The sequence below is a fragment of the Pongo abelii genome, chromosome X (assembly GCF_028885655.2).
Source record: "Pongo abelii isolate AG06213 chromosome X, NHGRI_mPonAbe1-v2.0_pri, whole genome shotgun sequence".
Lineage (NCBI taxonomy): Eukaryota > Metazoa > Chordata > Mammalia > Primates > Hominidae > Pongo > Pongo abelii.
The window spans coordinates 159135382-159207470 of NC_072008.2; the positions used below are offsets into that span (position 1 = coordinate 159135382).

Consider the following 72089-nt stretch of genomic DNA (forward strand, 5'->3'; position numbering starts at 1 on the left):
GATGTTGGTGACCTACAGATGGGGTTTTGGTGTAATGACCTTTTTGTTGATGTTGATGCTATTCCTTTCTGTTTGTTAGTTTTCCTTCTAACCGTCAGGTCCTTCAGCTGCAGGTCTGTTGGAGTTTTCTGGAGGTCTACTCCAGACCCTGTTTGCCTGGGTATCACCGGCAGAGGCTGCAGAACAGCAAATATTACAGAACAGCAAATATTGCTGCCTGATCCTACCTCTGGAAGCTTCGTCCCAGAGAGGCAGCCACCTATATGAGGTGTCTGTTGGCCCCTACTGAGAGATGTCTCCCAGTTAGGCTACACAGGGGTCAGGGACCCACTAGAGGAGGCAGTCTGTCTGTTCTCAGAGCCCAAGCGCCATGCTGGGAGAACCACTGCTCTCTTAAGAGCTGTCAGACAGGGACATTTAAGTCTGCAGAAATTGTCTGCTGCCTTTTGTTCAGCTATGCCCTGCCTACAGAGGTGGAGTCTAGAGGCAGTAGGCCTTGTTGAGTTGTGGTGGGCTACACCCAGTTTGAGCTTCCCAGCTGCTTTGTTTACCTACTTAAGCCTCAGCAATGGCAGACGCCCCTCCCCCAGCCAGATCAAAGGGCCTCGCAGTTTGATCTCAGACTGCTTTGCTAGCAGTGAGCAAGGCTCTGTGGGCAGGGGACCCGCCGAGCCAGGCACAGGTGAGAATCTCCTTGTTTGCCAGTTGCGAAGACCTTGGGAAAAGCGCAATATTTGGAGAGAAGTTTCTCATTTTTCCAAGTAGTCTGTCACGGCTTCCCTTGGCTAGGAAAGGGAAATCCCCTGACCCCTTGCACTTCCCGGGTGAGGCGACACCCTGCCCTGCTTCAGCTCACCCTCCATGAGCTGCACCCACTGTCCAACCAGCAGTGAGATGAACCAGGTACCTCAGTTGGAAATGCAGAAATCACCTGTCTTCTGCGTCAATCACGCTGGGAGCTGCAGACCGGAGGCTGTTCCTATTCAGCCATCTTGGCTTTTTTTGTTTTGTTTTGTTTTGTTTTTTTTTTTTTGAGATGGAGCCTCGCTCTGTTGCCCAGGCTGGAGTGCAGTGGCGCCATCTCAGCTCACTGCAAGCTCTGCCTCCTGGGTTCACGCCATTCTCCTGCCTCAGCTTCCCGAGTAGCTGGGGCTACAGGCGCCCACCACCACACCTGGCTAATTTTTTGTATTTTTAGTAGAGACAGGGTTTCACCGTGTTAGCCAGGATGGTCTCGATCTCCTGACCTCGTGATCCACCCACCTCGGCCTCTCAATATTATTCAACTTTTTATGTAATAGTCTTTCTTACTGGTGCCTTTACTACTTCTTGCCTGGACTTTTGTTCCTGCATAGCATCCTAACTTTTCTGTTATTTTCATATCTTTTCCCACAGATATATTCTTCATAATATTGCCAAACTGAACCCCCTAAAACCTAACTCTGATCATGTCAAATTCCTATGAGGAAACTTTTGCGGATTCTACTATATACAAAATAAACCTGGCATTGAAGATTTACACAAAGGCTTCACTAACTCTGCACAACTAGTAATACCAACTCATTTGATGGCACTCAAACAAGCTCTGTGCTCTGTATAATTTTTGTTGTTGAAGTTTTGCCCTTTCTTACAGTCATTTGTTCATTCAATCAGTCAGTTAATAATCATTTACTTTACTGAGCACCTAATATGTGCCAAGCTTGATTCTAAATTCTGGAAATGTAGCAATCAACAAGACAGCCAATATAGCTCTCTGCCTGCTTCTCTCTTGGCTTCCCCCCCGCCCCCGCAAACCCTCTAAGCTAAGAATCACCTCCCAAGATTAATCCCAGGAAGCTTCCAGAGCCTGGAGACTAGTGTTTTCCATGGTCCAACCAATCTTTGTTCCTCATCTATCAGTATGTATCTTTTAATCAAGATTTGTGATGTGGGCATCCAAAGGGGCTGGAGGAAAGAAGAGCTCCAGAGGAGTGGGAAAAGGAAAACTCAGCTCTTTCTTGCCTGTCCTGCTACAGTTGGCCTTGGCAGGCTCTCTAGGGGTCTTTCTTGAGTGCTTTCAGTCCCTCCTCTTGCATTCTGCCTTGTGTTCTTGATGACTATCAGGCAGACCTGGAAAAGGTTATGGTGAGGGAACAGGATAGGAGTGTCATGGCCTTCCTTGTTCCTGGGCCCAGTGGAGCTGTGTGGGGCCTTGGGCTCTAAGTAGGGAGTTTCTGGCCTGATCTAGGTCCAAACTGAGAGAGGAAGGCATAAAGAGGCTTCCCATTGTTGTGTCTCATTTCAAACACTCCTTTGCACCCCACAAGAAGAAAACTGCCACCTTTAACTCCATAGTTTGGTGGGGGAAGTGAAAGAAAATTTGAAAAATAATAGGCCCCATGGAAAGGCTGCCAACTTTTGCATTATATTTTCCCTGCTCCAGGCCTGTTTTTCTGTACAACAAGAGTAATGACAAGTAGAGACTACACTTCTCTAAAAATCTTTTTTGTTTCCTGACTTTTAGTTTTAGAGACTACTTTGCAAGTCTCCTCAAAGCTGCACTAGAATTAACAACTTTGTCTTTCAGTTAATGTGGGCTTCAGGGTTCCTCAGTGTGGCTGAGAAAAGTCAGTGACATTGATGCTACTTTTTACATTACTTAGTGTACCCTAAACCATGTGAAAGTTGGCCTGCTTGGGCCCCAAACTGTATAGGCCTACTTGAAATCAGTCTCCGTTATGTATCCCAACTACTCAGACTTCCAAGAGTTATGCACATGTTAAATTCAAATTTGTTTCTTCCTCTCTTAAAATTCATTGATAAATTCAAGGATTCCTTTTGAGGTGGTCTCTTGCCAAGCTATAGCTACAAGACAGGTCTCTGTGAGGCCTTTACAGCAACCTAGTTGACTCACACCCAATTTTAGATAAAAAATAAGAGGATTTTACTGTTTTTTTTTTTTTTAGCTCTACGTTTAGCTCTGTATTTTGCTAAACAAGTTTTCAAAATTCTAGAAAACAATTTTATTACTTTTTCCAAGGCATCATTAGGACCACACTGAAGTCCAAGAGAGATGGGAAACACTCATTTCTTCACTCAATCAATAAAAATTTATTAAAAGACCACCTATCGTGTACCTGGCCTTGATCTTGCAACCAGAGGCTCAAAAAACAAGGCATCGTCTCTGACTCAAGATTTGCTCAAAGTCTGTTGTCTAGCACAAGCTCTAATGGCTAGCTCAATGTATCTTGGCTAACAGAGTAATGACCAGAGTTCATTTGGATAAGTGCCCTATACTGCAAAGTGAGCACATAGGAGAATGAGGTAAGCTACATTTTGAAAGATGAGGAGTTACTTAGAGAGAGAAGTAATGACAGGCAAGAGGACCTCCAAGCAAAAGGGACAGCAATTTCAAAGACAGTCATAGAGACATGAAAGATTATTATTCACTTGGAGTGTTGCCAGTGTTTGAGTGTGACTGCAGTGAAAAGATTTTGTAAGGTGGAATGATGGAAAATGAGGGTAAAGAGGCAGGCAGGGATTTTGGATGCCAAAGTCAGTAGTTTGGAGTTATCCTTAAGGCTAGAAGAAGCCATCAGAAAACTTTAATTAGGGAAGTAATTTGTATTTTAGAAATATCATTCTGAAAGTACTGTGGAGGAAAGATCAGAGAGGGGCAGCAATGCAGTGCAGAAACTTACGTGAGAGATGCTGAACTGCTGATCTAAGATAGTTGGTGAAGGCACATAGAGAAGAACATAGAATTTAGAATCAACAATTGGATGTGGTTCACTACTGAATGTGGGAATGCAAGGAGATGTTGAAAATATAGGAAAATAAATGGTAGGTGATGTACTTACAACTTAGTAAGTCTGCATAGAAACAGAAAAAAGCAAGTAGAGAGGAGAATTTCACCAAACCAAATCAATGGGGAGATGAGGGGGAAAAAGAGGAGAGGACAGATGGGCAAGAAATAGAGAGGTCAAGGGATGGAGACCTCAATAAGATCAAAGAACAGGTGTAGAGGGAGTAGGAGAATGAGAGAGCAGGATGGCTAAGAGGTTGTAATTCAAAATTGATGTTTTAACTTATGCTGGCAGAGGTAGAGTAGTTTCAGGTGAAGAATAAACCCAAACTGTATGTGTAGATGAGTGTGGCTACTACAGGGTAGAGAAGTTCACTAGAAATGAAAAGGTCAAACTGCTGGGTGGTTGATGTGGATACTGAAGTCATCTGAAAGATGGTAGGATGGAGCAGAGAGAGACCATGAGCCAGAGCATAAGCCAGAACACCAAGCCCATGCTAAGTCAGAATAACTAGGAAGTCAATGGATGCTAGCATGAAGGAGGCATAGAAGATGACGTAGTGGAATGGCTTAAACCTCAAATGGGCAGATATTTTTTGGCCTAGAAGCAACAGAGGATTGAGGAAAACCCACCTCTTTTCTGGCCCTAAGGTATTTGGCATATGAGAGAACAGAGTCTCCACTAGAGAGGACTTCAGGGTAAGCTATGTCTTCAGTGAATAATGAGGTTGCAGTTAAGGCCTGAAGATTAAGGGATCATTCAGAGAAGATGGTGGAGTGGAGGTGTTTCTGGGTTTTCTGTTCTGTTCCATTGATGTATTTAACTACCTTGGGCTAGGACTTCACTGTCTTAATTGCTATAGCCCTAAACTGATATTTGGCAGAGCAAATTTCCTCACCACTTTCTTTAGGAGTACCTTGATTATTCTTGGACCTTTGCTTCTCTGTATAAATTTTCAAATTATATTGAAAAATTCTACAAAATAGAACCTGTTAGAATTTTTATTGTAATTACATGGAATTATTAATAAAATGAAGGAATGTTGACATATTTATAATATTGAGCCTTTCAATCTATGAATATAGTATCTGTATTGAGTTCAGTCTTGTTTGCTGTCTCCCAATATGATTCTGTCATATTCTCTGTGAAAGTCTTACACATTTTAATTAGAGTTTTTTGTTGGTACTTCATATTTCTAATACCACTGTAAATGTTAGTTTTTAATTTCATTTTCTAACTATTTGTTTGAGTCAGTGTTGCTGTCCTTTTTCTAACTTCTTGGAAAGAATACTTAGCTCATTAATTTTAAGGCTTTCTTCCTTTTCCTTTTATTCTCACTTTAACTGCATCCCACAAATTTTGTTGCTTGGTATTTTCATTGTTTTTCAGTTCAAATTATTTTCAAGTACCCATTATTATTTATTCTTTTTATCTATATTTTAAATTTACTATTTTCAAACGTGTAGAGATTTTTCTAGTTGGCTATTTGTTATTGATTTCTAGCTGAATTCCACTCTGATTAGTGTACATGCTCTGTATGGTTTCAATCCTTTGCAATTTGTTAAGATTTTCTTTCTGGACATAATGTGATCATTTAAAAAATGTTATACATGTGCTGAAAAAAAGCTGTACTTTTCAGTTGTTTGGCAGATGTAGACATGGATGTACAGATAGATATAGATAATATAGGCAGAGATAGGTAGATGTAGAGGTAGAGGTAGCATATATATATATATATATATATATCAGGTCGTTTGTTAATCACTTTTTTTTTCAAATCTTCCATGTACTTAACTGATTTTTGTTCTGCTTGTTCTATCAATTACTGAGAGAAATGTGTTAAAATACCCAACTGTGATTCCTTATTTCTCCCTATAGTTATGTCAATTTTTGCTCTTGTATTTTTACACCATGTCATTAGGTGACCAAGTTTTAAGACTGTCAGGAGAAACACACACATTACTAATCATAGCTAGTGATTTTAACCCACCACTTTCAGAAACTGAGAGTTCAAACAACAGAAATAAGCAGCGATATCAAAGACATAGTAATAAATCTGAGTGATTAGACAATATAAAACTCTATACCCAACAAAAAATATATACATGATTTAGAGGCGCACTGCTGATTTACAGAAGTAGAATATGAATTTAGGAAAAGAGAAAAAAGCCTCAATAAACTCCAAACGATCAATATCATACAAAATAAGCTCTCTGATCATAATGCTAATGCAGAAGTTAATAACACAAAGACAGCATTTAAAAACCAAAATGTACACTTCATTATCCTCAGTAAACTAACGCAGGAACAGAAAACCAAACACTGCATGTTCTCATTTATAAGTGGGAGCTGAATAATGAGAACACATAGACACATGAGAGGGAACAACACACACTGGGGACTGTCGAGAAGGCGGGGAAAGGGAGAGCATCGGTAAGAACAGCGAATGGGTGCTGGGCCTAATACCTGGGTGATGAGTTAATCTGTGCAGCAAACCACCATGGCATACATTTGCCTATGTAAAAAACCTGCACATGTACCCCAGAAATCAAAATAAAAGCTGGTAAAAAATAAATAAATAAAAACCAAGAAGTCTGGAAATGAAATAGCGTATTACTAACTTTTGGATAGAAGGAATTAATACATATTTAGATATTAATAGAAACACTCTGTTAGTACCCAAAAAAGTTTAAAATATGTTTACCCTAAGACCCAGCAATACTACAGCTAGGCACCTAGACTCGAGAATCTCATGCACACATGCCTTGGGAGACACAGCCCAGAAGGCTCAGAGCTGCATTGCTTGTAATTGTCCCAAACTGGACACAATCCAAATTCCAAAACTAGTTGAATGGGTATACAACATGTGGCATATCCATCAATGGGATATCACACAGGAAAGAACATGAACAAAGTTGGCTACATGCAACAAATTGGATGAATCTTGCAAACATAACATTGAGTCAAAGAATCCAGACACAAGAATATATACTACATGAGGCATGCATATAAAAAAAAAAAAAACAAACACATTAATTGGGGGGCTGGTGTTGGGAAAGACCATGAAGGACTTGTGGGAGACTGGTCATGCTTTTTTTTTTTTTTTTTTTTTTTTTTGATGTGGATAGTGGTTACATGACTACCCACCTCATAATTATTCTTTATGACATATAGTTACATTCTATCCATTTTTCTGTAGGTGTGTTTTCTTTCACAAAGAAAGTCTTGAATATTGTACAGTACTGTGATATTCCCACAGTTGAACTCCTTTTTAGCACTGAGGTTGAGGGCTAACATGTTCCTCCACGCATTAGAGCAGGCTCTGGGTGTGTATGTGTGTTTTGATGGCTATGGGAGTATTTAAATTTGTCTGAAAAAAAGATGGTCTAAGAGGATTTCTCTGGTTTGTGATTGACCCTATCTTTTAAATAACTACAGCTACAGTATAGGCAGGTCCACTTTCACTTGTGACAGAAGGCCCATTCCAGAACTTTTTCATTGGACAAATTAGTTATGGTCAATATCAGTGGTTCTCAAAACTTAGTGTACGTAGAAATTACTTTATGGAAAAATTATTTTCAACAAGCACATGTAGAGATTCTAATACAGAGGATTCAGGAACATGGGGAATCAACATTGCAGCATCTGATATTTCATTCCATTATGGCTGCATGAATAAAAATGTCTGATCAATTCAGCCCCAAACTAGATTTGGTCATGTGGACATAAACACCAAGACAGTGGAACACTCCATTGTTAGATGGGTTCAGCCAAACCCTATCAGTGACCCCAGCAGTAGTCTCTGTGTGCAGACTCTGCCTGGAGGACAAGAGGCTGGAGACCAACACAAGGTTTGATGACAGAAAACTGAGGAAATTCCCATTTGGATTTTGCAGTGCTCTGTTTTCTCCATGAAGTAGGAGAGTAAGGTAATCTGCTATGGGAAAAGGTTCTTAAGGACCATGTACAAGATAAACTATAATTGTGGAGAAAGGATGAGATAGCTAGCTAGGAAGCAAAGTAAGAATGCTAAGCAGTGTGGAGGGTCTGGATAAGACTGTAACAGTGTCTGGCAGCAATGAGAAAATAACTTAAGCCGCCTGAGGCCCAGGCAAGGGTGGGAGACAGGGCATTGGCAGTTGTCCTGGGTAGTTCAGTTGATGCCTACGGTCTGTGACCTGGGAGCTGTTGGTAGTTGGAGCTGGAAGGCTGGATGTTGAATTCTACCCTAGTTTCAAAGCACTTCAGAGTCTCCTGTTCACTGACGCTGTGGTTTCTAATTCTCTGTCTTCCTGGCCTCTTCCCTCTCTAGAACATCCACAGCATCTGATTCCTACAGGATAGTCCTTTCCTAGACAGCTCCCTGACCCTTATTGGACAGTATCTCATCTACCCACCTTTTTTGTAGATAGGATCTGTGACTTTTCCCTTCCCTACATTCATCCCAGAATGCCTAGTGCAGGGTTGAATACACAAGAGAGGTTTGCAAATGATTTTTTGCAATGATAAGAGCCCAAATGCCCTGTTTTATTACTTCCCAAATGACCAGACAAGACCAAGTACATGCTTTTTTGGAAGAAAATGCTAAATGAGCCACAGAGCAGGTCATGAACGAGCCTTCTAATTGGATGCCAATGTTGTAATGGCACTCATTGCAGACACAGGTCTGGCTGTTATTCACACTGCTTGCATATACAATTTTTGTTTCACAATTGCAAGAATATTCTTCAGAAAATGCCACCTTTCTCAGGTGATTTGTGTTTTCAGTCTTTGGCACTTTGCCATCTAACACTCCTTAAACATCCTAGTAGTGCTCAAAAACGTCTAGCCTTTTCTATTTCTTCTTCTTCCTTCTGAATTCCTAGCTATATTTTCAATGTGTGTGGGAACTGCTTTTCCCTAGAATCCACTGAAAAGGTCAGACATGGCCTCTTCCTTCATGAAACTTGTATTCCAGGTGATACACAAAAAAATTAAGTAAACAAAATGATCCCAGAAAGTGATGCACGCTCTGCAGAAAATCAAGACAGTAATGTCAAAGAGAGTGAAACTGGGCTACCATGGGTTAAAAAAGATGACTGGCATGAAGTAGAAAGCTGAGCCACACACTTATCAAGAGGAAGAGTATTCCAGGTACAGAGAAACAGCAAATGCAAGACCCTGAGGTGGAGGTGTTACTGGTGTGTTTCAGGAACAGCTAGTAGACAAGTAGGGCTTCCATGAAGTGAGCCAGGGAAGAATGAAAGGAAATTAAGAGTTTGACTTGTATTGCAAGTGGCACAGAAAGCCATTGGAGGGTTTTGAGCAAAGAAGTTAGGATACATTTTTTTTAACATTTCCTTTAGCTTTTGTGTAGAGAGTAAAGTGCAGAGTTCTGTTATGGAAAACAGAAACCATGTTAGCCCATTTAAGTAGAAAGGGGGAATTTGGTGCTTCCAAATTTGTTGAAAGAATCAAAAGAACAGACTCTAGGTTGAATTTCCAAACCTGTTTCCCAGAATAACACCACATATAATTGGCACCATTGGGAGAATCAGGAAGCCACTGCCTTAGTAACTGGCCCCAGGACCTCACCACCTCTGCTAAGTTCATCACAAATCTTGGCTCTAAGACCATGCTACCTCATTCTCCATCTACATAAGCTAAGTGGACACCCCATGACCTGCCTTTTGATGTCCACAAAACTAGGAACATTACCTTGGGATCTCTGTGACTGCTGATGCAGAAGAATCAAAAGCTTCCAGCACCATGCTCCCTAACAGAAAACAGAAATCACAGAAGCAGAAGTATGGACTCTGCTTCACTCCCCCTTCCAAATCACATACAAGTTTGTCTACTTGGCAGAGGTTACATCATCTGTGGAATCCAGGCTGTTATGGGGCATGGGAAATATAGTCTTTAGCTTTCCAACCTCTATCATTTAGTAAGGTCTACTACAATTGGGGTTGGAATAGAGTGAAATGAGCTAATCTATGATATTTGCCACAGGAGACAAGATCAGAAGTAGGGGAGCCAGTTAGAAGCTACTATAGTTGTCCATCCACCTGAGAAATAATGATAACTGGACCAGAGTGAAAAGGTGAAGGTATAGAAAAGTGGTTGGATTTAACATTTTACTCTTAAGTAGGACTTGTTTATAAATTGAGGCAGGGTTGATGTTAAAAAGGTGTGAAAGAATAAAAACTAAAACTTCCAATCACCTCTACCCCAGCCACCCAATTTTCTTCCTGAGCCCTCAAGCCTGATTCAGAGACCCTTCTAATGTATATCACAACATCACATTGTATTGGAATCCCTTGTTTCACTGTGTATATTTCTACTAAAAATATATGTTCTGCTCAAAAGCAGAACATGTGACTGGTTGCACAGTGCCTGAACATGGTATAATGTCAATAAATATTTTTCCAAGAATGGTTGAAGGAGATGAGTGAAGTAGTGCCTAGAAACATACAAACTACCAAAACTGACTGAAGAGTAAATACAAAATCTGAATAAACTGTAGCAAGTAAAGAGATTGAATCAGTAATCAAAACATTTCAACAAAGAAAAGCCCAGGACCAATTGGCATGATTGGATAATTCTACAAATTATCTAAAATATTAATATCAATCTTTCTCAAACTCTTCCAAAAAATAGAAAAGTATGGAGAACCTTCTAACTCATTCATAAGGTCAGCATTACTCTGATATCAAAGCTAGACAAGAAAAGAAAAATACAGGCCAATATCTTTTATGAATATAAATGCAAAAGTCTTCAACAAAATACTAGCAAACTAAATCCAGCAGCATTTTAAGAGGAGTATACATCATGATTATGTGGAATTTTTCCCAAGAAGCCAAAAGTACTTCAATATATGAAAATCAATCAATGCAATAGAGTGCACTGATAGAATGAAGGTGGGAATAAACAGGTGATCATCTCAATTTATGCAAAAAAATGAATTTTACAAAAGCCAACACCCTTTCATGATTAAAAAAACACTCAACATACCTGGAAATAGAAGGGAAGAAATTCCTCACAAAATAAGAGACATTTATGAAAATCCCACAACTAACATCATATAAATGGTGAAAGCTGAAAGGTTTCTCCCTAAGCTTAAGACAATGATGCTGTCTTTTGCCATTTATATTCAGCATCATACTGCAAGTTCTAGCCAGACAAATTAGATACGAAAAAGAGAAAAAGGCATCCAAGTAGGAAAGGAAAAAGTAAAACGCTCTATTCAGAGCTGGAGTGATCCTATATAGAGGATCTCAAAGGATTCCCCCAAAAAGATTTAATTGAATTGGGAAAATTTTCAGGATACAAGATAAACACACAAAAAAAGTTATATTTCTGTATACATTCATGCGCCACATAACATTTCAGTCAACAACAGACCGCATATAAAACCACGGTCCCATAAGATTATAATGGGAGCTAAAAAATTCCTACGGCCTAATGAAGCCATAGCCGTCATAACATTACTCACGTGTTTGTGGTGATGCTAGTGTAAATCATATAAAAGTCTAGCACATACAATACATACAGTACATAATACTTCATAATGACAATAGACAATTGTGTTACTGGTTTATGTATTTACTAAACTATATTTTTATCAGTAATTTAGAGTGAAGTCCTTCTACCTATTAAAGAAGTTAACTATAAAACAGCCTCAGGTAGGTCCTTCAGTGGGTATTCTGGAAGAAGGCATTGTTATCATAGAAGATGGCAGCTCCATGTGGGTTATTGCCCCTGGAGACCTTCCAGTGGGACAAAATATGGAGGTAAAAGACAGTGATATTGATGATCCTGACTCTGTGTAGGCCTAGAGTAATGTGTGTTCTTGTGTCTTAGTTTTTAACAAAGAAGGTTAAAAAGTAAAAACAAAAAAAATTGAAATAGAGAAAAGCTTTAAAATGTGGATATAAAGAAAGAAAACATTTTTGTACATTTATACAATGTATTTGTATTTTGAGCTAAGTGTTATTACAAAACAGTGAAAAAGTTTAAAAGTTTATAAAGTAAAAAAAGTTACAGTAAGCTAAGGTTAATTTATTATTGAAGAAAGAATTTTTATAAATTTAGTGTAGCATAAATATACAGTGTTTATAAAGTCTACAGTAGTGTGCAATAATGTCCTATGCACACTACTGTATAGGACACAATCACTGTCCTTCACAATCACCCGCCACTCACCCTCTGACTCACCCAGAGTAAATGCCAATTCTGCAAGTTCCATTCATGGTAAATGCCCTATACAGATATACCATCTTTGCCTTTTATACTATATTTTTACTATATTTTTTCTATGTTTAGACATGTTTATATACACAAATATCTATCATTGTGGTACAATTGCCTACAGGATTCAGTACTGTAACAAGCCATACAGGTTTGTCTATGTTGTGTGAGTATGCTTTGATATTTGTGCAATGACTAAGTCGCCTAATGATACGTTTCTCAGAATGGATCCCCATAATTAAATGATGCCTGAAGGTACTCGCAATGAACAATCCTAAAAGCAAGTTAAGAAAACAATTCCATTTACAATATCATCAAAAAGAATATAATACTTGGGAATAAACTTAACCAGTGTAGAGAAAAGCTTTTATACTGAAAACTATGCATTGATGAAAGAAATTAAAGAAGAAACTGATCTATGGAAAAACATCCTGTGTTCATGGATTGGAAGATTCAATATTGTTAAAATGTACATATTACCCAAAGTGATCTGCAGATTCAATGCTATTCACATCAAAATCCCAATGGCTTTCCCCCGACAAAAAAAAAAAAAAAAAAAATTCTAAAATTCATATGGAACTAAAAAGGATCCAGAATAGCCAAAGCAGTCTTGAGAAGGAAAACAAAGCCAGAGACATCACACATCTTGATTTAAAAACAAATTACGAAGCTAGGTAATCAAAACACCATGATACGTGCACTTAAAAATTTGTTAAAAGGGTAGATGTCACGGTAAGTGTTCTTCCAACAAAAAACAAGCAGAACAGAACAAAAAAGAGGCATAAGGAAACTTTTGGAGATGATGGGTATATCTATTGCTTTGATTGTGGTGATGGTCGCAAGGGTATGTGCATATGTATAAGCTCATCAAATTGTACTTATTAAATATGTATGGGTTTTGGAGATCACTTATACTTCAATAAAGCTGTTCTTAAAAATACACAATGAGATACTACTTTACTCACTAAGATAGCTATAATTTTAAAAAATTGTAAATGTCAAGTGTTGGTAAAGATACGAAGAAATTGGACCTTGATATATTACCGATGGGAATTTTAAATGGTGTAGTCTCTATGGGAAACACTCTGGTAGTTCTTCTACAAGTTAAACATAGAATTACCATTTGACCTAGCAATTCTACTCCTAGGTATATACCCAAGATAACTGAAAACAGATGTTATCACACGGTGTGTACACAATGAAGACATATACTTGAGTTTTCATGGTAACACTTTTCACAATATCCACAAGGTGGAAACTACACAAATGTCCATCTACCAATGAATACATAAATAAGATGGGGCATATCTATACAATGGAATATCTTTCAGCCTTAAAAAGACATGCAGTACTGATACATGCTACAATATGGATGAATATGGAAAACATTAAACTAAGTATATGAAGCTAGTCACGAAAGGCTACATATTGCATGATTCCATTTATATGAAATATCCAGAATAGACAAACTCATAGAGACTGAAAGTAGTTTAGTGGTTGACAGGGCTGGGGGGAAGGGGGTATGAGAAGTGACTGCTTAATGTGTAAAGGGTCTCCTTTGGGAGTGGTGAAAATGTTTTGAAGCTAAATGGAGGTGACAGTTGCACAACTCTGTGAAAACGCTAAAATACATTGAATTGTACGCTTTAATACAGTGAGTTATATGGTATGTCAATTATATCTTAATAAAGATGGTATTTTTAAGAGAAGAAAGAAAAAATGGATGGAGGGGTACTGTATCACCTTGAGTCCACCTATTTAGCAGCCTGGTGAATCTATACTAAGGGGCTCTTCTCACTCATTGCCAGTGTCGCTGGATGTGAAACCCTTTGGGTAGTCAGAAACTGAAATCCAACTCCAAGCGAGGGGCATGATATCTAACCTCACTCAAGCCAAGAAACACTTTGCTGGGCTGTATTCCTCCTTTTCTCTCTGGCAGGGTGGGGTGGTGTTTGGTCTCTTTAAGCACACTATACCTCACTATACCAAACTGGAAATGTAAAGAAATCCTGTATCTTGCCCTGTGCTCCATTGTGAAACAGCACCATGTCCGCATCGGTATCCGAGATGAAGTTGCTGACAGCAGGTTATAAACGGTGAAGCTGCTGCTGTAGAAATTTGCCTGACAGTGTGACTAGAAAGTAAAGGGAGTCATCATTTAGTTCAACATGGACTGAGAGCCTTGAATGAAACTCTGTTTGAGATATTTAAATTGTACAGTACCAATAAAACATGAAGCCAAGTCAAATCATTAGAAATTCCAAGATAACATGACAAGGTGGTCCCACCTTGTTAGGGTTTTTGATGCCTCTGCTGTATAAGCCAATAACTGTGCTCCATGTCCCCCAAAGAAAATCTATGCCAAGTGGTCTGTTGCTTTGTAAATTGCCACATCTAAATTAAGAAGGTGAATTAATTGTTTAAAAATGAATTGTGGTTCGTTGAACTTAGTAGTTAGCATATTACTTGGGGTTCTCAACTCTTCTTATAGTCTAGTCTGTGTAGAAAAAGGCCTCTATTCATCTCCCAGGCTTTAGGAGCTTCAGGCTGGGGCAGACACATTTGGGACACATCCCAGGCACTGACTCCCTCTGGCCTGCATTCTGCAACCTTTCTACACATGTGCCTCTGCCCCAACCAGAATCACATAGCTTATCCCAGTAACCATGGGTAAGTCCGGCCTGCTCCAATGACCCACATTTTTGTTCTCTTCATCCCATTTGTCTTACTGATTGGCCAGAAAACAGCCACCTAACTCCAGAAGATTTCCTATTACTTGAGCATTGACCATGTGCTCAGCAATTGTTTTAGGTATTTTCCATGTATTAATTCATTTCACACCATAAGGAATTCCTATTACTATACCCCTTTGAGGTGAAGAAACTGAGGCACAGAGAAGTTACGTAATTTGCTTAAGATCACACAGAAAGTTAGCGTCAGAGCTGGGATTCAAATCCAGACAGCTGGGCTTCAGAGCTCAAGCTCTGACCCCCATCATGTCTTCTCCACTCCTGGCTGGAAAACGGAAGGATAATAGTACCCAGATTACAGCACTATTGTGGTGATTAAATTATTATTATTGGTTTCTGGAGTAGGGTGGCCATTTTCTGAGCAGTGGGCTGGAATAGTGAGTACATTTTGCAAGTTAGGTGTCTGGAACAAGCATTTAGTTTAATGAATCTAAGTGAACCTAAAGTGAAGTACTGTATAAGAAGAGTCCTATAATAGTGCATTTCATTGGGAAGAAGCTGTCTCACTATATTTACATCTAATGGAACACAAGAAGTGTCATTTTGACTTTATTTCTAAAGCTGACTCCCAAGTAGCATCTTCAATTCAAAATAAAGCTTTTCTGGTCATAATAACTTGTGGAACAGTGTCATGCACTTGAATATGAGTGCACCCTATTCTGGAAGCCCTTTGCCATACTTTAGTGGTGAAAGTGTTAGTAAACATCACTTTGGTGGCTGTTTGTCCACTAGGGCATGTTGGCCCTTCACGCTCCACCTCAACTCATTAGGCATCATGTGGAAGAAATTTGTCTAGGGGAACGATTCACTACATAAGCAATGCTCTTATAAACAACAGGAACATGGGAGTTGACAGAAGGACTGCAGCGAGTTCCTGTCATCTTCTTTTACAGAAATTCATGCTGCCCAAATAAATGCTATACTCACTCCTGGTTTCTATGCTAGCCCACTCTGTAAATTCAAGGGATTAGATGAATGCAATATGCCCATATCCTGAAGAGCAAACTAGAGAATGGCTCAATTCTTAAAAGCCCCGTAATCCTCAAGAACAAACCAAAGGCTTAAGGTAGTCAAGCTCAGAAGCTAAGAAATGAATCAAATAAATAGTTTAAACACCTTTCCCTTGGGCTTGGCTTTTCTAAAGGAGAGAAAAGGGCACCAGGGGAGCAAATGTGGCTCCTTGTTGATTAATTAAGAGCACTTAGGCAACATTCAGCAGAATCAATCATTTGTAGCCTGAGTTTTTTTTTCACTCAGACTTCTAAATTGTCAATTAGTCCCTAAAATTACTTATGTAATTTGTGCTTTTAGGATGTCAGGTGTTAAAATTACTTTTCAGTACAACACACAGAAACCCTGACTGGGTTTATTCATTTATTTCTTGAATGAGGTAGGGATTCAGGGGAGAAATCATGGTGGACAAAAAGAGTTTGTTTTCAAAATGAGGAGAGATATGGAGAATGTAGCTACTGACGAGAGAAATGAAGCTCCCAGACTTTTAAGGGAAATAAGATGCACACACAGGACTCCAATAAAAGGCACCACGTGATCAGGACACAAATAGAGCCACCCAGTCAAAACCCTCACAGCTAGCTTTGGGGAAAAAGGTATCCGGTCTTGGGTTTAAAAGATAGATTTAATTTTGGCCGATGAAGGAGACAAACTGAATAACTGCCAAGTGGGGGGTCACTCAGAGAAAGGCCAGCAGCCCCCATGCACTGGAGCTGGGTGGGCATCACAGGAAGGAGGAGGAGGAAGGAGCTAAAAGTGTAAGTTAGAATCAGAGTGGATTAAAGTTAGGGTGAACACCAAATGGGCAAACCAATTAAAAGGCTATTACAAGAGTGCAAGACAGGGATGAAGGCCTGAGCTGGGGGTAGGAGCAGGGTGTGAGGAGGATGCAGTGGGGAGGAGCATCACAGAGATAGTCTCAAAGGTCAAATAGAAAAATCGGTGGTGATGCCACACAGTAAAGCCAAGATAAGCTGCAAGCATTCTCACCGTACCACCTCCTGAAGCCTTCTCCCCGAACGGGAGTCAATTATGATTATACTGCAAAGGAGTAAATGAGAGATTAGTATGGGAGGCCCCAGTTGACTGAGTCAAAGAGTAAAATGAACATGCAGTCACTTCAGGGACCTATTTGACTATGGAAGGGACATGTAGTGCCGAGGCAGTGTGCCAGGTGTGGCAGCAGCAGGCAGCACAGCTGGCAGTGTGCTCTCAAATCCACAACAGCACTGCTGCCCACACAACACTGCCACACAGACAATGCTGCCACGCACACACAAGCCTTTGGAAAAAACCCCATTGGCACATGAGTGCTCCACTATGAGTGGAGTGGTTTCAGTAGCAACATTTGTATCTGCATTTCTATTCCTTGGGATTCTTAGAATTATAAAACTCAAGGCTAGACTGGACCTCAATTTTCAACTGGTCCAACCATTAGAATCCTTTCCATAATGTTCCCACAAAATGGTAATGTAGTCTGTCCTTGAATATCTCCAGGAATGGGGAACGCAGTCCATCTTTGGCTAGCCCTGCTATTGCTTCTCTTTTGTCCACTCTTCCCTAGCAATTACTGTGTCAGTAACTATTGAAGGCGCTTTGCCAACTTGATTGCACTTAATCCCCACAACGTCAAATTTTACAGATGACGAAACTGAGGATCAAGGAGAGAAAGTGACTTGTCACACAGCTGATGAGTGGCAGAGCCGGGATTGGAGCTGCTAAATTTGTCTGACTCTGGTGCTTCCTCCATTAGAAGTAAATCTAAGCCAATCTGTCTCCTTATAAATCCCACCCACTACTGTAGTTACAGCATGTCTTCCAGGGAAGAGGATGCCCTCTTTGAGGTGCAATTAGAGACACAAATCTTGATCCCTTTCATCGCCTAAACGCTTGAGAAACACTGACAAGACTATCAAAATGAAAGGCAAAAGAGGCCACATAGCAACACTTTCAGAAGGGTGTCCTATTCCTGACTCCTCAGTGTGGCTCTCAGGCTTCTGCTGTCCCAGAGTCACCGATGAGCCTTCTAACCAATAAATATGATGGCCGTTTCCAAGTCTTCATTTTTCATGAGCTCCAGCTTATGGAAAATTTATTTTCATTTCTGGGATGCTTCATTCAACAAATATCTTTTGAGTGCCTACCATAACCCAGACTCTGGACTGTGTTCTAGGCAGGCATAAGATGAACCAGAAATAGTCCCTGGACTAAAGGAGTGCCCAGTCAGTCTGTCGTGGAAGAGAGGTGAAAGGCAGTAATGACAATACAGGAGTAAAATGCTGTTCTACAGGACTGTTGAAGGCTCCCTTGTAGCATGAAGGAAGAGGTCACTATCTTTGCTTGGCCAGTTGGGAGAAAAGCTTCATCACAGCTGAGCTGAGCCTTAAAGGATGAGTAGAAATGTGCTGGGCAGGGAAAGTGGCGATCATATGTACAAATTCCTATGTAACATCATCACTTAGATGCCTAACATCAAAGCAAACTTAAAATGTTCAAAATAAAATTATTGGCGATTCATGCACTTTAACTTCTTCCTCCCAGAGTCTTGCCCAACTCAATAAATGGCAAATCAGTTACCCCACCTAGTCAGGCCAAAACTCTCGGAATCCTTTGTAACTTGTCTCTTTCTTTCATATTCTCTGTCTGATCTGTCGGAAAATCCTTTCAACTCTGCCTTGAAAAGATATCCAGAATCTGACCACATCTCACATCTTCCTCTGCCACCACCCTGGTCTGCTGAGCCCATCATCTGTCACCTGGGTTACTGCAGCAGCTTCCCAACTGCTCTCTGTGCTTCTGCCCTACCCCCACCCCAGGAACCTATTCTCCAATCGGCAAAAAGCATGATCCCACTGTCATGATATGAATATGCTCATGTCATTCCTATGTCCAAATCTGCCATCAGCTTCCTATCTCACTCTGTGTAAAAGTCAAAGTTCTCATCATGGTTTACAAGTCACTACACGATCTAGCCCTCATTTATACTTTGGCCTCACCTCCTATTTCTTTTCTTCTTCACTCACTGTGTTCCAGCCTCACTGGCCTCCTTATTATTCTTTGCATACACCAAAAAACTTCAGGCATTTCCCCTTGTTGTCCACTCTCCTGGAATCATTTTCCCCTAAATGTCTATACGGCTTTACACCCTCTCTTCTTTAAGGTCTCTGCTCAAATGTCTGCCTTCACAATGAGTCCTTCCTTGACCACCTTATTTAAAATAATATCTTTGCCCTCCAATCATTACCACCTCATTTGCCCAGCATCCTCTACCCTCCTTCCCTGATTTGCTTTTCTTTGTTGCACTTATCATCATCTAATAAACCAGATACTTTATTCATTTCAATTCTGTGTAATTTGCCTCCTGTCCCTATATAATATAAGCTCCACTATATCAAGGATTTCTTTTACTGTTTTTTTTCTACTTCTATATCCCTGTTCTCAGAATAGTACCTGGCACATAAAAGGTACTCAGTGAATAGCTAATCAATGAATGAGTGATGGCTTTCTGAATATGGGGGTGGGGAGATAGAAGGAAATGCTATAGATGTCTTATAGGTCCCAACCAGGTGCCAACTGAATATCAATCCACAGAGACTGAGAACACACCAAAAGAAGCATATTTGCAGAGTACTAGGAGAAGACTGGGATATTTTGGATTCAAGCCACCTGTAAAACATGCAGAAAGAGTTGTACATGGGACTTTAGAATAATGGTACAGGCACTGAGATGAGTGCCAGAGTCTATTTATCAAGTTAGGCTAAGCTTTGCTGAAATGATAACTAAGTCCCTAAATCTTAGCAACTTAGCATATCAAAGCTTGATTTCCAGGTCACACATGGTCAGATGCAGGTCACATCCTCTATCGGAAGACTCAGGGTCTAGGTTCTCTCCATATTTGATATTCCCACTTCAACATATGGCTTTCAGGGTCACCAGGGCAAAGAAAGAGAGAGCTTAAGGATAGTAAACTGACTCTCAAATGCTTCATCCTAGAAATAGTCTGTGCCACTTATGTTTGCATTTCATTGTCTAAAACCAGTTACATGGCCCCAACTAACTGAAAGGGGCCTGCAGATTGAAGTGAGTGCTACTGAATCTGTCTCAGAGATCGTGCAGAAAAGCATGGTTTTGAGCAATTTGGAGAAGTACAAGGGACTAGAGTTGCTGAAAGATTCAATGCCTTATTATGAATTATCACTGTTACCACAAATGTAGAGTATACTGATGTCAAAAGACTGTCTAAAAGAAAATCCTCTGGTCAGGTAGAACTTAACCTGAGGGAGGAGCAGAGAGCACATGGCTAAAGATACAAGAGTACATTAATTAGCGGCTAAGGGGGGTTGTGTAACCCAAAATGATTTGAGGACAGGTGCAAGACTAGCAGGGTATATTAGTTGGTTCTCACACTGTTAATACATACCCGAGACTGGGTAATTTATAAAGGAAAGAGGTTTGTTTAATTGACTCACAGTTCAGCATGGCTGGGGAGGCCTCGAGAAACTTACAATGATAGCTGAAGGGGAAGCAAGCACATCCTTCTTCACATGGCGACAGCAAGGAGAAGTGCCAAACAAAAGAGGGAAAAGCCCCTTATAAAGCCATCTGATCTCATGAGAACTCATTCACTATCACGAGAACAGCATGAGGGTAACCGCCCCCATGATTCAATTACCTCCTACCAGGTTCCTCTCACGACACGTGGGGATTATGGGAACTACAATTCAAGATGAGATTTGGGTGGGGACACAGCCAAACTATATCACAGGGCTAAGGGAGTCACGTAAGAAAGCAGCCTTTCTCACCAGGTATACCACATGTAGCCACTCTGGCTGTGCCCTCCACAGCTCCAGGAGATATCCGTTCATGATTTGTACAGGATCAGTTTCTCACCCCTTGGGAACAGGGGCAGGGATGCACAGAAGTTAGCCATCACCATCCTCACTAAGGGGCAGAGCAGCTGATGGCAGCAACTACCCAAGTGTAGAAATAAAGGTCTATCTATTTGTGCACTAAAACTTCCTCCTTCAAAAAGGTCTCTGCTCCCTGTGCTTATCCCCCTCTGTTTCAGCTGTTTCAGTGAGCTTCTGAATAAGGTGTTTTGCTGTTGTTGGATTCAGAGAAACAATTATTTAACAGATAAATGGAAACGTTTGTTCCACAATTAGACCGGGGAGCTGAGGCCCTCTAGTGGCTCTATCTGGTAGTGACCGCAGCCTTTCCAGATGGAGAAAGGAGAAATCTGACTGGATAAGGGAGGTGAGGTTCCAAAGCTAGGAAGTTGTGATGGAAAGGGAGTCCCTTGTGTCTGGATTGTCCCATTAACAAGTAGGCATTATTATCACCCCCATATTCCAGATGATAGAGCTGAGCTTCAGAGGCTGAGACACATGCCTAGGTATAATAGCTGGTGACAGAGCTCCAATCTAGATCTTCAAGTTCATAATCAAATGCCCTTTTAATACACTACGATACAACCTGTCCTTAGGAGAAAAACTCTAGAGTTAGTGGAGTATTCTCACTGCTCCTGCTCTTTCATAGTTAGGGAGGGAGATGCTTTTAGAAGATGCTATACCTAATACAGTGCCCGTTTCTGCAGGCTTGGGGGAGAGAGGGAGCTGTGACTTACATAAAATGTGAATTCTGAGAAAAAGTGAAGAGAAAATATGGAAACTCAGAATCAAAAATTCAGCACCCCCTCCCTTTGTGACAGTTAGTCAAAATTGTGGGTCACATACTGCATGCTGTAAGTGAAGGTAGGTCTGTGTCTTCACTGTCAGACAGCATTCTGATTGATTTGAGGTTAGGCAATAGAGAAGGCTTTCCTGCCTTCCCACTCTCCTCTCTTGGAAAAAGGGATTTCGGTGGTGGTGGTGGTGGTGGTGGTGGTGGTGATGGTGGCGGTGGTGGCGATGGCGGCGGTGGCGGCGGTGGCGGCGGCGGCGGCGGCGGTGGCGGCGGCGGCGGCGGCGGCGGCGGCGGCGGCGGCGGTGGTGGCGGCGGTGGTGGCGGCGGTGGTGGTGGTGGCGGTGGCGGTGGTGATGGTGGTGGTGGTGGTGGTGATGCTGATGGTGGTGGTGGCGGTGGTGGCAGCGGTGGTGGTGGTGATGGTGGTGATGCTGGTGGTGGTGATGCTGATGGGTGGTGGTGGTGGTGGTGATGGTGGTGGTGGTGGTGGTGGTGGTGGTGATGCTGATGGTGGTGGTGTTGGTGATGGTGGTGGTGGTGGTGATGCTGATGGTGGTGGTGGTGGTGGTGGTGATGGTGGTGGTGGTGGTGATGCTGATGGTGGTGGTGATGGTGGTGGTGATGGTGGTGGTGGTGGTGGTGGTGGTGGTGATGGTGGTGATGGTGTTGGTGATGGTGGTGGTGGTGGTGATGCTGATGGTGGTGATGCTGATGGTGGTGGTGTTGGTGGTGGTGGTGGTGGTGATGCTGATGGTGGTGGTGGTGGTGGTGATGGTGGTGGTGGTGGTGGTGATGCTGATGGTGGTGATGCTGATGGTGGTGGTGTTGGTGATGGTGGTGGTGGTGGTGATGCTGATGGTGGTGGTGGTGGTGGTGGTGGTGATGGTGGTGGTGGTGGTGGTGATGCTGATGGTGGCGGTGGCGGTGGCGGTGGTGGTGGCGGTGGTGGTGGTGGTGGTGGAAGAGTCCTTAAGGGTACATAAAAATGCTTATCCCTCAAACAGAATAAATGCATGAAGGATTTTGAGCCAAACACAGGAGCTCTGATACAACTTCCCACATGGAGCAGAATTTCCTCTATTCTACCCATGACAGGAGGCCATTCATTCTTTGTATAAACAGCTCTAGTAACAAATAAGGAGCCCACACTCCCAAAAGACAGCCTATTTTATTTTTAGCTCAGTGTATTATAATATAAACCCCTGCAGGAATGTTACTCTGCTCAAGCATGAGATAGCCCAAGGAGCAATTGCATATAGTGAAGCCCAAGTGTAGCAAGACACCCTGAGAACACAGAACTGTTCATTTTGTATATTTTTCCTTAGAAATAGTGAATGATGGGGGCAGGGTAAGCAGAAGGGAACTTTTCTACAGAGATTCACTTTTATTCTGGTTTCTCTTAGGAAGCCATATACAAGCACATTTCTCCAGCCTTAGACCTCAGCAGCAACTAACATTTCACACCCATGGAAAATATTTGCCTCTTTGATGGCCCGTGAGATGACGGACACACACCGATAGAACAATGGCCTTTGATGGCCCATGAGATGACAGACACACACCGATAGAACAATGGCCTTTGATGGCCCATGAGATGACGGACACACACCGATAGAACAATGGCCTTCCAAACATGACAGCTAGGGAGGGCTCATAGGTGTCAGGTTGTCCTAACAAGTGCCTTTTTCAGCATGGAAAAAAATGAGTAAAAGCATTCTAAAGTCCAGGGTCTAACTTCCATCCCCTAGTCTCAGTCTCTCCTGTTCTTGCTCTAGGTCATGAACTCATTATTTTTAATTGGACCAGTAATATAGCCTTCTTTGTTTCTGGCTTTCTTTACTTTCACTACGACGTGTCTAGGAGTAGATTTCTTTTTATTTATCTTGCCTATGATTTACTGGGCTTTTTGAATCTGTGAATTCAAATTTACAGCTGTCATCTTCAACTAGGACTTCAATTAAATATATGGCAGACCTTCTCACTCTACTAATTGAGTCTCTCATCCTCCCTTTTTTATTTTTCCAAATAATTTGTTTCTTCAGACAGAACCCTGGGCAATTTCTTATAACCTATCTTCCAATTCAATAATTCTCTTTTTAGTTGTGTTTAGCCTTCACTTAAACCCATCCATTAAATTCTCAAGTTTCATTGTTATAGTCTTTAGTATAACTAAACTAGTTATAGTTTAGTTTTTCGCCTTGATTTTTTTCAAAATAGCTCTATTAGTCTTTATGATTTTCTGTTCCTTACAGATATTTCCAAACTTATTTTTAATTTTTTGGAATAGAGTGAACCATAGTTATCGTAGTCTTTGCCACGTAACTCTGATACATGAAGTCTTTGAGAGTTTGTTTTTGTTGTCTGCTGGCTGTCATGGTCTATGTTTTTCCTTTTATGCCAAGTTATCTTTGTACGCTGACATATTTTTGAAAAATTATTGTACAAATGATTCTAGGCCCAATATGATAATACCTTCCAGCAGAGTCTTTTCATTTGCTGGGGTATTTTCAAATGCCTGAGGATACTACTTGTCCAAGGCCACTTTAATCCAAGATCAGGGCTTTAGGTTCCTTGGACTGCCCACATGATGAGTATCTAGGTTTACAAGACCACACAAGGGCTGCTTACTTATAGGTCACCATTAACCCAAAGGGGTAGCCACTCAGGGTCTCAGCTGAGAGTGACAAGAATGCTAATCAAATCTGCTACTTCCTTGGGCCTTGAGCTTTCACTTTTTTCCTTATGATGCCACCAAAACTGCAGCTCAATTTCATAACTCTCTTCCAGATTCAGTAGAAGCCATCGGGACAAAAGAGGATTCTAGTGGTGGGCTTTCCTCCCTGGGTTCTTGTCTTCTTCTGGATTTTAGCCTCAGTATCTCTCAGTTCTTTATGACAATTATTTCTTTCTACATTCAGCCAGTTTGTTTCATTGTCCTCACTGGAACAGCTAGTCCAAGCTACCTAGCTGGCCGTTACCAGAAGGAGATGTGTGCTCTTCTTGCCCCCAGTCCCTCTTCCTCCCAGTTTTTCCTTCAGTGCCAAGGTGCCACTCTGATTGTGTCATTCCCTTGCACAAATCCTTCAGAAGATTACTGATGACTTTAAAATAAAATACAATTTTTTATTTTAGAAAATTAGGACCCAGATTCTTTCTCTTGCCTCATTCATTACACAAGAATTTATTGTGCACTGAGTGTGTGTTGCTTACAAAGTCAGGTTCTGCCTAATATCTCACCTCTTACCTATCTCACCTGTTGTCTTACCTCCAAACTTACTCTACCCTTCAGCCAAACTGGAATATTCACTGTCGTGTGCAGAGCTGGGTCAGAACACAGATGGGCTAACTTCCCGATGAGTGTTCTTTGCCCTACACTATTATCCCATATTCAGGTTTAAGCTTATTCAATCGAGATCTTTATGGATATTATAATAAATTAACTAGACAAACGCTCAATAAGTACAAATTATAATGGCATTTGTGTATTTCTTGTTGTATTTTGGCTATCCTTTTCTTGTGAGTCAGAAATTTCAATGAAGCATTACCTCTAGGGAGACCCGAAGTAGGGGAGGGCCTTCTGGGATGTAAGTTCTGGAAGAGAATTCATCGCTGCCATTAACTTTTTGTCAATCTTCATAGTCACAAGGGTACCTAAGAACAAAACTTCAGGCTTCAGGCTTGTTTCCTCTGACAAATGAAGGACCAGACCAATTGCCTGTGGAATTTGATTCCTCAGTGCTGGGAACATCCCACATTCAAACAAATCTACTCCCACCTGCTGGTAGTTGCCAGAACTTCCAGTCAAAGCTGACTTAGACTGAAAATGCACTCTTCTCGAAGTAAGCAGACCTGGAAATACGGTTTTTAGTTTTGGCCTCTGCTACTGTGTAACCTTGGGCCAATCCCTTTTTCTTCTCTGGACTTCAGTTTCCCTACATTACAACCGAGCTGGCTGGACAAAATGCCCCAGAATGGCCCTAACATTTTTGGCAAACAAGGATTTTCTCTACAAGGACGTCTGTGTGACCAGAGGTGATGGGACAGGACTGATAGCAGTAGAGGTGGGTTTAATCTGCTCTCATATGTGATCCTGACAAATGGGTCCCATCATCCTTTTTCCTTACTGCAATGGCCAGGGAAAGAGGGGAGATGGGAAAGAAAGGTGTGAGGGTGTTCTGCTCATTAAAAGAAGGCAGGAAACTGTGAGAGACATTTTTCATAAAAGTACGGTTCTAAAATGATTTTAAAGGGGGAGTGGTAAAAGAGTTAAACCCTCAGCTGTGCAAAACTGCTTGGCCTACCAGGTAAGACATGCTTTGCTGGGCACAAGCAATCTCAACTCAGTTCATCAAATACTGAGGGGAAAAAAGGGGGAGATGTTGTGTTTCTCAGTGAATGTTCTAGTTAACCAAAAGTAAACCTGCAATCCATTTTGATTTCAACTCTTCTCAATGGTGTGATGTGGGAGGTGGTATGCCGGTGAACATGGCAGCTCTATTTGTTGATTACCCATTTGCCCTATGGGCTCTGGTGAGGCCACTTTCTAAGCTTTCTGAACTTGCTTTGTCACGCGATAGGAAGGACATAGGCAATTGGGTGGAGACATTTCTTATCCTCCACGATTTTTCTGTCCCATAGGGCCAGTGTCTGAGGTAGTGGAAAGAATAAGAGCCCTCTAGTCAAAATGTCAGGCTTTTCCATATGATGGGGTCAGAACCCAGGAACATTGGCATACCCTGGTCTCCAGTGCCTAACTCCCTTGAACACCCCAAACACTGACCTTGGCTTTTTTTTCCCCTTCTATGGTGTCAGCCCTGAACCACCATTCTGCATCCCCTGGCTGATGAGACACAACCACATCTCAGAGAGACCCCAGTTGGTGAGCCCTTCCAGTTCCCTGAGTCTTTTTCCTGAGTACCCAAAGTTGGGGTGAAGAGCACTCTAGGAAATTTAAGTATTAAGCAACTCTTGGGCTCCTGTAGCCCAATGTCCATCCTGATGGAGGAGCAGTCCTGCTGTGGCCAGAGCCCTGTAACAAAACCCATTAGGATCCTCCTTGACCTCATCCAGAGACAAGGCACGCGGCGTTACTGGAGGCTCAAGGGTACGGAGTAACCAGCCGTTGGGTACCTCCTGATGCCCAAAATTGTCCAAGTCTTTCAGAATGCAGATTCAGCCATGGCAGTCAATTTACCACACTCCCTTCACCATCAAATACAACTCTCGGGCACAGGCCCTTTCTTCCAAGAAAAACACACATTTCACATTTTGCAGAGAAGACACAGGACCCAGTGCCCCTTGAGGCGGATTCCCGGCCCAGCCCCCAAGGAGCCGGCCCTCCTCCCCCTCCCCCAGCCCGGCCCCGCCCTGTCTGTGTCTGGAGATGGCCGGGGGATGACTGCAGAAGCCTGAAGGGGCGGGGGCCGGGCGGCGCGCAGGCTGCGGGCGGAGGCAGGAGCGCGCGCCTTTTTGTGCGGCTCCTGGCACCTGTCCGATTGGCTGGGCCCGCGCTGCCGTCGGAGTGGGCGGAGCCAGCAGCGAGCTGGGATCTGTGCCCAGTCGCAGCCAGGAGCGGCCGCAGACGGAGCGCACCTCGCAGCTGCCGGGCGGGCCCGGGGGGGAGCTGCGTCCAGCAGAGCTGCTGGGTGGTTGCTCCTCCCGGGCTCTCATCTCCGGTATCCAGGCCGACCCCCGCACCCCCTACTTCCCTTGCCCTCGCTGCTCTCTCCTTAGAGGCGACTCTTTGGGGAAGGGCCAGCAATCCCGCCTTCCCTGGCCCCAATAGTGACCCACTCTCCCAGCCCACCTCTGTTCCTTTTCGCGGCCCAGTCTCCCGCGCCCTCAGGCGCCCAGAACGCCCCGGCCATGGGCATCCGAGGCATGCTGCGAGCCGCAGTGATCCTGCTTCTCATCAGGACCTGGCTCGCGGAGGGCAACTACCCCAGTCCCATCCCGAAATTCCACTTCGAGTTCTCCTCTGCTGTGCCCGAAGTCGTCCTGAACCTCTTCAACTGGTAAGCGGGCACCGCCAGGCTAGGCACGGCGGGGACGGGAATGGAGACGGGCAGACGACCTCTGGCCTCTTGGACGGAGCGGGCTGGGGGGGACTCGGACCCGGGCTCGCTGAGCCCTGGCGCCCGGGCCCTGCCTGTTGGCCCCTAGAAGGGGTGAGGTGGGAGTGGAGTGTTGAAATGGAGCCCTGTGCTTCCGCCCACCTGTTACTGCGGAGCTTGACTGAGCCCTGCGTGTGCCTAAACCGCAGCCCGAGGGGTGGGGGCGGGGGTTGCCCTCGTCCCAGGATCTGTCCATCCATCCCCAAGGATTTAAGGTTCCCGGCAGCTTTCCCCAGCTTTGGCACCTGTGGGATTGGGGAGGAGGGTACAGGATGACGGGCAATTCACAAAACATAGACAGGAGAGACACCTGTTTGAGTCTACATTTTGGTCCATTTCCTGAGGCTCGCGCGCGTGCATGCATGTGTTGAGGGGGTGAGGGACTCTTTCCAATGCGGCAGATAGAAATGATTAACTCAAACCCATCGGAGCCCAGACAGTGCCATCGTGTCTGAATAACCACGAACCGTGTGGTCTGGGATGGGTGTGCTTTTGTACTTAGTCGTGTGAAAATATTTGAAGACTCCGGTTTTTTTCTCTTTTTGATTTCAAGTTTGTTTGGGTGTGCGAATATCTGAAGCCTTTACATGTAAATCACACAGAAATGTGTATTTGGGGTGGCCACAGATCCTGAGCGTTGGCACATGGGTAATGTGTGCTTGGAAACAGGTGGGAATGCATTGCTTTAATTTGGGAATAATTCATGTGCACATTTTGGGATGTTGCAAAATGAAATTTTTGATTAAAGATGATTAGGAATAATTTTTAACAATGTTTAAATGGCAAGCCAGAAATTAACATGTACTCATAAAGGGGGGGAGGGGGTGTTAGTTTGGCAAGGTTCCAGCAGACAGCCCTGCAGTGCCCTCAACCCAACATACCATACTGCGTCACTGAACATGCACACATGCGCGTGCGCACGCACGCGCGCACACACACACACACACACACACACACACACACACACTTGCAGGGGCTGACGTTCCCTGGGCAATGCGTCAAAGATTTGAAGAGTCACAGTGATGCCGGGGCCTGTTCTGATTCACAGCCCTGTTGGGGAAGGAGCCCTGTTGAAGGTCTAGGTGAATTGGGTGAGCATGTCAGAGATCTCTGGAAAGGCCAGCCCTCCGCAGAGCTGGGCTGGGTCCACTTATCTATGCTCACCCAAGACACCTCCAGGGTGGAAGCACATGCTCAGCAAGAGATATACCTGCTCCCAGAATAGATGTCTTTCCGAGGAGAGCTCTGAGCCCCAAGAATGTGAAATGGTTTGGTTGGATGAGGGTCGTAAATCTCAGCTACACCAGCAAGGCTCTCTCTGGGTGTCTTATGCCATATGCCAAGTCTGGAAAACAGAGGTGTGCAGAAACAAGGTTGACATAAAAGTGACTAAAAAATGCCCAGCCCTAGCCCAGGTAAGGAGAAATGAAACTTTGAGCTCATCTTACGAGGGCACTGAGAGCAAAAGATGACTTTTCCTGGGGCAATCAGGTGCCCCTGGAAGGAGGACCCCCACCAACCTAGAAAACAGCGTGGAGGCTGATTGCAAGATGGGGCTCTTGAAGGGGTTGAAGTAATGCATTTTTCTGAGGGCTTTCATCTGCCCACTCTTCTTCGTCTCCCCTTCTCCTACCGCCTCCTCTCCTCAACCCCGAGTCCTGCCTGGTAACAGGGATCCAGTCTCTGAGCCCCACCTTCTGGATTAAAGCTGGGAAGGTGGGGGGGGGGAGGAAAGAGGAGTCTGCGTCACCGCTGCGCTTCTGGCTGACTCACCATGGGGAGGGAGGGGAGCAGGGAGAGAGAGTGTGTACACGTATGACTGGACACATCTGCGTATGTGCTGGAGGAGAGAAGGCCCTAGCAAGGCAACCACTGGCAAGTGGGCCCCAAGTCGACCGGCATTTACTTATGACTTCTCTGTTTCAGCAAAAATTGTGCAAATGAAGCTGTGGTTCAAAAGATTTTGGACAGGGTGCTGTCAAGATACGATGTCCGCCTGAGACCGAATTTTGGAGGTAAGGCATATCCAAACACTAGAGAACTTGGGTTAGGTGTCCTAGACCTGAGACACAGCAAGCCAGCCCTGCCCTGTAAGCTGACCAGTGGTATCCTGCGGGCTCTACACCTGTGCCTCTCCAGATCCCACCTTCCTGACTCTGCAGAGACCAGCAAGGAAGCACCCCCAGGCCTTCTGCACCCTGTAATATCTCTCACTTCTCTGCCTTCAGATGCATGAGAGCCTTCTACCTCCTCCACACTCCCCTTACAATGGTGTGGCTGGCAAAGAGCTAAGCACAGAAATGAGTGTACAGGATGCAGCGTGCTGTGTTTCTCAGGCTAGAGTTTTCTGCTCCAGCTCCTGGAAGGACACATATTCTTCTACTTGAGCACATACTTCACACCCTGGGCACTTGTCCCATTCAGCCAGTTCAAAACTGAGAGCACGGTCTTTTCTGTCTAGTGTACTTAACCCACCCAGGCCCTGGAAACTTCCACCTCAGCTCCCTCATTCTCAGTTTATATAAGACGCCGCAGTCAGTGTGGTCTTTATAAACCCAGCCGGATCACCTCAGGAACTTTTAATGGTTTTATCTAACTGCCAAATAAAATCCAGACTCCTCAGCCTAGTACTCAGGTCTCTGGTGCTGAGATTAGAAATGACAAAGAAACTGACACACAAACCCCCAGGAAAATCATACATCAGTTCCTCCCCCATTTTTGTAATTAGCCTCCCATTTAAAAAGGGCGACTAGCCTGGACCACACAGCTTTAAGTGACAGGCAAGCTACCCTGACCCGACATAGCAAACGCAGCATTCTCTAGCCCAGGGGACACCTAGGAAACCTAGATCAAGGACAAATAAAAGAAACAGTCCATTAAAAAGAGGTTAGTTACATTCCAGCTCAAAGGAAGCTCCCACTCCAAAGGGTTAATGAAAGCTAATGATCTGCATTTATGCATATGAATAGAGGTCTTCCAAATACCCTCTGTCTCCACCCTAAGAAAACACAGCTGAGAGGATTCGGCCCTTGCGGTAGACCAGTTTGGCCTGGGGAGCGCCACCTTGAAAAGCAAAGTGGTAGCCCTGGGCCCTAAGCTTTGAAGGTGGGACCCTGAACTGGTGCTTCCCCTTAGCTCCCTTGCTCCCTCCGAAGTGTGAGAGCAGAAGGCACAGCCCAAGGGATTAAAGCTGAGAGCATACTGGGAAGCTAGGGTAGGAAGGCCAGAAGGCAGGCTCTTTCATTGCAAAACAGCAGCGCGTCTTCTGGGTGGGCCCCCAAGGGATAAAGGTCTGGCCATATGGGAATCCAGGTGTTAGAGTACAGGCAGCACGTCCTTGTATGGCAGCGACTTTGGAATCTTTTGGATCAGTCGCACCAAGCACCAATGGGTGACGTGGGAGTAGCTACTTCGTTTTTTTGTCTTGCCTTTCTCACGTTTCTCAGCAGAGACTGACCAACAACCATTTGAGTACACCAATCACATTCTCCCCACTGTTTCAGGGCCAGGTTGACATCTCTGCAGGCATCCAGGACCGGGGGAGGGAGCAGGGGCAAGAATCAATCTCTGGGGAGGGTTACCCTAAGCTTTGTGGATGTGCACACCTGCAGCGTGTGAGAAAAGCTGGATCCCTGGCTTGATTTAGCCAAACCGATGAAGGTAGGAGGGCAAGGACAACTCAGGACCTTCTAGCATTTAAACAGAAGGGGGCACCACAGGCTCTAGGTCTGAGGCTGTTGCATGGTGGGTGTGAGAAGAGAGACCAGTTGATGGGATAGCTGGGCCAAGGCAGTCAGCGCCTGGGGACTCCAGGACTCCCCCACTAGACACAGAGTCAAATTCCCCTCTGTGTCAGAGGTGGAGTAGAGTTTCAGGGCATACCTCCCCTCACTTCCCCACACATACTCCACATGCAGAGGCCTCACCTAACTGTGGTCCAGTTCAAACAGGAGCCTTATTCCTTCCTTGCATATGGGGGACAGTGAGAAGAGGAGGAGGATGAAAAGGAGGAGGACGATCCAGAGAAAATTAACAAAGCCAATTCCTTCTAGGCAAGAGAACTGGGACTCTGCATTGTGGCAAAAGGCCGCCCTTGAGGGCTTCACCTAGCTTAGCACTTGGCATGATTTAGGCACCCGATATTGTGAAGGAATGAAGGAGATATTTTCATTCCTTCATTCATCTGCTAGATAGGAAGTACAATTGAGGCAGGAAAGGTTCCAGGAGAAAGGGAGGTGATTACCCCCACCACTTTTCCTGCCTTCCTGAGGGGACAGGGTGTGACAGTGATGGGCTGGGGCCACCATCCTAGACATGGTATTTGGACTCCTTATCAGGACGTTTCTCATCCCCTCCCCACCCCCGTTATCTGTTTAGGGATATGGGATTCCTCATGGAGATTCTCATCCTGACCACTACTGGCACAAAAGGTTCCCCTTTAAGGGGATAAATTAGAAGAATGTCCCCTTCCTCTGAGCTGCATCCCTGTGCCAGGACTCATGGCTTGGTGAGGGGAATGTGAACTGCATTTCAGCTCCCACTTTCCCTTCAACTAGGAGTCCTTGGACAGGCTTCTGGCCTAGCCCTTCGGGGTCGCCAGCATTCCACCATAAGGAAAGGAGTTGCCTGAATCATGCGGAATGGTCTAGAGAAGTCTAACACTGAGGTGTAGCTGGCTGGCCCCTCTGGAGCTTGCTGCCTGCCTAACACAGCTTCCCTTCTCTAAAGGCATGTGGGGAGCCCTAAAGGCAGCCATCAAGAACTGTGTTTCTTGGAACTCCTGTCACCACATAACACTTTTCTGGGGCTTGTTCACAACAGGCCTGGATGCTGGAGTCTGGGCTGTACCCTAACACAGAGGCTCATTTACTTCACGGCTGCCATTCAGATGCTTATTCCCAATAGAGCTTTCCTTTGTGAAGCTTTGGGCTTGGAATAACACATTTCTCTCTTTGCAGCTCAGCTTCTGGGCAATCAGCCTGCAGTAAAACCAGCAGGCTGAATTGCAGGCGTCATGCATGTTTCCCTGGCAGCAATGTGATGTAATACATGGAGACTAAGGGCTTTGCTGTGGGACTGGCTGTAGAAAGCTTTGAGCTGAGGAGCGAACAATAAAAATGTATTTGCCCACAGTGCCTTACAGTGTACTACATATTTTCACATCCATGAACACATCTGAGTCCTGCAAGTGGACAGTGCTAACACCTGGGTGTGAAAAAAAGCTAGGAGGCAGAAGTACACTAACACAAACATTCACACACTGTCACACTCACACATTAACACACACAATTACCCTCTCCTGTGCACTCACCGACTCACATGAACACGCTCACAAATTCATTCTCACACATAGACACACCCACTGAGCATGATCACACGTTCACTTACTCTCACACATTAGCATGCTCACGTACACCACACTCACAAGTCCACATCCACACATGAACATATGCACGCGTTCACTCAAACTCAAACATGCTCACAAACACATGCAAATTTATTCACATTAACACACTCACATGCACACACATTCACTCACACAAACATGCTCACACATCCAAACACCTTCACGAATTTATTCACACACTTTAACATGCTCACACACGCAAACATGCTCACACATTTACTACACATGTTATATATGAGACCACGCTCAAATTCACTCACACATTAACACACATACACACAAACATGCTCCCACATCTACATACACATATGAATATACTCACATTCACCCACACACAAATATGCCCACATACACAAACACACTCACAAATTCACTCAAAAACGTGACACATATTAACATCCTCACACACAAACACATGCTCGCACATACACACATAAACATAACCACACTTTCACTCATGCATGGGCGTGCTCACATACATGAAAGCACTTGCATATTCACTCACACACATGAACGTGTTCAGAGTATACTCACAGATTCACTCACCTGCTGAAAATATGCACATCTACATTGATAGGTACATGGACATTAACATGCTTACACACATACTCTTGCATTCACCCACACATGAGCATTCTCACATACACGAACATGCTAATGTAGTCTTCCATATACATAAGTAGTATGCCAGTACAGGTGGACACATCACACAATACACAAACACGCTCATGTACACTTACGTCTACACAACTAGTTCACAGACATGAACATGCGCAGGCGTTCACTCACACATGGACATACTCACAAATACACTAACACATGAACAGGCTCACATACTGTAATACATGCACACACTCACACATTCACTCACACTTCCTCACAAACACCCTCGTACTTATGGACATGCTCATATGTTCAGTCCCACAAAACCACACTCACACATTCACACACAGACATCCTCACATAAACTCATATGTATATGTTCACACATTCACTCTCACACACAGACAAGCTCACAAACATGCTTGGTCATACCCTCACTTGCACATGAACACAATCATACACTCCCACACAACACACCTACACACATTCACATGCTCACAGATCTACTTCTGTACAACACACTCAAGCACACAAACATGCTCACACATTCACTTATACACAAACATGATTACACACACTGGCACATTTACCTGAACATGAACACACAAATTCACTCACACGCACGAACATGCTCACATACACTCATATACACAGCTCACACAATCACACACACACATGTACGCCCACAAGCACGCACATTCACTCACACACACAAACATGTGCACACGCAGCCATGAATCTTGGCTCCTGCTTTTGGGCTCATTGCTTTTCAGGTTTTTTCAGGAAAACGTTTAGAAGGAGTGCTTCATCCCTTGACGTTCTCTTTATTTTGCCCTGACCCCTTCCTTTGCACATATCGTGGGCGAGGCCTTGCTCTAACTATGAGATCAGTGCTATCACTATCCCCATTTTACCCATGAGGAGACTAAGACTCAGCAGGGTTAGGTGACTTACTCAGGATCACACAACTAACAAGTTTCAAAGAGGGTTCAAACCCAGGCAGTCTGGCTCCCAAGTTTATGCTCTTAACCTTTATTCTACCTTTCATGTAATTGTGTCTTTCTGTCTTCTAGGTGCCCCTGTGCCTGTGAGAATATCTATTTATGTCACGAGCATTGAACAGATCTCAGAAATGAATATGGTAAGTGTGTTAGTTTCAGCTATGGGGTTGGGAACAGAGGACATGGAACAAACAGCAGGCTTATAATCCAAGTCCAGTTGTTCTGACCTGTGACAGAACTCACATAAAGGAACAAGGTAGGTTTGGGACACTGCAGCCATTCAGAATAAAAACTACATTAATTCAACCCCTACACCACACCACATCCAGAAACTCGGCTCCAGATGGATTATAGACTTAAAAGTGAAAGGCTTATGAAGCTTTTAAAAGATAGTGTAGAACACTGGCTTTATGTCTTGCAGTAGGATTTCTTTAAAAAGACACGGAGAACGCAGACCACACAAAATAAATCTGGTAACTTCAACTATATTGAAATTCTGTGTAACCAAATTTATAGAACTCCTGTTTTACAAAACAAAACCATTATAACAAGTGTGAAAGGATCAATCACAGTGGACTAAGATGCTTGCAGCATGAAGGACATATTCAAAATATGCATCATTTTGTGAATTAATAAGAATATTTTTAAACTAATAGAAAAATTATCAGAAAATATGAACAAGAATATCACTTCTGTGAAGAAAATTAAACAGCAGGTAAATATATGAAACATATGAAAAGATGGTTAGCCTTGTTAGTAATGCAAAATAAAATCAGAATGAGAACCCATTACATACCAAATTAGCAAAAGTCAAAAGTCAGACAATACCAATGTTGGTGAAGCAGAAGCACTGGGAACCCTCTGCAGCTTTTCGGCGCTTGGCTTTCGGCAGGGATATAAAGCGGAACTTTTACTTCATCATTTTCATTTCATCATGGTTTTGGTATGCATGTTCATGTGATAATCTGCGTGGTATATTCGTATATTATCCAGAAAAGCAGGCGAACAAATTATAATTGCACATGTCCACCTGAGTGAATCTCACAAAGATAATGTTGAGTGAAAGAAGCAAATTATGAATACATACAGTATTATTTCATTCAGATAAAATTTTAAAAACAGGTCCAACTAAGCAATATGTTTTCCAGCAATACATAGACAATAAAACTCTTAACACAAAGCAAGGGAATTATCATAAAATCTAGGATAATGGTTACTGCTGGGGCTGTGAGGGAAATATATTCTGGAAGACATACATTGGGGTTTGAAAGTTATTGGTAATATTCTGTTTCTTAACCTGGATTCTAATTACACAAGATTCATTTTATTCTCTCTTTAAACATCCGTATGTTTCACGCACTTGTATATAGTTATGATATACGTCATACACTTGCATACACAAGTGCATGCACACATACACACATACCCTACACACACCAAGGATGGAGCGCTGGACAACCAAACTTACAACTGGGATTTACATTTATCTTCCCAGGACTACACGATCACGATGTTTTTTCATCAGACTTGGAAAGATTCACGCTTAGCATACTATGAGACCACCCTGAACTTGACCCTGGACTATCAGATGCATGAGAAGCTGTGGGTCCCTGACTGCTACTTTCTGAACAGCAAGGATGCTTTCGTGCACGATGTGACTGTGGAAAATCGCGTGTTTCAGCTTCACCCAGATGGAACGGTGCGGTATGGCATCCGGTGAGTCCCCTAGGGGTCTGGGGATGTCCCAGCAGACTTCCTTCTTCCTGCTGAATATTCTACAAACACACTCTAAGGGACACACAAAGGCACCCACTGCTTTCCAAACCCGTCTTGAACTTCCCCCTTCACTCATTCCACCCAGTAGCCAAAGTGGAAATTTCAGTTTCCCACAGAGACCCTTAGCTGTTCTGTCCCCACACCTTGGTTTCTGCTGTTCCTTCTGTCTGGATTGGTCAGTCCTTTCCCCCTTTCCATGAGCTGAAACCTTGCCCACCCTGAAATCCCTAACTCAAATGCCCCCTTGGTCAAGAAGTCCTCCTTGATTCCCTCAACTGAAAGACCTCTCCCTCCACCCTAGTGTTGCATGCATTCTGTTCTTTATCTTTGTCTTTTCTCTCCGTGCAGTGAGGGAGGGAGAAGATGAATGCTGAAGTCCATGCAGTCAACGAGGGGGCCTGCTTTCTGCCATCAATCATATTTGCATCATGCAGGGCCTCCAGGAGTGCGGAGGGGCAGGGTGTGTGTGGCATGGGTCTCTGGTCTATGGCTCTCCACACACACAGAACAATTGCAAGCTGAACCTCCTCACTAGTCTAGTTATAGCACAGGAGACAGTCACCAAGTTTCTCCTCACAGCGGCATCTCTTACAAGCTGTCTCCAAAGACGTGTGTAAGAGATCAGTTTAGCTCAGAAAATGTGTCTGAGAAGTAGCTACCAGGGTTCGGCTCTTACGGTTTTTACAGATCTAATCTCTGGGTTTCTCTTTCTCTGTGGAGCTCTTGCTCCATTCCTTCCTTTTTCCATCCACCTTCCCACAGACCCAGGCTCTGAAATCAGAAAATAACAAGACTCACAGGGAACAGGTCACTGGTCACACTTGTTCTACTTAAAGGGAGAATTAGCTGAATAATGCTGCATGGAGGATTCATAGAAGGGAGAAAAACACACATGCACTCACACGTGCACGCACACACCATATCCAGTGTACAAAATGGAAATTATTTCAAGGAAGCAATTGAAAGGGACTCAGCTGGGGTTAGCAGATGAGAAGGGCAGAATAAGGGATAGAGCAGAGCCTCCCAGGGGAGGCTGTAGAGAGCTTGTGTCTTATCTTCTCTCCCACTGGACACTTCGCCCACTTTCTCAGCACCTCTGAGACCCCTCAGATTCTTCTTTTTTTTTTGAGATGGAGTCTCACTCTGTTGCCCAGGCTGGAGTGCAGTAAGTGGCACAATGTTGGCTCACTGCAACCTCCGCCTCCTGGGTTCAAGCAATTCTCCTGCCTTAGCCTCCCCAGTAGCTGGGAATACAGGTGAGTGCCACCACACCCAGCTAATTTTTTGTATTTTTAGTAGAGACAGGGCTTCACTGTGTTAGCCAGGATGGTCTCCATCTCCTGACCTGATCCGCCTGCCTCGGCCTCCCTAAGTGCTGGGATTACAGGCGTGAGCCACCGTGCCTGGCCAGATTCTTCTTATGGATGCACCCACCACATTGCAACTTAAAGCTCCTGCCTACTTCATATACTGTCAACAGTACCATGGCCCACCACAGATATGTTTATCCCTTCTGTCCATTTTGCACCCAACGACATTTTGCTAGTCCCCAGTACCCACATAGGCCTGCACCTCTGGCTTGTGTACAGATGTGGCCAGAGGCAGGCCTGGATGGAGGCTCCCAACTGTACATGCACACTTGACACCAGCACTCCACATTGCATCTGGAGTCTCAGCTGATTTGGTGTAGCACAGTTTTCTCTTGCTAGCCTCACTCCTTCTGTAGGAAGCACCCCTTTCGGTCTCTGCATTCAGTTTCCTCCAGGGCCCTTCCCATCTGACACCCTGCAGTTTTCTGACATGCCATACGTGTGTTCTCTGTTTATGTGCTGCCAGGTCTCTTGGTTACTTTGTCACAAACAAATTTCCTCTCTCCTCTCTACACATGGGTCAGTCCTTGGGATAACTCTTCCCTCCCCACCCCTGCAGTTTCCTCAGAATGGTTGTTTGCCTAGGCTTGACTCACTTTCTCCTTCCTTTTTGTTTTCCTTTGCAGACTCACCACTACAGCAGCTTGTTCCCTGGATCTGCATAAATTCCCTATGGACAAGCAGGCCTGCAACCTGGTGGTGGAGAGCTGTACGTATGTCTCCTATGGCCCCCTCTTCCCTACTTGGGGCTGTGGTGATCAGGGAAGCAGAGGCTGAATTGACAGTAAAAGGGACAGTGTATCTCCCGTGCTCCCTCCCTCCCCCCATTCTCTCTCCCAAAATAAATAGACGATAGAGGATAGATAGATGATAGAAATAAAGAGAGAAAGATGGTGGAGAGACAGATAGGTGATAGATGATTTATTGACAGATAGATGTATAAATACAGCATCTGGGACTAGGTGGTCTTTAGAGCACAAACGGTCCTCTGGGAAAATGTCACCTTACTATTGGGAAAGTGTGCGCAAGTTAGTGGGTAGGAGCTTGTAGCATGTCTTTTTTGTGCTTTTCTTTCTTTCTAAGAATCTGAGACTACCTCTGTTTCTTTCCTTCCCAGATGGTTACACGGTTGAAGACATCATATTATTCTGGGATGACAATGGGAACGCCATCCACATGACTGAGGAGCTGCATATCCCTCAGTTCACTTTCCTGGGGAGGACGATTACTAGCAAGGAGGTGTATTTCTACACAGGTGGGTCTGACCCCTTCCCTCTCTCCTGTCTCATGTCTGCCTTGCACCTCCATAAACTCCTAGCGGCCTCTGATTTTGGCTCCTATTCTCTGATGCCTCCTTTTCCATTTCCTACTGGTTCCAGGCCCCCTTAATAAAGCCCAAATGGCTCATCCACTGCCAATGAGGGATGGCCGTGGAAGCACTTAGCCAGGTTCACAACACTCTGCAGGTGTAAAAGAGTCATGCTCCTCTCAGGGCTGGCCTTTCACCCTCCATCTGTTTGTACCTTGGGAACATCTCTTGCCTCTTCCATTCCAAAACTTCACCTAACATGGAGCAAGTGAGAAAGGAAAGTGGAGAGAGCAGACTTGCTATGCTCATGTGCCTACTGAGATACGCCATTGTCACTGACCTGCTAGTGCAGCAAACAGAACCAGATCTGCAGTCTGCCCAAGCTGGATGCCTCTGGATGGAGTATTACAAGCTGAACTTCCCATTGCTCTCCCCTCCTCCCCTCCTTCTCCATCCTGTACCTCTCCACCCTGCTGCAAATGCCCCTCAGCCCTGCCACCCTAATTCCAGTGTGTCTCCTTGCCAGGTTCCTACATACGCCTGATACTGAAGTTCCAGGTTCAGAGGGAAGTTAACAGCTACCTTGTGCAAGTCTACTGGCCTACTGTCCTCACCACTATTACCTCTTGGATATCGTTTTGGATGAACTATGATTCCTCTGCAGCCAGGGTGACAATTGGTAGGTTCTGTCTCTGTCCCAGGAAGGAATTTGGGTCATTTGGCTCGGAAAAAAAAGTTGAGAGTAAGGAAAAAGTACCTGGAACAGTGTGTGACTACACAGGCAAGGAAATAAGGATTTTTCCAATAGACATTTGCACCTTCGTACAGGTGCACAGCCAATCCCCAATAGAGAGACCGATATTAGAGACAGATGTGAAAAAAAATCAAGGTTGGAATCTTGGCCCGTTGAGCCCCGAGTACCAGAATTCATTAGTTCTTGAATCCATAAGTAAATGGACAAGTCATAAGTTTAGACCATAGGGGCCATTAAAAGGGGGCTAAATCGCAGGGTGTCTGGGACAGGAGCTGAGGAGATGAGGAGAGCAGCACAAAGACAGCCTGGTCAGGCTTAGGAAGACCTTGTACTTTATGTCTAAGCATGCGGAGCCAAGAAAAATGTTTGAGCAGTACCAAGAAGAGACCTAAGAGATCAACTCCCTGGTTTGTCTGGCCCCATCCAGCAGAATGTCAATGTGTCCCAGATCCAGGTCTGGTTTCTCCTTCACCATCTGTGGGGCAGACTCCTCAGCCTCCCTCTTTAGGAGAACGTTCTGGACTAAAGCTTTATATTTGTGTAATAGTTTAGGGCTCAGAAAACCTTCCCAAGAACTAAAGAAAGGCAAAAGGGAAAGGAGCCATCATAGGACAAGGTGGGGCTGAAGATGTCAATTGCTATGAAGCCATGGCTGGAGGTTTGAGACTTGACCCTAAGAGCAATAAGAAGTCATTGAACCATTGAAGCGTGGGCTGAGTTTAAAGATGGGGGAAAAGGAATAAAGAGAGAGCCGAAGGCCTTTGCTGTGGGCCCTCCTCACCCCAAATATGTTTGGCTGTGGGCCTGACAGGTTGCCAAGAATGTTAGCCATCAGAGGAGACTAAGCCTGTACTGTGTTGCTTACAGGCTTAACTTCAATGCTCATCCTGACCACCATCGACTCACATCTGCGGGATAAGCTCCCCAACATTTCCTGTATCAAGGCCATTGATATCTATATCCTCGTGTGCTTGTTCTTTGTGTTCCTGTCCTTACTGGAGTATGTCTACATCAACTATCTTTTCTACAGTCGAGGACCTCGGCGCCAGCCTAGGCGACGCAGGAGACCCCGAAGAGTCATTGCCCGCTACCGCTACCAGCAAGTGGTGGTGGGAAACGTGCAGGTTTGACTTTTTGACTGACAATCAGCTTTCCCTGAGCACCTTTTGAGCCCAGGCTTAGCGCTTTTGACCCTTTTGCATTTCGTAGCTTTTTAAATACGCGCACACACACATGCGCGCACACGCAAAACACACACACACACAGCACACACACAACATATAACAAAGAAGTAGTACTATTTCTCATCACTCCTTTATAGACGATCATTGTCCAAGGTCTCAAGGCAAGTAAGTGGCAGAGCTAAATTTCTCCAGACCTTTGGACTGAATTTGGTCCACTTTGCATGCTTCCAGAGCAGGCAATGAAGCTGGAAGGGAAGATGGGCGCAGGGAGGCTGAAAGGAAAACAGTCACCAGAGAGGCTGGCCTACCTATCCCTCCTTCCTTGGCACTTCAGACTCCCAAGGCAATGCTGAGGCTTTTGCTGTGGGCAGTATGTTAATGCCCAGCTACCTCCCTCCTTCGCAGAAAGCCCGGTCCTGCCCACCTGAGCAGGCATCCATCCGCCACACAGCACTCCTGAGGGAGCAGCTGCCTCCAGCGAGACACTGGCTTGGCAGCCTCCATAGCCTTCCCTTGCATGCTAACAGCCGATTGGTCCTGTTCCTCACCCCTTGAACACCAGAGACCCCACGAGGAGCTGGCTCTATCTGTCAAAGAGATCAGCAGTAACATTGCAAGTGCTGATGAGGGAAGTCCCTTCCCTCCTCCCTCCCCCCAGTGCATAGCCATCTAGGCGATATGAAACTGATGAGCCTATCCATTATCTCCTCAAAGGATGGCCTGATTAACGTGGAAGACGGAGTCAGCTCTCTCCCCATCACCCCAGCGCAGGCCCCCCTGGCAAGCCCGGAAAGCCTCGGTTCTTTGACGTCCACCTCCGAGCAGGCCCAGCTGGCCACCTCGGAAAGCCTCAGCCCACTCACTTCTCTCTCAGGCCAGGCCCCCCTGGCCACTGGAGAAAGCCTGAGCGATCTCCCCTCCACCTCAGAGCAGGCCCGGCACAGCTATGGTGTTCACTTTAATGGTTTCCAGGCTGATGACAGTATTATTCCTACCGCAATCCGCAACCGTGTCGAAGCCCATGGCCATGGTGTTACCCATGACCATGAAGATTCCAGTGAGAGCTTGAGCTCGGATGAGTGCCATGGCCATGGCCCCAGTGGGAAGCCCATGCTTCACCATGGCAAGAAGGGTGTGCAAGAAGCAGGCTGGGACCTTGACGACAACAATGACAAGAGCGACTGCCTTGCCATTAAGGAGCAATTCAAGTGTGATACTAACAGTACCTGGAGCCTTAATGATGATGAGCTCATGGCCCATGGCCAAGAGAAGGACAGTAGCTCAGAGTCTGAGGATAGTTGCCCCCCAAGCCCTGGGTGCTCCTTCACTGAAGGGTTCTCCTTCGATCTCTTTAACCCTGACTACGTCCCAAAGGTCGACAAGTGGTCCCGGTTCCTCTTCCCTCTGGCCTTTGGGTTGTTCAACATTGTTTACTGGGTATACCATATGTATTAGTCCCCCAGTGCTCCAGAACGGCAGGAGCACTGTGCTGTGCTCCTTTCACCGTTTCTTTTGGGTTTGTTTTTCCCTCTTTCCTTTGTTGCTTTTATTTTGTGGTTATTTGGGCAATCCAATGAGTTCATACTTCTCTTTATAAACATGAGGTGGGGAGTAATTGGAAAGAACATGTTCTAGCTGGAAGGGAAGGGATTGAGGAGGAGTTGGAGGTATACAGCACATGGATTTCCTTTCCTGCTAGAAGACTCTCACCTTTTCAAAGACTTGTAACAAGGAATAAGCATAGAAAAGCCCCTGGAAATGTTTAGAGGACAGAGAAGAGCCAGGTTGGGGGATGGGGCAAGGATCTGGGCCTTTTGCCCACAAACATTTCTGGGGGCTTTTCTGTCCCCCTTGAGGTGTCAACATTTCTTTTTCATTACATTTTTTCTTCTCTTTTTGTTTCCTCCTAGGGATTATGGATCTTGCTCACCCTCTGCTTAGGGCTTTATAGAAGAAAGTCACGCTGGGTTGGGCTGGGGTTCATAGCTAAAGGGCTAGCCATGGCTTAGAAGTTCAGGGAACTGCCTATAGGAGACTTAGGGAGCATTTGTAAGTGCCTTTCCCCCACTGTATTGCATTTGAGTGTGGTGTTTTGGTGCAAGGGTGGAAGGGGAATGTGGGTGGATGGGGCTGCAGAGTGAGACATCAGGGTGAGAGAGCACATACTCAGCGTGTGGGGTTGGCAGAGGGTGGGGGTGATGTCAGGTTGGAAATTACACAGTTGAGCTGGCCTCTTCGGAGGGATTGGAACTTGTCTTGCCTATATTTCTGCTTCAGAACGCTTGACAATAGAGACTCAATACATCTGTCTAAGTCAGGAGTTAGCTTTCTGTCAGTTGCTGAGTTGATCACCAGTTACAGCACTTGGTGAATAAGCACTAAGGTTAGGATAATTCACACTTGCTATTTTACCATCTGATCTACACTAGCAGATGAATATCTATTGTAAGTCTATATACTAATCCTTTCTATTTGTCTAGTGCATAGTAAGTGTCAACAAGCTCCTGACCCATTACATCACTGGAGCGTCACAGGAGCCCTGTAAGCCAGGGAAGGCAAAGCACATTGTCGCCAGTGTTCCAAGGAAAACGAATGGAGCTTAAGCCGCATGCTTGAGGACACGCAGCCAGTGAGTGGTAGATCCACCCTACTTGCTCTTTCTTGTCTTTTTCCTCCTGACTCTCTCAACTGAGGCATTTCCTTTTCTTCCCTCCCCAAAGAGGGTGCTCCAGAGGGCCCCCACCACATCCTATAGCACCTGGGGCATCTCTGCAGGAATAGGCTGGTGACCAGCCAATGAGCGTGACATGAGCAGATGGAGAACACACTCTCTGCCCACTGAGCAGGGCCCCTAACGGAAGTAGGATTGGCCAGCATTCCAACTTGCCAAGCAGCTCCACCTCACTGATGGAGGTTGTGAGGGAGTGAATTTTGCCGAGCACTCAACATATGCCACCTCTTCCTCCCTATGCAGTCTCTCCCTCAGTCCCTTACCCCTCTACCCACTCACCCTTTAACTGTGCTTCTGTGTTTGTGTTTCTGTATATACCTGGGTGTATGCATATGCATCAGGGTGGGTGTATGTACATATACAACCATTTGAGAAGCTTCATAGTGCCGTGTCTAGTGATGTAAATCTACATTGGTGTGTACAGAATTATATCTACAACATGTGGATGCATGCGTGTGTGTGCACATCCCTGTGAAAGTGTGGCTTATGTATGTGTGTGCTTGTGTACACATGGGTCTATGCTGAGTGCATGTACATAAGGGCATGTCTGCATATCTATGTTTATCTGATTTGAATGGGTGTGAAAGGAAATACCCCTGAAAGCATATGTATTCCCTGTTGGTGACCCTTCTAGAACCACTAGAATTCCCTTGGCCTGCTCCCATATGGTGGAGGGGCCCTTTTTGGCCGGGCTGCTTAACTGACTGTTTCTTTCCAACTTCCTGTTCCAGGGAGCAGCATCTCCCGGTTCCCTTCCACTGTTTGCCCTGTCCCTCCATCCATCTGTGCTGTCTCCTAGATAGAAGACTGTGGAAGTGAATGTAGTCCTAAGAAGTGGTGAGCTAGTGCCTTGAGGTAGGAAGTGGTGAATCCATGGAAGAAGCTGCAAGTAGAGAGCATTTCACTTTGTCCTAGAAGAACATGTTTGGGGGTAACAGGCTGGGGAGTGAGGCTGAAAGAGGCATCGAGAATAGACACTTGTACAGTCACATACACGTACACCACACAAATCTTGTACAACCGTTGAAAACAAGAAAGTTACCACTGGAAGAGCTAAAATTGGACACCCCAAATAGAGATTCAGGTTGAGGGGAGAGCAGTGACTCCATATCTGAAGCTCCCAATGTGGCTATTGAAAGGCTGGCTTCCTGGAGCCTAAGCATTGGTTGGTTGACGTGGATTTGGGTCTCCAGCACCCTGGAGGTGCTTTCAGCCCTGTGGTGGCAAGCAGTTCATTTGGGATAAAGTCATAAAGGGAGATTGGAGCAGTGTGAAGAAAAAGAGGGTTTTAAGATTTGTCTGGAAGCAATGCACATGAAGGCTTCACAGCACAGAGGAAGGGCAGCGAGGCCAGTTGTAAATATCTCTATAGATCCATGTAGCTAGATATAATATTATACCTTAAAAAGGATATCTTGCCCTAACGTGCTGCAATGAGAGCAGTTGAACTCTACTGCGACTCATACTCTGTAGGTTAAGTGTCAAAATGAGGTGGAGATTTGGCAGTGACACCCTTTCAGGAACGTGAACCTTCTGAGTTTGCTATGGATTTGGTCATTTTAGCCTGCACATTGCCAGATCTCCCCTTGTTGAGTCTTGTATGTGGTCTGTCGTCTGTGTCATTTGAGTCCTCAGCTGTCCCCAACCCCTTCCCAGCCCCTCCCCAGCCTACAGTCACCCCCTGTCCAGCAAGCTGCCTCCATCCCATCCCTCTCCTCACCTCACACCAAGTAACTCTGGAAGTGCAGAATGCTTGGTAGTTTGGAGCTTGGGCAGCATCTGGGATGCAGCAACCCCTATTTTACTCTTCTACCCACCTTCCATTTCTTTCCTTCCCATCGACTTCCCCCACCCAGGATCCCTTCTTTGCCACTATCCCATGGGAAGGATACCCCTGTCTGTCTTTCTGAAGTATCATTTTATTGCGGGGATGTGTGACACGTTCCCTACCAAGTTCTTGCCGGTTCCATCTGCCACTGTGGGGTGCCTTTGCACAGGTCATGGACGATCTGGTGGGTCTTAATAGAGCTTGTCAAATGTATTCTTACAATTCATGTCATCTTGTTAATAGCAGGGCTTCAAAGTCTTTGCATATTTAGAGCTGAGTTTTGCTGAGACTGTGGCCATTCCTAATGAGGTTTCCTCATTCCATATATATGATAGCTAACCCTTAAAGCTATTAACTAATGAATGCATTTATTAAGCTATCCACTCGCATGGTACCCTGCTGTGGTGATGAGCAGTAACTTTCTAGCTGTTCCATAGCCCAACATCAAAGGAAATCGTGACTTGTCCTACTAGAAGTGTAGTCTCTTTGTGTTTGTTGTGTAGTGTCCTGTGATCAATATAAAATCTATATTATCAGTGTTGGGTTTTCAGGGGAGGGAGGGAGAGGGTGTTAATATTTCTCTTTGATAAACTTAAATTGTGAAATAGCCCAGTTGTTCAGGGTCACTTCTATTGACTCAATTTGTGTGAGACTTTGCACTCACTATCTTGCCGGATGGACTGCATGCCCAGGGTCAGTAGTCAGCAGAGCTAAAGGTGCCCGAATTTAGCACAACTGGCTGTGGTGCCTGACATAGGGCAGTACCGGGAGATTCTTCAGAGGTCAGCCAAGTCGGTAACATTCTGTGAAGCAGATTAAATACAGTAAAATCAAACAAATGTAGGTCTTTGGAAGTGATGCTGGGCCCAGGCAGTGAAAATCAAGAAAAAAAGGAGAAAGACCAAGACCTGGGTGTCCTGGATGACCTGACCCAAAAAGGGGCACAAAGCAGCAGAGCTTCACGAGGTGACTGGGTGGCTTCTTTGTCCTCATTAAATGTACATCTTTGCATGAAAAGGACCTTGACTGGTCCGGACTTTAACAAAGTAAAATATGAAGAAACGTAAAATTATGCTTCTGAAAAATATACTGAAATGAAATTTTGTAAATAGCTAAAAGAAAAATAAATAAATATAATAACAAGTACTCTACCAGGTCATTGTGTTTCCTCTCTGTTGGATTAGAAGATACTGAGCAGGACAGCTGTCTGGGCCCAGGAAACCTCTGGCTTCCATCACTCACTTCCCATGGCTTTCCCACCGCTTTTCGCATCGACCTCTTCATACCCCGGGACAGTGGAAGCCATGGTTTTCAAGCCGAGGGGAATTAGCAACAGCACAGTTTAAATTAGTTTTGATTTTGCAGAAGCCATTCTTAATCTTTTAAAACAAAACTTTTAAAACAGAACAGGCCACTGTGGTGCCAAAATACAAGGTGGAAGTTTAGTTCAATTTTGTAGGGGGAGAGCCCCGACTTGAGCCCGCAAGCCAGGGCTGCAGTAAGCCATAATCGTGCCACTGCACTCCAGCCTGGGAGACAGAGCAAGACTGTCTCAAGACAAAACAAAAGGGTTGGAGGAAAGAACTTAAAAGAAGTAATATCTTCCAAGGTAGTGTTCTCAAAGAGAAACAAAAGGGAGTAGAAATACGCCAGCTTCTTAGGAAGTCTCCCTCCAGTATCACTCTGGGCTGGGAAAGGAGGTTAAAAATTTATTGGAGATTATGGACCCCAGCTCTCCACTCACCAACTCCTCCCCACCCGCCTCTCTCAGAAGCACTCTGTGTGCCCTTGGACAAGACTTTGTTCATTTGGGAGCCTCTTCTAGTCCTGTCTCTCCCTGACCAGCTAGCCAGCCCATTCTGACCCCAGGCCAGGTGCTCAAAGCTCTACCCGTTAAGGGGAAGACTTTCCCTTGCCACTGTCTTTCAAGACCACCCCCAGGTGTGCCTGACATGCCAGTGCCATCCATTTTCAGCTTGTACACACAGACTGAACCAGCTCATTTATAAACCAGCTAGGGCCCTTTCCCTCCTTACAGCTGGTCATAAAGGGCTCCCCCATGTGGTCACAGGTACAAAGTGGGGAAGGGGCGCTGGTACAACTGTGATAAGTGGTGTAGGGGTCAAAGCCACCTGCTCATGCAGTTACTTGTGCTCTCTGGTCCTGCACAGGCTGGGAAGAGGCCAGCAATGTCATCCCTGCTCCTCTCAGCCACTGGATGGGAGCAGCCCCAGGGAAAGCATGGCCTCCTCACAAGTACAGTTGTAGCTGATAAGTAACAATGCCTCCAATAGCAGATTCTCTTACTGGAGAGCTGAAAGGCACACAACTCCATGGCCACCACACAAACACACCTTTCTATTGCTACTGTTGGTCTGCCTCTTACAGCATAACATTTTTCACCTAATCAAAAACCCTCTTGTTACTCTAGGTTGGTATGGGCCAGGCCTCGAGAAATCCCACCCTGATACACTCTCCATGGAGAAATATGTAAATCCTTTCATGAAGAAAGTGAAACCTCCACCTTCCTCTCCAATAAATAAAAATGACTGCCCCATCACACCACCAGACAATGGCTAACTACATGGAAATACCCAATTTAGTATTAGATAATGAGTCAGGAAAGGTTAGGTGCTGCTATTGTGACGATCCCAAAATCCCAGTGACTTGACCCCCCAAAAATGTTTATTTCCTTCTCACATTGTGCATCTAACGCAAGTCATCAGGGGAGCTTCTGCTCATGGTGGCAACTCAGGGACAAGCTGACAGAGATTTCATCGTGTGCTTCTACAGTCTTTGTAGTAAGGGGAAGAGAAAGTAGTGGGGCTCACACTAGTAACTAAATGCTGCAGCCAGAAAGGACATACCTCACTTAAACTCACGACTCATTGGGTAGAACCAATACCATAGCCTAACCCGACTATAAGGAACCAGGACATTCAGTTTGCTGTGTACCCAGGAGGGGTGATCTATATATTATTGAATTGCACTAGTGGCAACCATAGGTGTTTTCCCTTGATCTTTGAAAGGATGTTACTTTCTCATTTCCCCGCTTAAAAGTACTCATGCCCTCCCTTTGTGGTAGTCTTCTCATCTTAAGCCAGTAACATATGCAAAAGTTCTAAAATACTGCCATTCATCAGTAAGAGTGTCTACTGTAGGTAGTATTCAGAAGAAGCTCCAGGCAGACAGTCATTCTCCTCATCCTTTCCCTGGGGGGAAAGGAAAAACAGCCCCTTTGCTATTTCTGACAGGCTGCACTACCAAAATCCCAGAGGTCATGGGGGTCAGGAGCTGAAACTTGGTCCCCAACTGTCTACAGTTTTAGGAGCAGACCTTTCTTGTGTAAGCTTTCTACCTTCACCTCTGAGGTTTGGAAGCAATAGGACAGATATATATACATATACATATACATATACATATACATATACATATACATATACATATACGTATACGTATACGTATACATACATATATACATATGATAGGTATGAGAGGGATGAGAAGAGATTATTAGGAAAATTGGCTCATGCAATTATGGAGGCTGAGAAGTCCCACAAAATACCATCTGCAAACTGGAGAGCCAAAGAAGCCAGAAGTGTGGCTCAGTCTAAGTCCAGTGAAGGCCTCAGAACCAGAGAAGCCAATAGGTGTGACTCTCAGTCCCAGGCTGAAGTCCCAAGAACCTGGAAAGATGATGGTGCGAGTCCTAAAGTCCAAAGGCCAGAGAGCCTGGAATTGATGGCCAAAAGCAGAAGAAGATGGATGTCGCAGCTCCAGAAGACAGAGAGTGCAAATTTGCCTTTTCTCTACCTTCTTGTTCAATCTGGGTCTCAGCCAATTGAATGGTGTCACCCACATTGAGTGAGGGCAGATCTTCCTTATTCAGGCCATTGATTCAAATGCCAGTCACTCCCAGAAACACCCTCATAGACACACTCAGAAATAATACTTTATCAGCTATCTGGACATTAGCCCAGTCAACTTGACACCTAAAATTAAGTATCACAGGCTGTATACCCCATTCTGGCTATAAGAAAGGCTAACTGCACCAGAGACACTAAAGCCAAAGCTGAGGAAGAAAAACTTCTCAACAGCTGAGTTGGTCCTGGGCACAGTGAATCTGGAGATGACCCAAACCTTCAGTGAACTCTCTCACGAAAACACAAGTCAACCTCTTTTGGAATCTCAGGGTTCCTGAGTTCTGATGAGGGCCCTGTCAAGAGTGAGGGCAGCTAAGAGGAAGTATGTGGAGCAGAGGTGGGGCAGGTGTTGATCTGGGTGGCCATTGATCATGGGTGGATGAGATTAACAAGAAAGCACCCTTCATCCTACATGATCCCCACAGCAATCACCCTGGGGCTCATTTTGAATGACCCCATTCTCATACAGAGGCTGATTATCAGCCTGAAGTGTTTCCTACCAGGAGCTGCAAATCCCAGTTTGATGGTGGAAGGTCTTCATTAACCTACTGAAAGACACCGTTAAGAAAATGAAAAGGCAAGCACAGACTGGGAGAAAATATTTGCAAAACACATATCTGATACAGGACTTGTATCCAAAATATACAAAGTACTCATAATTCAACAATAAGAAAACAAAAAAACAATTAAAAATGGGCAAAAGGTATGAAAAGATAGCTTATCAAAGAAAACATACAGATGGCAAATAAGCATATGAAAAGATAAGCATCATTTATAATTAGGGAATTACATATTTAAACAACCATGACATATCACCACATCATATTAGGATGCCTAAAATACAAAACACTGACAATACCAATTGCTGGTTAGGATGCTGAGCAACAGAAATTCCCATTAATTGCTGGTAGTAATGCAAAATAGTACACTTGTTTGGAGGACACTTCAGCAGTTTCTTACAAAGCTGAACATAGCCTTACCATATGATGCAACAATCATAGATTTTGATATTTTATCTTATTTAGTAGAAAACTTATCTCCACACAAAACTCCATACAAATGTTATAGCAGCTTTATCCATAATTTCCCAAAGCTGGAAGCAACCAAGATGCCCCTCAATAGGTGAGTGGATAAACAAACTCTGGTACATTCAAACCTCAGAATAAAAATACCATTCAGCAGTAAAAATGAGCTATGAAGCCATGAAAAAAAACACAGAGGAACTTTAAATGCATGTTGCTAAGTGAAAGAAGCCAGTTTGAAAAGTCCACACGCCATATGATTCCAACTATGTGACATGCTAGAGAAAGTAAAATTATTGATATAAAAAGATCAGTGCTTGCTAGGGATTCAGGGAGAAGGAGTGAGCATAAATATGTGAAGCACAAGAAATTCATTAGGACAATGAAACTATTCCATATGGTACTGGAATGGTGGGTAAATGACATTGGACATTTTTTAAAAACCATGAAAATATACAACACAAAGTAAGCCTTAATGTAAACAATAGACTTTAGTTAATAATAATTTATCAACATTGGTTCATTAATTGTAACAAATTTACCATACTAATGCAAAAAGCTCATAATAAGGAAAATTGTATAAGAGGATGAGGCTACTGGGAACTATCAGTACTGTCCAATTTCCTATAAATTAGAACTGTTCTATAATGTCTATTAATTAAAAATATAAAACATGCAACTAACACACAACCCAGATTTCATACTTGGGCAGTTATCCTGGAAAAATGAAAATGTATGATCACACTGAAAGCTGTACATGAATGTCCACAGTAGCTTTATTTATAATACCCAAATGCTGAAAACAGCCCAAATGACCTTCAATGGGGTAATGTCTAAACAAACTATGGTAGGTCTGTACACAGGATACTACTTAACAATGAAAAGGAAGAAACTGTTGATATATGCAACAGCTCAAGGGAATTACGTTGTCTTCATTCAGGCTGCTATAACAAAATATCTTAAAGTGGGTAATTTATAAATATTAGAAATTTATTTCTCATAGTTCTGGAGGCTGGGAAGTCCAAAATCAAGGTGCCAGCACAGCGTCTGGTGGGGGCTCTCTGCTTTATAAACAGCACTTCTTGCAGTGTCCTCACATGGTGAAAGGGGCAAACAGCTCCCTCGAACCTCCTGAACTAATTCCATTTATGTGGGATCCACCCTCATGACTTAATCACCTTCTAAAAGGTCCCACCTCTTAATATTATCACATTGTCAATTAAGTTTCAACACATGAATTTTGTGAGGATACATTCAGATTGTAGTGTATGCTAAGTGAAAAAAGCTAAAAATCACAATGAGAGACTACCATCCACCTATTAGATTAGCTAATATGGAAAAGACTGACAATACCAAGTATTGGTGAGAATTTGGCAGTTTCTTAAAATGTTAAACATGCACCTATCATGCCATGCAAGTATACCACTTCTAGGTAATTATATAAAACTTCCCCAAATGTAAAAGAATCTATTGTAACAGAAGGCAGATCCATGGTTTCTTGGGAATGGAGGTTCAGGGAGGGGGCTCCTACAGGAGGAATTATGAAGGGTAGAAGAAAACTTTTGAGGGTGATGCATCTGTTCACTCTCTTTATTGTGATGATGGTTTTTCAGGGGTATACATGTGTCAACGCTTATCAAATTTACACATAATGCAGGTTTTTTTTATGTCAAATATGTTTTAATAAAGCTTTTTTTCTTATTCTTCAACTTTTATTTTAGATTCAGGGGGTGCATGTGCAGGTTTGTTAACTGGTTATATTGCCTGATGCTGAGGTTTGGGGTACAAATGATCCTGTCATCCAGGTGCTGAGCACAGAACCCAACAGTTTTTCAACCCTTGCTCCCCTCCCTCCCCAGTCTAGTAGTCCCCAGTGTGTATTTGGTTTTTGGTTCCTGTGTTAATTCACTTAGGATGATGGCCTCCACCTGCAACCAGGTTGCTGCAAATTGCAGCACATGATTTTGTTCTTTCTTATGAATGCATAGTATTCCATGGTGTATATGTAAGTTTTCTTTATCCAATCCACCATTGATGGGCAGCTAGGGTGATTCCATGTCTTTGCTATTGTGAATAGTGCTGCAATGAACATGCTAATGCATGTGCCTTTTTGGTACAATAATTTGTTTTCTTTTGGATATATGCCAAGTAATGGGATTGCTGGAACAAATGGTAGTCCTGTTTTGAGTTACTTGAGAAACCGCTAAAGTACCTTCCACAGTGGCTGAACTAATTTACATTCCCACCAATAGTGTATAAGCATTCCCTTTTTTCTGCAGCCTCGCCAACATCTGTTGTTTTTGACTTTTCAAGAATAGCCATTCTTACTGGGGTGAGATGCTATCTCATTGTGGTTTTGATTTGCATTTCTCTGATGATTAGTGATGCTGAACATTTTTTCACGATGGTTGGCTGCTTGCATGCACTCTTTTGAGAAGTGTCTCTTTGTGTCTTTTGCTCAGTTTTTAAATGGGGTTATGGGTTATTTTTCCTTGTTGAACTGTTTAAGTTCCTTATAGATTCTGGATATTAGACCTTTGTCAGATGCATACTTTTGCAAATTTTTTCCCCATTCTCTCTTGATACTTACCTTGCTGTGCAGAATTTTTTTAGTTTAATTAGATCTGACTTATCAATTTTTATTTTTGCTGCAATTGCTTTTGAGGACTTTGTCATAAATTATTTCCCAGGACCCATGTCCAGAATAGTGTTTTCTGATATTTTCTTCTAGGATTCTGATATGATTTGGGTCTGTGTTCCCACCCAAATCTCATGTCGAATTGTAATCCTCAGTGTTGGGAGAGGGGCCTGGTAGGAGGGAATTGTATTATGGGGACGGATTTCTCCCTTGATGTTCTCGTAATAATGAGTGAGATCTCACAAGATCTGATTGTTTATAAAAGTGTGTAGCACTTCCCCCACCTCTTTCTCTTCCTCCTGCTTCAGCCATGTAAGACGTGCCTCCTTCCTCTTTGCCTTCTGCCATGATTGTAAGTTTCCTGAGGCCTCCCTAGCCGTGCTTCCTGTACAGCCTGCCTAACTGTGAGTCAGTTGAAGCTCTTTTCCTTTGCAATTACTCAGTCTCAGGTAGATCTTTATAGCAACACGAGAACAGACTAATATGGATCCTCACAGTTTGAGGTCTTACATTTAAATCTTTATCTTGAGTTAATTTCAGCATATGGTGAAAGGGGTCCAGTTTCATTCTTTTGCATATGGTTAGCCAGCTATCCCAGCACCATTTACTAAATAGGGAGTCCTTTCCTCATTGCTTATTTTTGTTGACTTTGTCAAGGATTAGATGGCAGTAGGTGTATGGCTTTATTTCTGGGTTCTCTATTATGTTCCATTGGTCTATGTGTCTGTTTTTCTACCAGTACCATGCTGTTTCAGTTACTGTAGCTTTATACTGTAGTTTGAAGTCAGGTAATGTGATGCCTCCATCTTTGTTCTTTTTGCTTATGATGACTTTGGCAATTCAGGCTATTTTTTGCTTCTATGTGAATTTTAGAATAGTTTTTTCCAATTCTGTGAAAAAATAACATTGGTAGTTTGATAAGAATAGCATTGAATCTGTAGATTGTTTCGGGCAATATAGTCATTTTAACAATATTGATTCTTCCAATCTATGAGCATGAAATATTTTTCCATTTATTTGTGTCATCTATGATTTCTTTTAGCAGGGTTTTGTAGTTCCCCTTGTAGAGATCTTTCACTTCCTTGGTTAGATATATTCCTAGCTATTCCACCTTTCTGTGGCTATTGTAAATGTGGTTGCATTCTTGATTTGGCTCTCAGCTTGAACGTTATTGATGTATGGAAATGCTACTGACTTTTGTATATTGATTTTCTATCCTGAAAGTTTGCTGAAGTTGTTTATCAGTTCCAGAAGCTTTTTGGTGGAGTCTTTAGGATTTTCTAGGTAGAGAAGCCTATTGTTTACAAGAGCTGTTTTTCAAAAATTATATTTTCTACAAGAACAAAACGACTTTTGAAAAGAATAAAAATAAAAGACTTGGGAAGGGAGCGTATTTAATGACTGGGATTATTTTAAAATCCTGGGATATGGTGTTAATTTAAAAATCAAGACTTTTTAAATGGGTTTATTACTATTTAAAAATACTCTGTATGGATTCAACTGCCTTCAGGAAGATGGAGTAGAGGTATTTTTCTCTGTTTAACATGGTAGACATAACTGAACAGCCTGGACGTTGGCTATACTACAAGCACAAGAAGAGTCTGAATAGTGGAAAGAAGAAAGAAAACTCTCTAGTGACCTTGGGACCAAAGGAGTGGCATGGTGGTGCATTGCTTGGGTTTCCTTTTGCCTCACATATCCCAGACTTGGAGATAAAGAAGCAACAAACCCAGAAATGCCAATGGGCACAGACAAGAAAAGCCCCAACAAAAGCTTGCTGTCTCCAGCCAAAGGACCAGGAAAGGGGTAACCCATTAAGGCAGAAAATGTTTAGACATTAACTGCTCTACTCCAGCCGGATAACACGGAAAAAAATGTGGCTCCACCCCAAACAGACAGCAAAGACCAAGTAGTGAGCCCAGATATCTAAACTTATCAGGCTATACCAAAGTATTTGAAACCCCACTCGACTGCACCCCACCAGAGATGATGACAGAGAAGACTCAGTAGGGGCCTGGGAGTTTGATTCCTTACCAGTTGGTAAGGAGGCCTAGCAGAGACTCAGGATTTCAATATGGCATAGAAACTGCAACCACGCCCAACCACCATGATGTCAGTGCTCTACATGGGGAGCAGTAATGAGGCAGTCCTACCCCTCCAGGAAGGAGATATTCAGGGGAAGTCTAGTAGGGAGTTGGAACTGCCACCATTTCCCAACAGTAACAAAGACAACCTCCCTGGGTGTCAGTGGAGGCCAAGCTAGGAACCCATCTGGCAGTGATGAAGCAGTGGCCTCCTTCCCCTGCTAAAGCAGTGTCAGAGGAAGTTAGTTAAAATAGAAGGTTTGAACAAGATCCAGTCTTATGGCACAATACTAAAATGCCCAGGATACAATTAAAATAAAATAAAACCTCATCATGCCAAGAATCAGGAAAATCTCAACTTAAATGAGAATAGACAAGACAGGCTAACACCAAGAGGACACAGATGTTGGACTTATTCTCCGAAAAGTATTAGAAATAAATCATCATAAAAATGTCTCAACGAGTAATTACAAACACACTTAAAATACAAGAAAACAGAAAGTCTCAGCAAGAAACAGGAGATATTAAAAGAACAAATGGAAATTTTAGAACTGAAAAATACAATAACTGAAATTAAAACCTTAACTGATGTATTCAACAGCAGAATGGAGAGGACAGAAGGGAAATCAGTGAACTGAAGACAGAGTAATAAAAATGATCCAGTCTGAACAACAGAGTTAAAAATAAAAGGAAAACATAAACAAAGCTGCAGGGACCAATAGGATTGTGCCAAAAGATCTGTTATTTCTATCATCAAAGTCCCAGAAGGAGAAGAGAAAGAGACTAAGGCTGCAAATGTATTAAAAATGACACCTTTTATAAGAGGATAACAATTCAAATGACAGAGCATTTATTTGTAGAAAATACAGAGGCTAGAAAAAGCGGTACAAGATCTTTCAAGTGCAGAAAATGATCTAAACATCCAATTGAAATACAGAGAATAGAATAGTGGATTCAAAAAATTACCCAATTATATGGTGTCTGTAAGAAACTCACTCAAATATAATGATATAAGTAGGTTGAAAATAAACATGAATGTTGATAACACCTTTATTTGTAATAGTCAAAAAATTGAAACAACTAAAATATCCTTCAATAAATGAATGGTTAAACAACCTGTGATACATAACTACTCCACAATAAAAATGAGGAAACTACTGAAAGGTGCAACAACAACTTACATGGACCTCAAGGGCATTATGCTCATTGAAAAAATCCAGTAGTAAAATTCCGTTTCATACTGTGTGGCTCCATGTATATAACATTCCTGATATAACAGTTATAAATATGGACAACAGACCATTGCTTTCCAGGAATTGAGGATTGTGGGGGGGAAAGGGTGAGTGTGATTATAAAGGGTAGCACAGGGAAGTTTGTGTAGATGGTATAGTTCTGTATCTTAATTGTATCATGATCTGTACCTTGACTGGGGTGGTAGTTGCAAATCTACACTTCTGATAAATTGGCAACAAATACATTGTATCAGTTTCCTGATTTTGAGGTAGTAATCCTTGGCTGAAATTGGATGGTTACTTAGAACTTCTCTACTACCATTGTAGCTTCCTTGAATCTATAATTATTTCAACATAAAACATTTTTAAAGTGTATGCAGGCCTCCATTTTTGACAAAGTATTTAAAAAGATATTCTGAACAACCCCCATTATGAAAACAACTAAAGTGCTGAGTAAATAACTCAAGTTTTTTAAAATACCTAACTGCTTGGCATTGAAATATGGAATTTACTGGAGCCATGTATGAAATGATAGTGGGAATCCTGGGAGGTGAGAGAGTATCAAAGTGAGCATTAATCCTTGGGTTTCTGGAAAATCTTAGAAGTGTGCTTCTGTTGTGATGGGTACATGAAGCACAAAGTACAGGACATGAAGCCTATAGCCTTCCCAAGGAGGGAAGTCTAATGGGAGATTAATAGCAGGTATAACAGAAGATCATCTGCTTGGGAACTTGCTACAGTATCAGATGGATGAGATGACAAAGGAATTCACTTGTCATGGCCTTTGTACTGGATAGAGGAAAAAACCAGCGCCCTGAAAAATTATAATACTTTTAAGTCATATATTTTATGATACACTAGTATCAAGAGTATATAAATAACTCTTATAACTCAAAAATAAAAAGACAGATATCCTAATTTTAAAATGGGCAGAAGATTTCAATAGACATTTCTCCAAAGAACATATATGAATGACCAATAAGCATAATAAAAGAAGCCAGATCCTATTAGGCATTATGGAAATACAAATCAAAACCACAGTGAGATACCACTTCACATCCACTAGGATGGCTGGAATCTAAAAGACCGATAATAACAAGTATTGGTGAGGATGTGGAGAAATTGAAACCATCATACATTGCTAGGATTGTAACATGGTGCAGCCACTTTGGAAAGGTTTACCAGTTTTTCAAAAATGTAAACATGGAGTCATCATTTGACCCAGCAATTCCACTTATTGGTATACACCCAAGAAAAATGAAAACATATGTCCACACAAAAACCTGTACAAAAATGTTTATAGCAGCACTATTCACAATATCCCAAAGGTAGAAGCAACCTACATGTCCATCAGTGGAAGAGTAGATAAACAAAATGTGGCATATTCATACAATGGAATATTATTTGGCCCTAAAAAGAATGAAGTTATACACGCTGCAACATAGATGAAGCTTGAAAACATTATGCTATGTAAAAAAAGCTATTAACAGAAGACTACATATTATATGATACTATTTATATGAAAGGCTCAGAATAGGCAAACTTACAGAGACAAGAAGTGGACTAGTGATTGCCTGGGGCTGGGGATGTGAGGCTGGAAGGAAATGAAGAAGGAATACTAATGGGTACAGGGCTTCTTATTGGGAAGATAGAAATATTCTAAAATTGATTGTGGTGATGGTTGCACAATCGTGTGAACACAGTAAAACCAATGAATTGTATGTATAAATGGGTGATTTTATGGTATTTGAATTGTATCTCAATAAAGCTGTTTTTTAAAAAGCAAGTTGAAGGATAAGATGCCATTTGTGCTAATTGATGGGTGATTGAGAGTATTAGTTTAGAAACCTTTTGTCAACAGAGCTGACGTTTATATTTACTGAATCCATTACTAATTTAATCAAATAAAATTCATCCTCACTGACAGCCTCATTCTGTGAGCAAGTCTGCCTTTCCCCAAGATAGCAGAGCACACAGGGACCTTGGTGGTGGCTCTAACTCCCCACATTCCCCCCATTGCACAGATGGGGAAACTGAGACTCAGGGAAGAGATAGCACGTGCTACTTAGTAAGTTAGCAGGAGAACAGGGACTGCAATGTGAATCTCCTCACCCCTGTCCCAGGCTCTTACCACTGTACAACTTGTCATCCACATTCTTATTTCCTTCTCCTTTCCCTTCCTTTCCTTTCCCTTCTCTCCAAAGCAGACCCTATCTTCTCACATATTTGCTTCAGCGTTCTTTTTTTTTTAAAAAAAATTCTTCCTTTTCTCTCTCCCTTACTTCCTCTCGCCCTTCCTTCCCTTTTCCTTCCTTTTGTTTTAAAAAAAAAAAACAGGGCTACTATTTTCCCAAAGAGTGATTTAAAGCTGGTTCTCTATAGTCGACTGTAATCAGGGTCATACTTTCCTTTCAGTCCAACATCATTCCTCAAAGTACTGGACACAGCCCCTGGGGATTGTGTATGAGCATGCCAGGCTGTGAAGAGTGCACATCTGACGGCAGAGGGGGAGGGAAAGGTTGTCCCACAGGAGTGGAGGTGGAAGTGCGTTGGGCAATTGCCATTCCGTGAGGGTCTGAGGCCCTAGCTGTGGTTTCTTAATCTTCTCCTTTCCTCCTCTCCTCAGTACCACTAAGTATCTTTATATTTGAAATTGGCAGTATGTATTTAAATAATTCTGTCTGGAACTTGTACCAAAAACTGCTGTTTTTTCCCCCTTATTAGTCTATCTTGTATCTGCAGCCTCTGTTTCTGATTATTTAGAAGGTGACTCATGTCTAGCTGCTGGAATGAAGAAGAGGCCTTCATGAGTTGGGGGAGTGGATAAATTCATCCATGAGAACCTGAGTCATGTCTAGCCACCATGTTGATAGTCCCAGGGAGGCAAGTGGGGCCCTAGGGAGGGGTAGGTGCTCTGCGGGAAGATATTGTCCCAACAGTAGCACTTTGCACAGCTTGTCGGGGAGAGTGGCCTCTTCAGGGAACCAGGTCTGGGCTGGTCGTCCAGCTCTGACTTTCCTGCTGACTCGCTGCTTTTCTGACATCCTCGCTTTTCCTTTCACAGTATCTCCAGAACACTAACAAATCAAATTCCTGTATTTCAAACAAAATCATAGCAGCAAATAACTCCAGGAGTTCTCTCCTATAGACAAAGTGATTGCTCCTCTTTTCTATCTTTCCCCAATGTTTCTATACAGCTGGTCTATTTCTATAGTCTTGGTAGGTAGCCTAGAGATCGTGTCTTCTCTTCCCTCCTCCCATCTCTTTTCACTTTTTTTCTTTTTTCTTTTTTTTATTATTATTATTATACTTTAAGTTTTAGGGTACTGTGCACAATGTGCAGGTTAGTTACATATGTATACATGTGCCATGCTGGTGTGCTGCACCCATTAACTCGTCATCTAGCATTAGGTATATCTCCTAATGCTATCCCTCCCCCCTCCCCCCACCCCACAACAGTCCCCAGAGTGTGATGTTCCCCTTCCTGTGTCCATGTGTTCTCATTGTCCAATTCCCACCTATGAGTGAGAACATGCGGTGTTTGGTTTTTTGTCCTTGCGATAGTTTACTGAGAATGATGATTTCCAATTTCATCCATGTCCCTACAAAGGACATGAACTCATCATATTTTATGGCTGCATAGTATTCCATGGTGTATATGTGCCACATTTTCTTAATCCAGTCTATCATTGTTGGACATTTGGGTTGGTTCCAAGTCTTTGCTATTGTGAATAGTGCTGCAATAAACATACGTGTGCATGCGTCTTTATATCAGCATGATTTATAGTCTTTTGGGTATATACCCAGTAATGAGATGGCTGGGTCAAATGGTATTTCTAGTTCTAGATCCCTGAGGAATCGCCACACCGACTTCCACAATGGTTGAACTAGTTTACAGTCCCACCAACAGTGTAAAAGTGTTCCTATTTCTCCACATCCTCTCCAGCACCTGTTGTTTCCTGACTTTTTAATGATCGCCATTCTAACTGGTGTGAGATGGTATCTCATTGTAGTTTTGATTTGCATTTCTCTGAGGGCCAGTGATGATGAGCATTTTTTCATGTGTCTTTTGGCTGCATAAATGTCTTCTTTTGAGAATTGTTTGTTCATATCCTTCGCCCACTTTTTGATGGGATTGTTTATTTTTTTCTTGTAAATTTGTTTGAGTTCATTGTAGATTCTGCGTATTAGCCCTTTGTTAGATGAGTAGGTTGCGAAAACTTTCTCCCATTTTGTAGGTTGCCTGTTCACTCTGATGGTAGTTTCTTTTGCTGTGCAGAAGCTCTTTAGTTTAATTAGATCCCATCTGTCAATTTTGGCTTTTGTTGTCATTGCTTTTGGTGTTTTAGACATGAAGTCCTTGCCCATGCCTATGTCCTGAATGGTAATGCCTAGGTTTTGTTCTAAGGTTTTTATGGTTTCAGCTTTCTACATATGGCTAGCCAGTTTTCCCAGCACCATTTATTAAATAGGGAATCCTTTCCCCATTGCTTGTTTTTCTCAGGTTTGTCAAAGATCAGATAGTTGTACATATGCGGCGTTATTTCTGAGGGCTCTGTTGTGTTCCATTGATCTATATCTCTGTTTTGGTACCAGTACCATGCTGTTTTGGTTACTGTAGCCTTGTAGTATAGTTTGAAGTCAGGTAGCGTGATTCCTCCAGCTTTGTTCTTTTGGCTTAGGATTGACTTAGCGATGCGGGCTCTTTTTTGGTTCCATATGAACTTTAAAGTAGTTTTTTCCAATTCTGTGAAGAAAGTCCTTGGTAGCTTGATGGGGATGGCATTGAATCTATAAATTACCTTGGGCAGTATGGCCATTTTCACGATATTGATTCTTCCTACCCATGAGCATGGAATGTTCTTCCATTTGTTTGTATCCTCTTTTATTTCATTGAGCAGTGGTTTGTAGTTCTCCTTGAAGAGGTCCTTCACATCCCTTGTAAGTTGGATTCCTAAGTATTTTATTCTCTTTGAAGCAATTGTGAATGGGAGTTCACTCATGATTTGTCTCTCTGTTTGTCTGTTATTGGTGTATAAGAATGCTTGTGATTTTTGCACATTGATTTTGTATCCTGAGACTTTGCTGAAGTTGCCTATCAGCTTAAGGAGATTTTGGGCTGAGACAATGGGGTTTTCTAGATATACAATCATGTCGTCTGCAAACAGGGACAATTTGATTTCCTCTTTTCCTAATTAAATACCCTTTATTTCCTTCTCCTGCCTAATTGCCCTGGCCAGAACCTCCAACACTATGTTGAATAGGAGTGGTGAGAGAGGGCATCCCTGTCTTGTGCCAGTTTTCAAAGGGAATGCTTCCAGTTTTTGCCCATTCAATATGATATTGGCTGTGGGTTTGTCATAGATAGCTCTTATTATTTTGAGATAGGTCCCATCTATACCTAATTTATTGAGAATTTTTAGCATGAAGGGTTGTTGAATTTTGTCAAAGGCCTTTTCTGCATCTATTGAGATAATCATGTGGTTTTTGTCTTTGGTTCTGTTTATATGCTGGATTACGTTTATTGATCTGTGTATATTGAACCAGCCTTGCATCCCAGGGATGAAGCCCACTTGATCATGGTGGATAAACTTTTTGATGTGCTGCTGGATTCGGTTTGCCAGTATTTTATTGAGGATTTTTGCATCAATGTTCATCAAGGATATTGGTCTAAAATTCTCTTTTTTGGTTGTGTCTCTGCCCGGCTTTGGTATCAGGATGATGCTGGCCTCATAAAATGAGTTAGGGAAGATTCCCTCTTTTTCTATTGATTGGAATAGTTTCAAAAGGAATGCTACCAGTTCCTCCTTGTACCTCTGGTAGAATTCGGCTGTGAATCCATCTGGTCCTGGACTCTTTTTGGTTGGTAAGCTATTGATTATTGCCACAATTTCAGATCCTGTTATTGGTCTATTCAGAGATTCAACTTCTTCCTGGTTTAGTCTTGGGAGAGTGTATGTGTCGAGGAATTTATCCATTTCTTCTAGATTTTCTAGTTTATTTGCGTAGAGGTGTTTGTAGTATTCTCTGACGGTAGTTTGTGGGATAGGTGTGATATCCCCTTTATAATTTTTTATTGCGTTTATTTGATTCTTCTCTCTTTTTTCTTTATTAGTCTTGCTAGCAGTCTATCAATTTTGTTGATCCTTTCAAAAAAGCAGCTCCTGGATTCATTAATTTTTTGAAGGGTTTTTTTGGTCTCCATTTCCTTCAGTTCTGCTCTGATCTTAGTTATTTCTTGCCTTCTGCTAGCCTTTGAATGTGTTTGCTCTTGCTTTTCTAGTTTTTTTAATTGTGATGTTAGGGTGTCAATTTTGGATCTTTCCTGCTTTCTCTTGTGGGCATTTAGTGCTATAAATTTCCCTCTACACACTGCTTTGAATGTGTCCCAGAGATTCTGGTACGTTGTGTCTTTGTTCCCCTTGGTTTCAAAGAACATCTTTATTTCTGCCTTCATTTCGTTAGGTACCCAGTAGTCATTCAGGAGCAGGTTGTTCAGTTTCCATGTAGTTGAGCGGTTTTGAGTGAGTTTCTTAATCCTGAGTTCTAGTTTGATTGCACTGTGGTCTGAGAGACAGTTTGTTATAATTTCTGTTCTTTTACATTTGCTGAGGAGAGCTTTAGTTCCAACTATGTGGTCAATTTTGGAATAAGTGTGGTGTGGTGCTGAAAAAAATGTATATTCTGTTGATTTGGGGTGGAGAGTCCTGTAGATGTCTATTAGGTCCACTTGGTGCAGAGCTGAGTTCAATTCCTGGGTATCCTTGTTAACTTTCTGTCTCGTTGATCTGTCTAATGTTGACAGTGGGGTGTTAAAGTCTCCCATTATTATTGTGTGGGAGTCTAAGTCTCTTTGTAGGTCACTCAGGACTTGCTTTATGAATCTCAGTGCTCCTGTATTGGGTGCATATATATTTAGGATAGTTAGCTCTTCTTGTTGAATGGATCCCTTTACCATTATGTATTGGCCTTCTTTGGCTCTTTTGATCTTTGTTGGTTTAAAGTCCGTTTTGTCAGAAACTAGGATTGCAACCCCTACCATTTTTTGTTTTCCATTTGCTTGGTAGATCTTCCTCCATCCCTTTATTTTGAGCCTATGTGTGTCTCTACACTTGAGATGGGTCTCCTGAATACAGCACAAAGATGGGTCTTGACTCTTTATCCACTTTTCCAGTCTGTTTCTTTTCATTGGAGCATTTAGCCCATTTACATTTAAGGTTAATATTGTTATGTGTGAATCTCATCCTGTCATTACGATGCTACCTGGTTATTTTGCTCATTAGTTGATGCAGTTTCTTCTTAGCATCTGGCTGGGGAGGAGCCCCCGTGGGAAGGTGTGTCTTCTCCCAGAGGCCACTACAATCACAGGCACTGCAGCTCCCCAGGGAGCACCTGGCCTGGGACCCGCAGCCATTCTCTGCAAGGGGTACAGCCGGGCGAATACTCAGAGGTGACTGAAACAGAGCATCCCCCACCCATCACTTCATCAAAGAGCCAAGAACCAGGAGCCAGGAGGAGAACCCTCCTGAGGAAGGATTGAGGGTCCACTCACCCCACATAGAGGGACCACAGAATCCAGTTCAGCCCCTCCTGTCAGCCCTGGAAGACCCTGACAATGTTGTCGCCCCGACCATATCCCTCCCTCCACTGCCACCTCAGGGGACTTGGAGTCAGTGCTTTGGTCTGAGGGGAGCAGACACCATCCACACAGGATGGGATCCAGGCTCTGCCAGGCATCAAGGTCAGGACCTTGAGGATGACTGAGCCCCCACCCCCTCGACCTCGACCCCCCACCCCCACCCCCGTTTCCACCCCCACTCATAGCAGAATCCGCTACGACACCTGCAGTCAACCCAAGGAAGCCCCAGGCTTGGTGGCCGGATGTGACGCCTAGGGGGTCAGAGAAGCGAGGGTCTCGATCTGAGGGGCGGCTTGAGATCGGCAGAGGGAAGTGGACCCAGGCTCTGTGAGGAGGCAAGGTGAGAGGCTGAGGGAGGACTGAGGACGCCTCCACCCCAGATAGAGGGCCCCAAATAATTCAGCGTCGCCCCTGCTGCCAGCCCTGGACCACCAAGGGGAGTACTTCTCAGTCTGGGCCACCCCCCGGCACCCTGCCAACCCCCGCCGCTTCTGCCACAGAGGACTCTGGGGTCAGAGCTTGGTGTGACCGAGGCAGGGGTGGTTAGGAGAGGGCAGAGCCCAGGTTCTGCCAGGCTTCAAGGTGAGGACCCTGAGGAACGACTGAGGGCCTCCCTCACCCCCAAGCCCACTGTCACCGCCACGACCTACAGCCTCAGGATCCCCATCCCCATCCCCATCTTCACCCCCATCCTCGCCCCCACCCTTCCTCCATTCCCATTCCCATCCCCACCCCCACCCCGACAGAATCAGGTTTTGCCCCTGCTGTCAACACAGGGAAGCCCCGGGTGCCCGGATGTGACGCCACTGATTTGCGCCTCAGGGATCAGAGGGAAGCGAGGGCCTGGTTTTGAGGGGTGGCTTAAGATCGGCGGAGGAAAGCGGGCCCAGGCTGTGTGTGAAGGAAAGGTGAGGCGTTGAGGGAGGACTAGGGACACCCGATTGCAACCCAAGATAGAGGACCCTAAAAAATCCAGCACCACCCCTGCTGCCAACCCAGGACCACCGGGGGGCGGACTTCTCAGGCTGGGCCGCCCCCAACTCTCTGCCACTTAAGCCTCAGGGGGCTCTGGAGTCAGAGGTTGGTGTGATCAGGGCAGGGCTGCCTAGGAGAGGGCAGCAGCCAGGCTCTGCCAGCCATCACGTTCAGGACCCTCAGAGAGGGTTGAGGGCTCCACAGAGCGGGGCTCTGTCCTTGCTGTCAGCCCTGGGAATTTCCGGGCATGGTGGCCAGGCATGTGGATCCTGGCATGGGCATCCAGGGCTGACGGAGGGAAGGGGCTTCATATCATGAGCACGGCTCGCGGGGAGCAGAGGGAGGGCCCAGGCCCTGCTGGGAGACAAGGGAGGCCTGAGAGAGGCCTGAGGGCACCCAGGACCCCAGGACAGGGGGCCCACCCACCCCCTGTTTGAGACTGAGGTGCCTCCTCATTTGGCCTTGGGAATCTGAGGGATGAAGACTCAGGTCAGCAGGCTGGGGTGCGGCCCAAGCCTGCCAGGGGTCAAGGGCAGGAAGAAGGAGGAGGACTGACGGGAACTTGGAGTCCAGATCAGTGGGGACCTCGACCCTGGGAGGTCCCAGGCACAGTGGCCACATGTGGCCTGGACTCGCTGTGCCTTTGGGGTGTCAGGGAGGAGAGGACTGTGGTCTGGGGAGCGGGGCCTCAGGTCAGCAGAGAGAGGAGTCCCAGAGCTCTGAAGGATGACTCAGAAGACCTTTCTTCCCAGACTTAGGAAACCTGCCCCTACTGTCAGTCCTGAGAGGCCTGGGCAGGACTGTGGGGAAGGTATGCTGTCCCACCACTTTCTTCCTGGGGGTATCAGGGACATGGTGGCCTTGGCATACAGTTCAGCAGGAGGGAAAGAGCCGGACCCTGTCGGGACTCAATCTGAACACCTGGAAGACACCCAGACAGCGGAGGCCCCCCTGAAACTTGCACCTTCTGTCAGCTTTGGGAATCCCACGCAGGGGTGACCGTGTGGTGCCCCCTCACCTCTACCTCCCGGGTCTCAGTGAGGTGGGGGCCTTGGTCTGAGGGGCGTCCTCCGCTCAGCAGAGGTAGCCACACCTGGTCAGCGCAGGATAGAGTCCAGGGTCTTCCAGGAGTGAAGGGGAGGAAGTTTGGTAAGGACTGAAGGTTAAGAAGTTACCTCCACATCATAAAGAAGAAGGGAACTTGCAGAGCCGCCCAGCTTTCCCTGTTCTCAGCCCTGGGAGGCCCCAGGCAGGGATGGCATGTGGCATGCTCTCATTTCTGCCATGTGGTTGGAGGTGGGAGGTCTCAGGGAGGTGAGGACCTTGGTCCCAGTGACACTGACAGGCCAGTAGAGGGAGCCACACCTGGTCAGCAGAGGGAGGAGTCCCAGGATCTGCAGGACCCACGGTGTGCACCTTTCATGAGGACTGGAGGTACCCCCAGCCCAGAAAGAAGAGACCCCGCAGAGTCTGCTGTCCTTGTTCTTAGCTCTGGGGGGACCTGATCCAGGGTGGCCCTAAGTGGCAATCTCACTTGTGCCACGGGCAGGAAGTTGGAGAACCCTCAGGGAGATGTGGTCTTGGTGTAAAGGGGAGATGTCTGCTCATCTCAGGGGGCTGAGGGTTGAGGAACGGCAGGTCCCGGCAGGAGTAAAGACGAATAACCCAAAGGAGAACTTTGGAACTTCCACCCCAGAACAGAAGGGGGCAGCCCCTGGTGTCAGCCCTGGACACCCCATGGAGGGGGGACGGGATGTGACTCCTCCTCACGTCGGCTTTGGGATCTCAGGGAGGTGAGGACCTAGTTCTCAGTGGGTTACTCAGGCCAACACAGGGACCCCCATCTGATTAACAGACAGAATGGACCCAGGATCTGCTAAGACCCCAGGTGAGGAACCTGAGGGAGGATTAAGGGTACCGCTGGACCAGAAGGCAGATGGAGGCCCCACAGAAATCTGCCTTGCCCCTGCTGTTTCCGCAGAGAGCATGGCCAGAGCTGTCAGTTGAGGCCTCCTCTCTTATACCAGGATCAGTGGTCTCAGGGAGGGGGAGGCCTTGGTTGGAAGGGCTGCATTTAGGTCAGAGGGAGGGTCCCAGGCTCAGCCAGGAGTCAAGGTGAGGACTAAGTGGACCCCACACAGCGAATGCACATGACCCAGCCCTGCCCTGCCTTTTCTGTCAGGCGTGGGAAACTGCAGGGAACAGTGGGTGGATGGAATCCCCTCACTTCCTTTACTGGTGTCTCTTGGAGATAGGGATTTGATTTAAGGTGGTGGCCTCAGGTAAACAGGGAGAGTCCCAGGATCTGCAGGCATCAAGATGTGGACCAAGCAGGTTCCTCGTCTCAGGACACATGGACCCAGCTGAATATGGCCACCTCTTACTGTCCTTGCCTGGAAGCCCTGAGCAGGTGTGGCCAGATGTGGGTCCCCTCATGTCCTTCTGTTCCATATCAGGGATATGAGCTCTTGATCTGAGAGTTTCTCAGGCCAGCAAAGGGGCAGGATTCAGGCCCTGCTAGGAGAAACATGAAGGTCCTGAGTGAGCATAGAAGGGACCATCTATGCAAAAGAGTGAGGGAACGGACAGAGTCCAGCCCACCGTCCTGACAGCACTGGGGGACTGAGGCTGTGCTTGCAGCCTGCACCCTGAGGGCCCCTTGATTCCTCTTCCAGGAGCTCCAGGAACTTGGAGGTGAGGCTTTAGTCTGAGTCAGTGTCCTCAAGCCACAGAGCAGAGGAGACCCAGGCAGTGCCAGCAGTCAAGGTGAGGTGTTCACCCTGAATGTATACCAAGGGTCCCACCCACCCATAATGGATGGGACCCCAGAGCGCCCAGCCCCACCTGCCCTACCATCAGCCTTGGAGCCTTGGCCTCTGCTGGCTGGCTGTAACCTGAGGAGCTGTCTCACTTCTTTCTTCAGATTCTCAGGGGACAGGCTGACCAGGAGGACAGGAGCCCCAGGAGGCCCCAGAGGAGCACTGCAGGAGAAGATCCGTAAGTAGGCCTTTGTTAGAGCCTCCTCCAAAGTTTGGTTCTTAGCTGAGGCCTCTCACACGCTCCCTCTCTCCCCAGGCCTGTGGATCCCCATTACCCAGCTCCTGCCCACACTCCCGCCTGCTGCCTTGACCAGAGTCATCATGCCTCTTGGACAGAGGAGTCAGCACTACATGCCTGAGGAAGGCCTTGAGGCTCAAGGAGAGGCCCCTGGCCTGGTGGGTGGGCAGGGTCCTGTGCCTGAGGAGGAGGAGGCTGCCTCTTCCTCCTCTAGTCTGATCATGGGCACCCTGGAGGAGCTGTGTGCTGCTGGGGCACTGAGTCCTCCCCAGAGTATGCAGGGAGCCTCCTCCTCCCCCACTACCATCGATAACACTCTATGGAACCAATCCGATGAGGGCTCCAGCAGCCAAGAAAAGGAGGAGCCAATCACCTTGCCCATCCCAAGTGTCATGGAGTCCTTGCTCCGAGAGGCACTCTGACAAGGTGTCTGATTTAGTTAGTGTCCTGCTCCACAAGTTTCGAATTAAGGAGTCAATCACAAAGGCAGAAATGGTGGACAGTGTCATCAAAAATTACGAAGACTACTTCGCTTTCATTTTCAAGGAATCCTCCGAGTACATGCAGCTGATCTTTGGCATCGACGTGAAGGAAGTGGTCCCCGCCGGCCATTCCTATGTCCTTGTCACCTCTCTGGGCCTCTCCTATGGTGGCATGCTGGTTGATGACCTGAGCAAGCCCAAGACGGGCCTCCTAATAATTGTCCTGTGTGTGATCTTCACGGAGGGCAACTGTGCCCCAGAGGAGGTTATGTGGGAAGCCCTGAATGTGATAGAGGTGTATGCTGGGAGGGAGCACTTCATCTATGGGGAGCCCAGGAAGCTGCTCACTCAGGATTGGGTGCAGGAAAATTACCTGGAGTACTGGCAGGTGCCCAGAAGTGATCTTGCATGCTATGAGTTCCTGTGGGGTCCAAGGGCCCATGCTGAAACCGGCAAGATGAAAGTCTTGGAGTATGTGACCAAGATCAGTGGGAGAGAACTCACTTCATACCCATTCCTGTATGAAGAGGCTTTGAGAGAGGAGGAAGAGAGAGTTTCAGCAGGAGATGCAGCCAGGGCCAGCGGAGGGTGGGGGGTGGACTAGTGCACGTTCCAGGGCTACATCCAGCAGCTTCCCCACCCTGTGTGACGTGAGGCCCATTCTTCACTCTAAAGAGAGCAGTCAGCGTTCTCACTAGTGAAAGGCACGGTGGGTGGAAGGGAACTCAGTGTATAATGTCTTTGTGTTCTGTTCTGTTTGGATGAGTTTGCTATTTTGTAAAACATATTGGGAAGCCCTTCATCTGGTTTTGTGGTTTGGAACAAGATGCCACGGCATTGGAATAGGTGTTTCCTTGGAAAACGAAATACGTTAGCAGAAAAATGGATGGGGTCATGAAATAGAGAAAGAAAAGGAAAAGATAGGCTGCTCTGCCCATAGAGTAGCTATTCTTTTATTTACTTTCTTCATAAACTTGCTCTCACTTTACTCTATGGATTCACCTCGAATTCTTTCTTGCACGAGCTCCAAGAACCCTCTCTTGGAGTCTGGATTGGGACCCCATTCTAGTAACATTTTTCTGGTGAACCCTGAAGGGACAATACTGAGGAAACCCCCTGACCCAAAGGAAATAGATAGCAGCACTGACTGGCAGACTTTGGAGTCAGGAAAACTTTTCTTTTGGGCTATTGACAGCTTTTAACAATTCAGTAAAGTATACTTCTGTGAACAAAATTCAGAGCATATTTGTTTCTCTCTACCTAATTTCTCTAGAATTTGGAAACTGCTTGTGAATATTCTTAATTTATAGCAATATAGTTATTTGCATAAGTGCAATAAGAATCTGTTTTCTTTTGCAACAAGACACAATTGGAGAAACTGGTTATTTTACCAAGGCTTTGACTGGAATGGTGCTCTTTTCTTTAAGGGATCAAACTTGACTTATAGAGCCAATAAAACCCCCCTGGGAAAACTAGCCTCATAACTTGTCTACACAGTCCCTGTGCAGGGTTACTGACCTGTGGTAAGTAAAGAATGTCATTATCTGACAGGCCCAGGAACCCCAAGTTATCTCGGGGCCTCAAGAGGAGAGGATTTTACCCAACTCATAGGTATTTGATGGCACCCACCCCTGGCTGGACTCAGCTTTAAAAAGGTCTTATCTGAGATTCCCTCTATGGAACAGAGCTCCATCAAAGCCATTTATTTATTTTTTTTATTTTTATTTATTTATTTATTTTTGAGACCGAGTTTCGCTCTTGCTGCCCAGGCTGGAGTGCAGGGGTGTGATCTTGGCTCACTGCAACCTCCGCCTCCTGGGTTCAAGCGATTCTCTTGCCTCAGCCTCCCGAGTAGCTGGGATTACAGGCACCCACCACTACGCCCGGCTAATTTTATATATATATATATATACATATATAAATTTTTTTTCTTTTTTTTTTTAAGTAGAGATGGGGTTTCAACATGTTGGCCCGGCTGGTCTTGAACTCCTGACCTCAGGTGATCCGCCCGCCTCAGCCTCCCAAAGTGCTGGGATTACAGGCGTGAGCCACCATGCCTGGCCCATCAAAGCCAATTTTAAAAGAGCTTATGTGAGGCTGGGCATGGTGGCTCATGCCTGCAGTCCCAGCACTTTGGGAGGCCGAGGCAGGAGGATTGCTTGAGCCCAGGAGTTCGAGACCAGCCTGGGCAACACTGGGAGACTGCCTCTATTAAAACATAAAATAAAAATAAAAATATAAAGAGCGTATGTGAAAAATAATTATTCTTGCTGCACTTTATACAAATGATCAGGCCAAGTATAATAAAACAAACCAGTCTTACCATGATTTGTCTTTAGTAAAAATGGGAGACTGGAGAGAGAAAAAAATATGATGTTGCAAAAACTACGGTGCACCTGTTATTAGATTCTAGTTTCATTAGTTGTTTTAAAGTTTTTTTTCTGCAATTTAGACTCACTTTTCTTATTCCTGTGAACCAATCAGTGATCTCTGACTGCTATTTAGAAGAAACAAGAGGGATGGGTAATGTAAAAATCTGGATCAATATTCTAGTTCTGGGAACATATTGAAATCAGATAGTGACCCCATATCAGCCTGGTTCTAACAGTTGCCCAGTTTAAGGAAAGCCTTCTTACTTAGTTTCCTTGGGATAATTTTACTTATTTTGCTTTACTGTTGTGGAATACACTGGTGGTGTACTCTTGGTGTCGGAGTGCAGGATAAGCTTACTCAATGTTTTCTGAAACTGAACACTTACCAATCTTCCAGATAACACGTTTTGTCAGAACTCAGAGTTGTGTATGACCCTCACCAAACTGACGCTTTCTGACTGAGCTCCTCTCTGCCCTGAATTCAAAAGACTCTCATAATTAGGCAGTAATATCATCACCCCTATTCAGCCTGAAGAAGTTACAGAAGATGGATCTTCATCCCTCTACAACCCTTAGGAATAAAGGTTCTCAGATAAAAGGGAGGAGGGAAATGTCAGAGGTGTTTGAACCAGAGCAACCCCATCTTGAATAGGGTCTGGGTAAAATAGGGCTGAGACCTACTGGGCTACATTCCCAGGAGGTAAGGCATTCTTAGTCACAGGATGAGACGGTATGTCGGCACAAGATACAGGTCATAAAGACCTTGCTGATAAAACGGGTTGCAGTAAAGAAGCCAGTCAAAACCCACCAAAGCCGAGATGGCAATGAGTGACCTCTGGTCATCCTCACTGCTCATTATATGCATTAGCATGCTAAAAGACACTCCCACCGGCACCACGACAGGTTACAGATGCCATGGCAACGTTTGGAAGTTACCCTATATGGCTGAAAAAGGGGAGGAGCCCTCAGTTCCAAGAATTCCCCACTTTTTTCCTGGAAAACTCATGAATAGTCCACCCCTTGTTTAGCATATAATCAAGAAATAACCATAAAAATGGGCAACCAGCCGGGCGCCATGGCTCACGCCTGTAATCCCAGCACTCTGGGAGGCCAAAGGGGGTGGATCACGAGG

General features: G+C 44.4%; 1 protein-coding gene across 1 annotated transcript; it reads left to right on the top strand.

Moving 5' to 3' along the window:
• Positions 1–27014: 27014 nt before the first annotated feature.
• Positions 27015–46696, top strand: GABRQ (gamma-aminobutyric acid type A receptor subunit theta). The gene is made up of 9 exons (XM_002832254.5): positions 27015–27471; positions 29497–29585; positions 34654–34721; positions 36077–36297; positions 38354–38436; positions 38845–38982; positions 39563–39715; positions 40658–40914; positions 41689–46696. The coding sequence occupies exons 1-9, from the start codon at positions 27323–27325 to the stop codon at positions 42427–42429; spliced, it is 1899 nt and encodes a 632-aa protein (XP_002832300.4). The 5' UTR covers positions 27015–27322; the 3' UTR covers positions 42430–46696.
• The last annotated feature ends 25393 nt before the right edge of the window (positions 46697–72089 follow it).

Bases quoted from the DNA above. Each gene is read 5' to 3' on its own strand.
- GABRQ (XM_002832254.5), top strand. From the start codon at position 27,323: ATGGGCATCCGAGGCATGCTGCGAGCCGCAGTGATCCTGCTTCTCATC. The intron at 29,586-34,653 runs GTAAGGCATATC...TCTGTCTTCTAG, and splicing joins CCTGAGACCGAATTTTGGAG to GTGCCCCTGTGCCTGTGAGA. The intron at 36,298-38,353 runs GTGAGTCCCCTA...TTTCCTTTGCAG, and splicing joins ACGGTGCGGTATGGCATCCG to ACTCACCACTACAGCAGCTT.